At 38.0% G+C, this 56,848-nt stretch overlaps 1 protein-coding gene across 4 annotated transcripts; it reads right to left on the bottom strand.

Moving 5' to 3' along the window:
• Positions 1–12,810: 12,810 nt before the first annotated feature.
• LOC148430179 (NMDA receptor synaptonuclear signaling and neuronal migration factor-like) lies at positions 12,811–55,007 on the bottom strand. Of its 4 annotated transcripts, XM_088434263.1 has the most exons (16): positions 54,842–55,007; positions 44,291–44,352; positions 41,792–42,541; positions 38,970–39,042; positions 38,347–38,352; positions 35,084–35,152; positions 32,013–32,065; positions 30,307–30,396; positions 29,431–29,558; positions 29,238–29,321; positions 28,364–28,397; positions 28,071–28,141; positions 26,092–26,171; positions 25,599–25,701; positions 20,757–20,832; positions 12,811–16,768 (listed from the first exon to the last, which is right to left on the bottom strand). In XM_088434263.1, the coding sequence occupies exons 1-16, from the start codon at positions 54,949–54,951 to the stop codon at positions 16,671–16,673; spliced, it is 1,887 nt and encodes a 628-aa protein (XP_088290389.1). In that variant the 5' UTR covers positions 54,952–55,007; the 3' UTR covers positions 12,811–16,670. The 4 variants fall into 4 exon arrangements, with proteins under 4 accessions (XP_088290389.1, XP_088290372.1, XP_088290380.1 ...); XM_088434246.1 differs by lacking the exons at positions 35,084–35,152; positions 38,347–38,352; XM_088434254.1 differs by lacking the exons at positions 35,084–35,152; positions 38,347–38,352; positions 54,842–55,007 and adding an exon at positions 54,796–54,803.
• Positions 55,008–56,848: the final 1,841 nt, after the last annotated feature.

Genomic DNA, 56,848 nt, shown 5'->3' with positions numbered 1-56,848 from the left:
TGTGTTGCCAGCTGGCTGTAGTGTGCATGTGGATCCTACCAGAGGAAATGAGCTAGTAAAGTTAGTGTTTTACCTTGGTGGGGTGAGTCAAAAATGCTACTTAAATTCAGTTTAAACATTGCCATGAATGGAAATCCATCCATCAATCCATTTTCTATAGCCATTTATCCTCACTAGGGTTGTAGGCTTGCTGGTGCCTACCCCAGCTGTCTTTGGGCAGGAGGCGGGGGATACCCCAAACTGCTTGCCAGCCAATCGCAGGGCACACAGAGACAAACCACCATTCACATACAAACACCCACAGTCACAGTCTCACCTAAGGGCAGTTTGGAGTGTCCAATATCCCTACCATGCATGTTTCTAGAATGTGGGAGGATACCAGCGTTCCTGGAGAAGATCCACCCGAGCACAGGGAGAAAAAGCAAAACCCCGCTCGGAAAGACTGGGTCAAGCTGGAATTGAACCTGGGACCTCTGAACTGTGAGGCAAATGTGCTAACCAGGCTTCCAAAAACATGTTATTGAGGAGGGTCTCCAACCAGCTCCAATTAAAATAACATGAGGCGTACAGAAGCAGAAAAAAATCAAAGGGATGCCAATCCTTATTTTATCACAAGTGCACTTCACATGGCAAAAACAAATCCTTTTATCGAGGGTCACATGATTATCACTGATTTGTTTTTTTTGTTTTTTTAAATGAATGGATAGATGACACTCATGGTCATATTATACGTACCAATCAAGCACTCTTGTAATGTAGTTATATACATCCTCAAAATGTTATTTTGCCATCGAAAACACTTTTTCACAGTTTTTGTTCATGTTTTATCAACGGGAAGGTCTCTTAAGATGTTTTAGCTGCGAAAAAATCTACATTTGTGTCAAAGTTACTGTTGTGCAGAAAACATTTTTTCCTCTGTCCAAAATGTCACTCAAATGACCTATTGTCAAACAGTGATTACTAATGAACGGAACATGATGGAATCTGACTTTCCTTTTTAAGGTAAAGAATTCAATCCAATCCTTCATACGGTACCACAAATGTCTACGTAGTCACACAATTCAATATCCTGTGGGCCTTGAAAGATGTGCCAAATACTCATACTGTAATTGGCTGGCACTCAAGTGGTTGCATTTTCAGATAACGCTTGTCAAGGACAGAGTTACTTATAAATAAATAAATGAAAGAATTAATATGACACTGCATTCTAATGGTGGTGATTCTAATGCTTTTGCACCTATGCTGCACCATAGATGCAAAAATGTTACTAAATTAGATTACATTACATTAAAGTCACTGTTACTGTTAAAGTCACTTTAAAAGCGATTGCTAGCACAGCATAAAAGTGTGCCATGTATGAGATTACCCTTCACCGCCATTCAGTAATGAGATCTCTGCATTTAAATGGTATATACTGTAAATATAGGATCAATACTTTGTATCAAAGTCCTTGGAACTTGACCGCCATTAGTTTACAGTAGGTGGATCTGTACTCTTGAGGAAAATTCAACAAGATACTGAAACTTCACTGCAATGTGATTTAATGTTCCACTGTATGCAAGGACCTACAGAACTTTTCTTTATAGGCATAGAAAAACATACATGTTTGATCATCTTATGGGCTGCATGGCTCAGTAGAAGTCTGTGGGTTCAATGCTGGACCCTAACTACGATATCTAGGTGTCCTAGAGCAGTAGTTCTCAAATGGGGGTAAGAGTACCCCTGGAGGTATATGAAAAAAATTGTTTAAAATAATTATTGAATGAATGAATTGTTTCAAGAGTTCATGAAACAAATTTTATGTGTTCAGTAGGTTATTCAATTTACGCATTGTAAAAACCCAGATTCTCCCCCATACTAAAATGGTTTGACCCAACTTGTCACGTGTCACCCCCCTTTACCTGTCAAGTTAATTATTCATTTTTGTGAACACATCTCTACTATGATCCCAAAAGATGACGCTTAAAGATTTTTTTTTTTTCGTTTTGTGGACAAATATTTATAATGATTTCTTTTTGAGAACAGGTCTGACACTTAATGTTGATTTTTGTGTGAACAAATATTTATTAATAATTAAATTTAAGATTTATTTTTGTGAAGAGATGTCTACTGTATCGCCAAAACAGGATGCTTTATGTTATTATTTTTCAGTGGACAAATATATATATATATATATATATATATATATATATATATATATATATATATATATATATATATATATATATATATACAGTCAGCCCCCGGCTTACGAGCATCCTGATTTGCGAACAATTCGCCTTACGAGCGTGGATCAGGGAGATTTTTGTCCTCCGCTTACGAGCAAACCTCTGGGAGATTTTTGTCCTCCGCTTACGAGCAAACCTCTCGCCTTACGAGCATTCCGACAAACCAGCCATTGAGTATGTAGAAATGTTCTCGCCTAACTGCGTCAACATATTCAGCAGTTGCGTCATCTACAATCATTAACAGATACTTGTGGCGGTAACGTGAACGCTATTGGTCTTACAACCTCACACTGACTGTCTCACTCACGGTGTCTAAATATATTACCATTTAAGTGTAGTGTTTGTACAGCTAAAGGGAAAAACAGCTGACATGAAATTAAATGTGCCGATTGCAGGACAAAGAATTGTCATTGGTTTAAATGTGTGTTTTTTTTTAATTAATTGTCAATACATTCCAACCGTTTAAAAAAAAGTGCGAATAATTATCAGTCAGTCAAGGAGACGCCAATATGCTATTGGTCGATTAAGGTCACCCGGTCTCACTCACGGAGATGCTATTGGCCGGCGTCACACGTCAATCACAGAAATGCCGATATGCTATTGGCCGAACGCCTTTATCTAGCTTGATGGGACAGGATGGAAGGAAGTAGAGAAAATGAGTGAAAAACGGAATGTTTTGAAGACTTTGCAAACTTTATCTGTTAGACATAGCTTCTAAAATTACTAGCAGCGGTAAAGGAAGAAATAAGAGGATGATGTTTTAGTATCTCCGTGATTTGCACCATGACTGAAAGAGTTACTGTAACACTGTAAGACCAATAGCCTATATGCGTTGCTGTATTAATTCAAGACGTTGATCTCTGCACCCTGTTACGGTTGGTATTACAGTGCTATATAATGGTTGCTTGACTAAACTGCATGTCATGTTAGTCGGCGACCTCCCGACATGCTTTGGGACAGCGCCATTGTTGCAATTCTGTGAGTTGAAACCAACAGTGAACTGACGCTCGAACAAGCCATAAGTGTGGTGCCTAGTTAATACAACACACACAACCTCCCCTCCGCCTCCACCCAGCTCGATTCACGTCGGGAAAAACAGCTGACATGAAATTAAGTGTGCCGATTGCAGGACAAAAAATCGTCACAGGTTTAAATGTGTTTTAATCAATAAGATGTCAATACATTCCAACCGTTTAAAAAAAAAGTGTGAATAATTATCAGTCAGTCAAGGAGACGCCAATATGCTATTGGTCGATTAAGGTCACCCGGTCTCACTCACGGAGATGCTATTGGCCGGCGTCACACGTCAATCACAGAAGTGCCGATATGCTATTGGCCGAACGCCTTTATCTAGCTTGATGGCACAGCTGGTTGGGATGGAAGGAAGTAGAGAAAACCCTGACTGAAAAAGTTACTGTGACACTGTAAGACCAATAGCATATCTGATTTACCGTATTGACTTCGAGCATTCATCTCTGCTCATCTCTGCTTATCTCAGCACAAGTCACGTCTTTCCAAAGGTAAAAGTCATTTTTCCTTTGTATTTGTTATTTAATGCAACTGTACAGTAGATTATGTCACTTAATATTAATATATGTATACAGCGTGATGATTTGACCTAAGGCTTCTGCGCGCGTTGCACGCATTCACGAATTAACATGGGTTTGGATTGCCCGCTATACGAGCAATTCGAGATACGAGCGTAGCCGCTGAACGGATTAAGTTCGTAACCCGGGGGCCCACTGTATATATATATATATATATATATTTTTATTTTTTTTTTGTAGAACAGGTCCGACAATTCATGTTGATTATTTTTGTGAACAAATATTTTTTAATAACTTAATTATTAAAAAATATTTTGTTGGTGTTATTAATAATTAAGTTAATTCTTTTTGATATCTGATTTTTTTCTATAATTCAAAAAACGGCACTTTAGATTGATTATTTTATGTGGACCAATACAAATGACGTTGGAACGGTCTAAAGTTTAACAAATCAGACACTAATGGCATGTTTTAAGTCTTTTTTTTTTTTTTTAAATCAAAAATGCTTTGCACTGGTTAAGGGGTCCTTGGCTGAAAAGATATTTCACAGAGGTTACATCAGTGGAAAAAGGTTGAGAACCACTGTCCTAAACCAAAGTGTTGGGCAAGTTATTTCAAAACTGTGATGCATTATTTAGTACTTATTATATTGTCATTCCAAAGTAATGTGTTACATTATATTATATATTACGGCATTTGAAATGTAAGGCTATGTAATGCTATTGCGTTACTTTAACATTACACTCATCAACATACCTGGCAATCTATGGAATTTCTGTATATTTGTGCCACAATCGAGCAATGAAAGATTTTGAGCGAACGAAAATAGATTTTGAACACAGAAAAAATATTGAGCGAGCGATAATGGATTTTGAGCACAGAAAAAAAATATTGAGCGAGCGAAAATGGATTTCGAGCACAGAAAAAAATATAGCAATGATAAGTTTGAGCAAGCAAAGATGGATTTTGAGCACAGAAAAACCTTTTACTTGCTCAAAATCTCCCATTGCTCGCTCACGATAGCTCTCCCCCCCTCGCTCAACAGCTAGCTCTCGCTCGAGTTGGTCGAGTTGTGTCCCCTATGAGCATTCAGTTCGGCATACACGTTACGAATGTGCCACAAAGCTAGCCAATCAGAGCTAATAAAAGAACATTGATTGACTGCTTGGTCTCCAATTAGATTGCTTGTTGTGTTCACCCTGAAAGAGCAAATGAGATCGCGACACATCAACTTGGGCAGGAGAAGGTAGACTTCTTTGGAAATAATGTATAGGCATTATTTTTAATGTTATTATTATTACTGTTTTGTCTCATTTGACACAACTAACTTGTTAGTTTTTGTTCTTCATTGTTTGTACTCTTACTCGTTTGCTCTTTCCAGGTGAGCACAACAAAGCAATCTAATTGGAGACCATCAGCATATTATGACTAATCATAGCCTGCAATACAACTGACCTGAGAAAAAATGTCTTTTAAAGGACTTCCAGATAGACAAAGACTATAAACTATATTAGTCTACCCAGTCACATGTCAAAATGATGAAAAACGGTACTAGACATAAAAAAAAAAACAGATTAAAGTGCTTTTAATAATACAGTTGTACCTTTACTTACGAATGTCTCTTGTTATGAAAAATTCAGGTTACGAAACACATCTTCAGAAGAAATTTGAGATACGAAAGGAAAAATTATTAACAGGCTATATGAGATACGAGCTCTAGATTGAACAAGACTATAATGTAATATACCACAACCTGCAATGTCTTCCCTGGGCTGTTGAGGGATACAAAGTTCTTTGTATTGATGTTTACTATGATTTTGCTCTTTTCATCCACAGTTTCCACCAACAGTAGACACCGTAGAACTAACAAATATAACACTCATATTAGCTATGGCTAACATTGTACATATTCACATAAAAACACATGCCTACCACTTTGGACTACTGTAAACAAATCGCTTAAGACTTCCTCTTGAATCACTAGCTAACAAGTGCGTGACGTTAGCGTTGTTAGCACGTTGGCATCTTATAAACAGCAACTTAAAAATTAGATTTTTTTTTCTACACCATTCGCTGAAGATTGATGTGTCAGCCACATAAGACAAGTTTTGACGCATAGATGTGCATATTTATATCAGCTGTATTTTTACTCCGAAAAATTACTACTGCGTAACGAGCTAGAGGGTGTATGACAGTTGGCTGTTAGCAGCAAGCGCCTGTTGCAGCTAACAGCAGCTCTTGTTAGCTGAGGTTATAATGGCATTATTTTCAATTAAAGAAGCAAGCAGATCAAGTCCATCTTTGTTCACACATAGGCATATGAATGAAACCAGGATGATCATGTAAAAGTTATGATGAAGCATAACTGATTCAATGAAGAGCGGCAAGGTGAGTAGCTGAGTGCTCCGGTTAGTGAACATATAAGGGTATTCCTTTTGACTCGTTTATTAACTGCGGTCTTTTAATATACAGTGGGCCCCCGGTTTACAAACCCCTTGTCTTACGTATATTTTATCTTACGACGTGGACCGCGGCATTTTTTTGTCCCCCTCTTACGCAAAAACCTTTCGTCTTACGAACCATTCAACATGCCGGTCAGTGTGTCCGCATAATATTTATCTCGCTTTGCTGCGTCAACAAAAAGAACTTTTCTTGCATGTCACGGAAATGCCTATATGCTATTGGTCGATTAAGGCAGTCACGGAGATGCCGATATGCTATTGGCTGCTGTCACGTCAATCACAGAAATGCCGATATGCTATTGGCTGAACTCCCTCACCTTGCTTGATGGAACGAGCTGGTACATGTGTTATGAAGACTTTGCAAACTTTTATCTGTTAGACATGGCTTCTAAAACTGCGAATGGCGGTAAAGGAAGAAGTAAGAGGATGATGACAATAGAAACGAAGCAGGAGATAATACAAATATTATTGCATAGTTAACCTTGCTAGTGAGTATGGCCGTAACCGCTCGACAATCGGTATAATTCTCAAGAACAAGGAAGCCTTTAAAGCAAGCAAGTGTTCTAAGGAAATGACTTTCCTTCCCAGGGGACGGACCTCAGTCAACAACAAAATGGAGAGGCTTCTTCTATTATGGATTAAAGAAGGAAATCGCCAGTGATATGTTCCCGTTTAAACAAAGTTCTCGTTTAAACAAAAAAAGTCATTGTTTAACAAAAAGTTCTCGTTTAAGAAAAAAAAAAAATCTGCTGGTTTGTCTCTGCTCCCCACCACCAGCTCAAGTCACGTCGCCCCCAAAAGATAAATGTAATTTTTCCTTTGTATATTTATGTTATTTAATTTAACTGTACAGGAGATTATGTTAGTAATTTTTAATATGTGTATAAAGTCGTGATGTTTTTATAGTGTGCGAGGAACACATGTAAAATTTATTATAAGACACAGTCATTCCGGCCCTCTGGCAGAAAGTATCACTACAATGTGGTCCGCAATAAAAATGAGTTTGACACCCCTGTTCTAGCGCATTCAAATACACTGCCAAGGCATTCACTCATTGCACACAATGTGGTAAATCTGAAACACATTGAAACAGAAGAGAATATAAAGCGTGCTAACCACCAGATGCTAACCACAAGGCCGTACTGACAAGTCAACAGCCAAATCAAGACAATAAAAGGCAATCCATAATCCAGCTGTGTTATTTCACAAGTTCTATAGTCATTAATCATACTGTGGAAGCACGTTAACCAGTAAATGAAGAATGTGTAATTCATTGCCACCAAACAGTATCAAACAAATCGAAATGAAAACTCTCATGCTTTCATCAATTTTACAAACCCGTCCGCTACGTATTGCATTTGTTTTTTTGTCTGTACAGTATGCCAGCTACATAGCAGTGCTTGTCATCAGTGAAAAGCCTGCAAATGTCACACCCCCTTATTTAATGGAAAAAAAAACAAACAAACAGGGGTGGTGCGTCAATGTGTTTTTTCAGAAAGTGTGTCTTGCGTCATATGGACTGATGGAGGGTTTGGGAATTAGTGCATGAAGGTCAATTGTGGTATATGGCTTTTTGGATCAATAATTATAGGTGAAGCTGTCATAGGCATGACCTAATGGTCCCTGGATGAGTGAACTGTCATATGTTGGTTTGATTGCAAGGCTTCTGTTTTGTGGCTGACTATTTTTAGCTGGACCCTTCAATTGATTGCTGCTACTATATTGATTGCAAATCTGAAAACACTACTTCAAAGAAATGTGGATTTTTTTAAGCCATTGTTTAAACACTTTGATGATGTCACGTTCTGTCTGGGTTTTTCGGGTTTTTGGATTTAGTTTAAGTAGTTTTTGGTTTATTTCGTTTGACTCATTCGTGTTGGTTTCCCTGCGTCTGCCTTTTTCTCAGTCTCGTTAGTTTTATCTCGTCCACCTGTTGTCCGTGTGCCCCCGCTCCTCACGTGTTAGCCAATCCGGTTCCCTTGCCTCTTGTCCCCGTCCAACTGTAGTGTTTTCTGTAATTAGTTTTCATGTATTTAAACCACTGTCCCTCTGTTGCCTTGACGCAGGAGGACGGAGAGGGTTTGCTCAAACAAAAATGCTCTTCGTCCTCCTGCATTTTTGAGTCCCTTTCCCTCCACCGCCTCACGTCGCCATGCCTCGACGTGACAGAATAATCCGACCAAGGCAACAGAGGGACGGTGGGACTTTCTAGTAACTAACATATATGCAGGAGAGAGTCTTTGTAGTTGTGTTAGGCAGCAATTCAACCAATGTCTCAAGGGCCTCTTGAAGTCCCAGTCTATTTCCTTTGTACCCTAGCAAATGATTGACCAATAAAATGGTGAAGTCACAGTGCATGTTCAGACCACAGAGGTGTGTCTAATGGCTTTTTGGAAGCAGCACCTCCTGTACAAATTGTTTGGGAAGGCCAAGAAAGATCAGGCACATTCATGAGGGAGCTAGGGAAATACAGGAGGTCCAACGGTACAAAACACATTCCTTCCCTTATTCTACTTTATGCTAACTTTACAATAACACATTATTACTGTGTAATTTATTTTATTCATTACCCGAGAGATGTGTTTGGGGGTTGCACTTCCATCATTCGTAGCACGTGAACGTTACGTTGTCAAGTGAAGATAAAGCCAGTGCTGTCTGTTTTGATGAAGCTGCTCATTTTTCGTCAACCTATTTTTCTTTGAAAGTGACTTTTTTTTTACATTTGGACTTAATTACCCTTTCGATATGTATGCAGTCATCCAGGTGTGTTTTAAGTGTTGATATGTGCTTGCACTTTTTCATTTAATAGCATTATTCTTCATTTGAGTATCCATGTAAACATAGTATCACATAATTTTGTATTTCTATTTATGTTATTTTGTATGTTGCATAGTTTGACGGTGACAAATTAATAAACGTCAGCTGCACATATATGAAAATCTGTTGGGGTGTTGTCGATCAACTGGAGGGAGGGACAGACAGCGTGCTCGTCAACAAAACAGCTATCACCGCTTCCTTTGGTGACATGCCTAAAAAATAACAACAGCTGAACAAATTGACATAGATATCTCATCTTCTATTCAGTTCTACAGCTGTAGCTATATATGTAAAAAATCCTTTTTTACTTTTCCAGTTTTAATATTTAAGATTGTATGCAGGGGGTGGCTTGGTGGAAGAGTGGTTAACACGTCCACCTTGCAGTTCAGAGTCCGAGTTCAAATACAGCTAGCTTCGCTCTTCCTGTGTGGAGTTTGCATGTTCCTCCCTGAACCCACGTAGGTTCTGTCCGGGCACTCCAGCTTCCTCACACATTCCAAAAACATGCATGACAGGTGTATTGGACATTCTAAATTGTCCTTAAGTGTGATTGGGTGCGTTAATGGTTATTCATCACTGTGTGCCCTGCGATTGGCAGGCAATCGGTCCAGGTTGTCCCTCGCCTCTTGCCTGAAAGACTGCTGGGATAAGCATCAGCAAGCCAGCGACTCTAGTGAGGATAAGCAGCTATAGATAATGGCTGGATGGATGTTACAATTAATAAGTGATGTTCATTTATGTTAGACAAGTAACTTATAATAGTAAAAATAATAGACTATATCATATCTTACCAATGTAAACATTTATCACTTAATTTGTATAAATCTCTGCCAGCGTTTACATAGCCAAATGAAAACTTACACAATACAGGGTGTCTGGTCTTGAGCACAATTAAAGTCCTGATATCAACTGCAAAATGAATGGTAATATAATGAAACTGAAACCACACTTTGAAGCATGTTTAATGAGGTATTTGTAATGCTATTGATTTTTTTTGTACGATTTAAACCAGATAAATTGTGTTGGGTCTTTGGATTTGTTTAAATGTGGAATGTGTGAACAACGTTGCTCATATTAAACATCTATATTCGAAGAACAATGTCTGAAACCATTTCTTGCTCTTTACAAAACCAAGTACAGTATTTCTTAATAAAGAATATGTATATACATATTCATATATATGCATATACATATTCGTATATATATGTATATACATACATTTTACACATTTGGATCACACTGTATTGTTAGAGAACCGCAATGTCCCTTCACAGGTGAATAATTCTTGGAACAGGCCCCTTGGGTGGTAAGTGGTGCCTACTGGCACTACTTTTGTGACCCCTGCATTAGATAATCATTCTTTTGCTAGATTTGCTGGACCTCAAGTGGGTCAAGTCAGTTACCCAAATCAGTCAAATGATTTCATTGCTCATGGCTATAAACCACATAATATGTAGTAGTAGAACTAATCTGATTGATTTGTGCATTTTATTGTCATAACACATAAAAGCAGTCACAGGCACTTTTCAAAGTATTTAATACACATTATTATATTAATAATTCAACATTCTAAATGCAAAAATAATGGTTGAGAAAAACATTGAGGAATACTTGGGTAGCAATGACCTTTATGCGACTTGTGCACATCCCACAGAGCAGGTGGACTCATATGGATTGATTTATGCTGTGTTTTGAAAGGTCACATTAGCGCTATATGACATTATGCGAGGCCATTCACTTCTGTTATATTAGTCTTGTTGGTGAAGCTGAGGCTAAGATTGGTCACAAATAAGATTGTACAGAATTTTAATTACCCGTAGTTTACATTCAACCTTGTTAAATAGTTGGCAGAACAAAGCTGCATCCAAAGAAGCCTATTTCTGGTAGTTATATGCTAATTGGTTCGTTATGACAAAAAATAGGTTACATATGTTTTTTGACAAAAAAAACAAACAAACAAAACACTGAATAGCATAAAATAGACCCATTCACTTGGCATCAAAATATTTGTAAATAAAGGATTATATATTTCTCAGAGTTTGCATGGTTTGCTGCAAAAGAGCCAATGGCTATGCAAAAGTCAAACAGGTCAATGCTAATGAGGTTAGAGTAGGCCTGCTTTAGTAATGATGAAGATTATGATGAAGCCTCTGGAGAAACCAATTATGAAGACGTTGTACAATGTTGTAGTAGGAACATCTTGAGCTGAGTGTTTAGAAAATGAGAACGTCACGAAAATCATAAAATATCTAGAAAGAAAGCAGGTACAGCGACCGGACCAAAGGGCAAAACAGCATGTGGTCACTCTTGATGTTCCTGGGAAAGAGGATAGCAGCACGGATTGGTACGTATATCCCCCACTATCACAAACTGATTGTTTACGTTGTTGCCACCTGTCACCCCCGACCCTTAAGGGCAGCAATGGCTTTGTAACTAGGGGCGGCCCAAAGAAAGAAATGCGAATGAGATTCAGTTAGACCGAAAGGAGATCTGAGAAGGTGCAGGTTCGTATCCACTCTCCTCGCAAGAAAAAACTAGTTGCCTTCCTTCCTGTTTGTTGCTTATTAAATGTTCTAGTTTGCTGAAACCTGACATGTTGTTGTTGGTTCATTGCGGTCTTAAACGTGGAAGCTACAACAGTTTCTTATGGTTTTTGGACTCTTTCATCATTAATGAAGAGATTCGTCATTAATATTCAACCTATTCTGGCCTCCATGTTGCATCACAATCTGCTCTCATGCTCTTGAAATAACTGCAAAACAAACATCCTGACAGCCTGCCCAAAAGAGGTAGAGCGTCTTTGTACTATATCCTGAGGGGTTAATTCCATAGGTGTCAAATCCTGGTCCAGAAAGTAAAAACCCGGCCTATTTGGCTTTTGTCACAGCTACTTCTCTTCAACCAGCAGTTGAACTTGTCTCTTTTGCTTTCCAATTGAGAAGAAGAACCTGTGGTACCTCTGGTTCAATCTGCCATCTGTAGTCAATGTTACCAATGCATAATTCACCCAGCCTGTCCTTTCTGCTTTAAGTGTACTCTGAAATCATAGTGACAATGATGGGACTCATTAACCTTGAAAATATTTTCTGCAGTACAGCTTTATTTGCTGTACCACACAGAGTATGAATTTTGATTTATGAAACCAGGACTAAAAAAGGGGAGCAGCTACAAATACATCTCAAAAAGTAAGCGGAAGAGGGACAGGGACATCTTTTTTTGGGAGTCATGAGAGACATTCGAGCAAAGCAACCAGGTGCACTTGAGGTCCATGCAGGACGAAGAAATGCAGCGACAAAGTAGGGAGCACAGGAAAAACAATGGCATCCTGATGGTAAACAATGACATCCTGAGAGTGATCGTTGAACGGAACGTGGAATTTTAAATGGGCTTTCTCTCAAGCTTCAACACATATGTGGATTTTTTGATCCCAAAGGAGTGAATTTCTCTTTTAAAACACTCGTTTTCATTGGCTTTGTTAACTAAAAAAAAAAAAAAAAGTAAAAGAAGATTAACTCGCTGAAAGTGAGTCATTCTTTTTCATTTTGAAAAGCAGGTCAAAAACATCAAATCCTTTACACTGCCGCACTTAAAAACTCCATCATAGCTGTACGGGCATGCAGCTGCTCAGCTTCAACTGTTGCAGACTGAACATTATCAGGCTGCTGCAAGGCAACACCGGCAGTGTCACCCCATTCATCCAAAAAGCATTCTGCTTTTACTCGCTTTACTTGATCAAGGAAAAGACAATACAACAAACAGTGTGAAATGAATGTTTAATGAACAAAATCTCAAAACAATTTTTTCTCACATTGTGTAATCAACTAAGCGACATATTTACCAATGCGTTATTGCTTATCTATTAGCTCAAATGACATACAGTACATAGACACTTTATATAATTCAATCAAAATAGGAATTGAAATAATTACGAGAGCTACCCTGATACTGTCCGTAATCTCGGTTTTTAAGAATCAAACCATCACCTACTGACAATAGCGATTTTACTTAATGTCTCTACTCATTGGCTTTTGAAAGACAGGGTTGTTCAACCTCCATACATTTCAGCATTTGTTGCAGTGATTTCTTACTGCCTTACAAATACGGCACAGCAAGAAAACGATGTGTTTATTTTCATGTGACAATAACATGATGAAAGTACTGAAAGGGAAGTCTGTCCATAGCTCTATTATTGGAGTAAAGCCGACTAGAGTGATACATCCAAAAAGATTGCCGTGACTTTGGAATTATTACCCTTGTTTCTCCATCCTCCACCCCTTGGCCAGTCCTCACTGAGGTGTTGTGTCACCCTGACCACCCCATATAAACATTCCTGGGCCAGCATGCTGTCATTCCTACAATGGGCAAATTTCAAGTCAAAGTAATTGTATGCGTAGGTGAATGTGTATATTTATGATGAAAAAAAAAAAAGGATATAAAATACATTGCAAGAGGTATTAACACGTCTGCTATGTTCTATCAAAAAGCTATCTTTATTTTATGTTATTCTTTACACAGCTATTTCCATTGCTCTAACTATATAGAATTGTTTAGTTATAGTTTATCGGGATTGTATGCTCTGGTTTAAATTACACCTAAAATATCAAGATCTTAAATATAAAGATGGCTCTCTCAAAATTGTGTTAAGATTATGAATACGATAAATAAATAAAAATGTAAATCATTATGACAACGGCAAATAAGAGCCTTTGTGTAGATATATTATTATTTATTGCTCTTAATTATGAATCCATACATGCAGCAGAAGGATTCTATTGATAGTAAATTGTGTGGCCAAGAGATTGGGATCGGCATGGGGCTTGACTTCAGGCGGCAATCAGAAAACACAATTCTTCGTCTTTACAATTCATCAGTAACGATGAGTTGCCTTGGACAACGTGAAATCTCTCAAACGCTAATTCATCTAATCAATAATTAGGGAAAGGTATTTGTCATCAATCATTTTAAACCTTGTAAAGAGACATTTCATCAGGAAGAAATAACATGAATGTGAACAATTTCAAAGGTTGTACATCACAATGAATCATAGCTACAATAGTTTCTATTACAATGTAAGCGGACATGAGTGTTTGTTTACATAACATGGGAAAATAAGATTGCTTAAGTTTTGGCCAAAAGATACAAAGATACAAGATAATGGAGGTTTGTTCAGAGATTTGTATTGTAACATTCATAAATTATATAGATTGAGGAGTTGACACTGAAATTCTATTTCCCGTGTAGATGAAAAGAAAAAGAATAATAATTACTACATTTAACGAAGATCACCTTTAAAGCTACACTTTTTCTTTTTTTTTTTACATGGAGATCTGCCACTGAAATCAATAATATAATTTTGACATCAGAGGTAGAGGTGTTACTATTTGTTAATCTAAAATTGATGTTATTGGCCATTTGATCCAACACAAAGGTTCATTAGCATAAAATGACATAAAAAAAAAATGTACCAAAAACCAAGTTTCGGTTCAAACACTGAAAAACATGTTTTTCTAGCAATAAAGAGGCTTTTTTTTTTAACTTAATGTAGCTCATGTAGCAGTGACACTTGTGCAATCTGACAGAAAAAATTAATGGTGGAATCTCAGGGATTAAAAAAAAAAAAGGTGTAATACAAAAAATTGTTCAAATGTGAAGATTTTGACAGTGAATACCTGCGTCGAAATAGTCACGGTTGAATATTTTTTTTTTTTTTAAATACAGTACCAATAAGTGTAGTACAACAATACATTGACCTAAGCATGATTATTGAAATGATTATATGCAACACTTGCAATGTACAATTGACTTTTCAACGCGAAACTTCACATTTGGAAAATAGCAACATTTGGAGAAATATAAATTGATGTTTTTGCACAACTACAGTAATACATCCGCTTCAAAAGGACACGAACCAGACGTTCATATTTCTTCTTTGTCAACTAACATGACTCAGGAGCATCTGAGTGTCCATACTAACTCATTCATGCGTCAAACAAATAAAGGTGCCCCCCACACACGCACTTAACACACTCACACCAAATGCAATCACATCATAACGAAGGTGAATGGGGACAGGGTAATAATTTTCAGCCCATCTCAGCAAGGAGAGACGCAGCAGTGTACTGTAAAAGTCACTACAGTTGACACAGCACCATTTGCCTGATAACACCAGCAGTTATGCTACACATCAAAACAGTTTATTAAAATTGTAAGTTACAAATCAATGAATCTATTTTCTTTGATCTCACAACATTTTTCAGAAGGAGTGCTTGGTCCTTTAAAACAGATTATTTCAGCTGTACAGAAGGCATTTGTTGGATAAAACAGATTCCACACCGACTGTACAGGATACAGTTAGAAAATATGTTCGACCATGTTAAACTACAAGCACAAGTGTTAACCTAAACGGAGCTTAATGAAACTTGTCATGTTGGCTTACAACTTTGTAATATGAATGACACGTGTCTATATTTATATTTGTAATACTAATGATAAAAGTAGCCTATTGTCTCATAACAAAAGCTGATGTTTCCCTTAAATTATGGGAATATACCACACAGAGATAAATTGAACTTTAGTGCAGATTTGTTATAGTTGCTATTAAGCACACAATAATAGCAAATAGCAAGGACGATTCTCTTCACTTTGTGGCTTCTCGCAAATGTAAAAACTGACTAAATAAAATAGGATTCTGAAAAGCAACTCAGCTTTCCCATAGTTACAACTTTTAGTGTGATGTTCCACAACTATAGACTTGCTTATGACACATGCATGCAGTATAAACGTCCAGTATAATCACCTGCTGAACAGCTTCGGACAGAATACTTTGTGCCATTGCAACAGGTGAAAAATATAAAGCTTTAATGCTACACAGGGCTACAACTGTCTGTTTGGCAAGCACTGCCAAAGAAGTACAAAACACACATATTACCAACACTGACAGTTGTAACATCCTGCTTGTTGTGTGTTCTATATGAAGGCCTTCACTCGCTACCAAAAGAGTATAAGCAGTGGATCTATCTGCTAATGTCAAACACTGGCTTTATCCTGAGGTAATACAACAGTCTGTACTAAATACAACAATTGTTAAATAGAACTCTAATTTATGAATAAGACTAAATATTAGATACTATTAAATGCCAGCAGGTAGAAATGCTGGAATTCTATTCCCGAAAGCTCCAATAAGCATTTGCTTATTTAAATAAATAAAACAAGCCAACCACCATAAAAGGTAAAATAATCTGTCAAGGTGAAAAACTAAAATCACTTTAGCAAGAAGGAGCTGTGTTTTCTTGTGTCACGGAGTCACCATTTTCCAACACATCGAGGCTAAGTTTAAAAAGTCCTTTTCCTCAACTCCGTTCTCTTGTGTTTCTCCTTCTATTTTCACTGCAGAATTAGCAGGAAAGCAAAGTGGATTGAGGAATGGCACACCACTATAGCTGAATCTACCCAGACACTCAGTCCTTTCAGGAGAGAGCAATAAAACCCAGGTGAGCTGGTGGCGCCGCCCCAACTACCGTCGAGCGTCTCTGGGGACCATTCCACAGCCTCCGTCGGAGAACGTAGGCTCAGGTGTGAGACAACCGGCCGAAAAGCCAGATAATTGAGCTCCGTCATTACAGCAGGTCGTCGTAGTCCAGCATTTTTGAGTGCTGGCGGCTTTTCCACAGACGAAACAAGCGGAAGTTGAAGTACATCTCAATCATCTCTTTACCTGGAGGGAAAAAAATGCCAGAACAAATCCCAATTATAAAACTGTCCATATCTTTGGAGGATAAAAGGGGTTATGTTCATTTCATTAATCATGTTGGATTTGGTTGCACAAAATAAAAGCTTGATTGAAAAAAGATGAATGGATTTTGTTTTGAAATAAGTGTTTTGGGGGACAACTGTTTTGGTGAGTACAAACGTTTGATTTATTTTTTCATTTTTAACATGTTTTTGTAATTTTATTTTCTCCATATTGAAGTAGAGGATATCATACTTTTCCCCCCCTCATTTTGAACCCCCATATTAGGGGGGTCGACTTATAATTGCATAACTCAAAACAGACAAATAGCTGTGTTTAATTACTAGTCATACAAATGTGAAACAAGTCAAATCATTTCATTTGCAAGACTTAAAATGATTATATATATATATATATATATATATATATATATATATATATATATATATATATATATATATATATATATATATATATATATATACCTCTAATTCAATATAGTATGCATCTGCTTTACAGCGTTTACACAGAACATCACAAAAAATGCACTTTCGTCAGGGGTCGCCTAATTACCGCTTTGTTGTCAACAACGAGACTGCGTGGATAATATTTTTGGTGGGTATTGATGCATTATGAAAAGGAAACGACAGCTTGACATGTCTCCTTCAGCCCTTAAACATGGGCTTGACCAAGTCAACATGGATTTCGGCAGGTGAGGGGGAGAAACAGCAAAAGGCAACGTTCTCACAACAGTCGTCACTTGGGTAAAGAACGTCCCAAGTAAGATGATCAGCAAATCATTTCCAAAGACCTCCATTGCAAACGAATTCGATGGGTTCAAAGATGACTACCCGTGGAAGAGTAACGAGAAGTTTGAACAAAGAACGTCTGGGAGTTAAATGAAAGGAGCTATTTGGCGTGTCATATATTGATGATGACTTTTAGGGTTTTCCAACAAATTCTTATTCAGTTCTGTCAAAAATAAATAAATAAATAAAGCATTGAAACTTCAAATCATTGTATTGTTGCAACATTAGTTTCAACATTTGCCTCAACGCGCACATTGCCTCGGACTTGTCTGGTTTCCACCCCCCCATAACCGCAACAGTATGTGATTCGATATACAGTGATCCCCCCTACTTTGCGGTTAATGGGGGCTGTCAACCCCCCGCGAAGTCTGAAACCCGCGAAGTAGGGTATCAGTTCCTAGATTTCTATGTACGCCCCAATATAGCCGCAGTAACCATAAACAATCCTTTTTTTTTTTTGTATTTTTTGCCTATTTTATTTCCTTTCTCCTATTATTTAACATTACATTATCCTTACTAATATTATTGTATATTCATTAAATAAATAATATTACTTAGTTTGTTGATAATTTGTTCTCAGGACTGGTTATGTGCACCAAGACTCCGGTGAAAGAGTACGCAAGTCATCACGTTGAACTTCACATTTATTTTGACTCATGTATGGTGTATCATGTAGTATCTGTTGAATAATAAATCAACAACAATCCTAAAGTCAGTAAACTAATATATAAACACTTTATCTATGAATTTACTGTATTTTTAGCCGACATTAGCGGGTTAGCAACAACTAACAACAACTACTAACTATAAAGTGCAACCTCTACACAACGAACACATAAACAGAATAAACACTCATCGCTTACTAAACATAGGCAGTAGCGTGCGTGATCAACATAAATGATAATAAACTATAAATATGAGCTTACGTTGTAATTCGCTACGTCACCTTAACGAGCCGAATGAAGCGCATAGAATGTAAAACAGGAACCGGAAATGCAACCCGTCCCGACAAATTAAAAGAATGCATTTCAAAATAAGATAAAAACGTCATGAACTCTAACGCTTGAAGAATTCTTAACATAGTTATTAACTAATATTACTTCGTTATTTGATTAATACAGTACTGCAAAATGTACTTTTTTGCTTTTTTCAATTTGTGTACATTTTTGCACATTTTTTAAATGATTTTTTATTTTGAAATATTTTTTATTTTTCCTGGAAAAAAACGCGAAGTACTGAGACCGCGATATCTGAGACCGCGAAGTAGGAGGGATCACTGTACCATACAATGGAGAAATGTATCAAAAAATTCCGTCATTTTAATAACACACACTATGTGTTACAGTTGGACAGCCAATCTATCTACAGTATGTAACTACTAAAGTCAGGGGTAGACTTATAATCGCGTTTTTGTAAAATTCACTCAAAATGAAGTAAAAAAAAAAAGGGGGGTCAACTTATAAGCGGGGTCGACTTGTACTTGGAGAAATACGGCAATTGAAAAGGTAATCTGGAAAGAGGAGTGGCTTGAGAAAACAGATCAGATTCTATAGTGAAAAATTAGGATGTTAGCATTCGCTCTCAGTGAAGTGATAGATGAGAGATGTGCACATAGCGCAGCAGAGTTCACACCTGTGTTTGCTCATACTCCCTAATGCACTTTCTTCATCAGTTAAAAGGCTTGCTGACACTTGACTAATGTCAGTGATTAACATCCACCAGTTGGGATTGTGAGACAAATCAATACTGACTGTTTTTGTTCTGAAGAGGACAGGCCATGGTTTCTTGAGTACAGTGGGCCCCCGTGTTACGAACTTAATCCGTTCAGCGGCTATGCTCGTAACTCGAATTGCTCATATGACGGGCAATCCAAACCTATGTTAATTAGTGAATGCGTGCAACGCGTGTAAAAACCTTATGTAAAAACATCACGACTTTATATACATATTAAAAATTAGTAACATAATCTACTGTACAGTTAAATTAAATAACATAAATATACAAAGGAAAAATGACATTTACCTTTGGGGCGACGTGACTTGAGCTGGGTGGAGGCGGAGGGGAGCAGAGACCAACCCGCAGAATTTATTTATTTATTTTCTTAAACGAGAACTTTTCTCAAACTAGAACATATCACCAGTGATTTTCTTCTCTTTAATCCATAATAGAAGAAGCCACTCCATTTTGTTGTTGACCGAGGTCCGTCCCCTGGCAAGGAAATTCTTTCCCTTAGAAGATTGCCGAGCGGTTACGGCCATACTCAATGGCAAGGTTAACCTCCTTCGTATTTTTTTATTATCTCTTGCTTCGTTTCTATTGTCATCATCCTCTTACTTCTTCCTTTACCGCCACTAGCAATTTTAGAAGCCATGTCTAACAGATAAAGTTTGCAAAGACTTCACAACACACCGACCAGCTGTGCCATCAAGCTAGATGAAGGCGTTTGGCCAATAGCATATCGGCATCTCCGTGACTGACACCGTGACTGAGACAGTGACTGTGACATTATAAGACCAATAGCATATCGGCATTTCCGTGTCATGCGTGAATAGTTAATTTTGTTGACGCAGCAAAGCAAAAAAAATAGTACGGACCCACTGACCGGCATGTTGGATTGTTCGTAAGACGAAAGGTTTGCGCGTAAGAGGAGGACAAAAAAACGCCGCGGTCCACGTTCGTAAAATGAAAAGTTCGTAAAAGAGGGAGATTGTAAACCGGGGGCCCACTGTACTTCGTTGCTTTTACAATATGTGAGTAGTTTGCTCCCCGATGTGTCAGCCCACCCATAATTGTGGAATTAAGAGACAAATATTTTGTTTTCACAAAAGTAACACAATTTGAGTGAGCACTTCAAATTTCAGTAATATAAAATATGGTGGGTAAAGAGGATTATGCTACGGGATCTTTGGGGTAGTTTGATCAAACAATGGCAGAGGCATTGTTGGGAAAACACGGGAACTCTTTTAAGCCTCACGTCAAATTCATTTTGGACGAAGCTCTTGGGTCAATGCGCGCAGTTCGGTTATTAAATGTAATTGCTGTGGAACATTAATTTGTTTGTGTTGTACAGACAGAATGATGGGTAATCCCAAACAGGGAAGGGAAAAATGCAATTAAGTGTGCAATTTACAAACTGGTAGTGTGATGATGTTGCGTGATCTCACCCTGTGCAGATAATTCTAGTGGGGACTTGAATTCAACAGAGGACGGTCTCATCAGCCTCTTCAAAGTCTGAATCAGCTGCAAGAAAATAAGTCAAAGGGAAAATATATTTTTTTTAATTCAAAGTAATTACCCTGCGATAAAATAAAATGCCTGTAATAAAAGAGGCCCAACAACACTTTGGCAGTCAACGGCATTAACCGTGGCCAAACAGCTTGTAGTGATATTTTCAGTCAAAAAACAAATCCGATTCATCGAAATCCCTATTGTTTAGCATATAATACATATAAAATATTGGACTTTATTTATCAAACCTTACTTTTTTCAAAACATGATAGTGATGCAGTGATACTGGAGAAAATGCACGAGTAAAAGTAAATGAAAATATTTACAGTGATACTTCTACTTACGAAATTAATGCATTCCGGAAGTAATTTAGTCATGTGAATCTTTCATAAGAAGAGCCACTTTTTACATGTGAATAGCCTAATCCGTTCAAAGCGACCCAACATGCTCCTAACCCTTTCAATGAATATTTTTAAATTTAAAAAATGCATCAAAAACAGTAACAAATAGAATTTAGAATTATATTAGTACATAATCCAAAAATATAATGTAAAGAATAATAATAATAATAAAAACACTTCTAAACCCTTTAAATTAATCGGATTGTCGCAGTTCATAATATGAATGCAATTGACTTGTTTGCCTTGAGATTGTGCTTGTATGTTGGGAATGAGTGCAGAGAAAGAAAGAGAGAGAGAGAGGGAGAGATAGAGAGAGAGAGAGAGAGAGAGAGAGAGAGAGAGAGAGAGAGAGAGAGAGAGAGAGAGAGAGAAGGGGGGAAGATGTATGACGGGCATTTTTAATTTACATTTCCATTGATTCAGGAATCATTTACAAGTTCGGAGGAGGAATATTTATTTTTTTGTATTATTTTGTGCATGTAGCCTTACTTAAGTTTAGTTTGGGGTCATGCGAACTGCTTCCTGTGTGATGCCATTGCTAAAATGATAACGACGTGCTAACAAAAGGAACGTCATACGCAAAGTCCAAAGTGGTATGTTACATACAGTATGTGTTTTTATGTGAATATATTAATGTCAATTTTGTGTTTGTTAGTTCCAGGGTGTAAATTGTGAGTGGGAAGTGTGACTGAAACGAGTGAAGATGAAAAGTGGTAGACCACAGTAAACCTCACTGCAAAAAAACTATTGTCTGTATTGTTTGTGGGAAAGCCTGCATATTATTAAATTATAAAAATGCATCATAAACTGTTACAATATGGTAGACATCACAGGTTGTGACAGGTTGTGACATATTACATTACATTCATGTTGGCGAGACCGCCGATGTCTCTATTTTCATATTATACGCCTTTCGTATCTTGAATTTTCTCTCGTGACTAGAGACAATATTTTTCCATGAGGAGTCTTGTAAGCTGAATTTTTCTTAACAAGAGGCATTCGTAAGTAGAAGTACCACTATACTGTATCCAGATGTGAACTTTGGGCACACCTGCACTATTTCACAAGATCCAAAACAACTGTATCGTACATCATGTGTTCTCGCCACATCATGTTGCGTGGTAATCTGGGCTAAAATGTGTTTTACTTATTTTTCTGTCTTCCTTTGTATTTTTGACATTGTTAAGTTAGTATTTTTAAAAACCTTTTTGTTTTGCTTATTGTTTTGACATTGATACTCTCCCCCCCAAAAATTCAATATTCCTTGTCTTCTTCCCCTGCATGTGCTTGGATCGCCCTTTTAACTGCCCACCACCACAATGAACCGTGATCTTAAAACGTGACAAGCTGATATTGTAGTTATATGCAGCATCACCTGAAGACAGCTCACTCTATTAATAGCCTCTGATTGGCTGAGCTTGCAGGAGCACGCAAAGGCAGCAGCAGCTTGATGTATCAATTATGACAGTGCTCATATTACATCACCCATTCTGTAACATGAATATATCATTTAGTAATTAACATCTTACAGCTAGTTACAGGAAAAAAAAAAAGCAGGCTGATGAATTTCTACACAGGTGAGTAATTGTTGTATTTTAACAAAACAGACTGTCTTGGGCTGCCACAACAATGATACAAATTACGTTAGGCAGACAAGTGAGATATACATTAATATTCCTTGTTTGTATCCTGGAAGAATCAGCTATAAACATGAGAAACAAATGTGTCACTTTGTGAAGGTCTACACCTCAAAGCAAGAAAAGTTATGCCCGAAAGGCATAGCCATTAGCTAGAGCTTGAGCCACTTTGGAATTCAAACTACTTAATTACTGCACATAAAGTGTTGAGCAAGTGGATGTTTTTAACAAATACATTGTCACAAGTGCATTCTTCCTTTTTAATAATGGAATGGGGATAGACAGATTAAATAAAAAGTGAACATAGTGTACCAACATCAATACGTACACAACATCAAAACTTATTAACATGCTGGCACATTAAAATGACTAATAAGTTTGTTATACCACAAAGAAGCTCTGCCATCTACTTTTTTGTGGTCTGTAAAAATTATCATTTGAAGCTTTTTTGGTAAAACTTTTGGTAAAATTAGTTCACATTACATTGCACAATAGAGCTAATACTTGGGTAAAAAAAAAAAAAAAAAAAACATTTAAACAGACTGCATAAGATTTTATACAATAAAAACACTATTATTATCATTAATAACAACAATAAAAATTAAATTATTATTGTATTATCATACTAATTAATTCATTTTATAGCACTTTTCTTGTTACTTAGAGACATTAAACAAGTGCTTCTCAATTATATTTTGCCAAACCAGCTCTCGGAAATAGAAACTTGTCGCCCCCAAGACGCTGACCATGAATACAATTATTATCTATAAAATTGCATTAGTATACCCAAACCTGTATCTTTTGCAACATTAAAAAAAGCAAAAAGCAAAAAAAAAAAAAAAAAAAACATCAACTTTCAACAACTGTTAATTATTTTTACAGTGTTTCTATGGGTTACAGCTTAGTCTAAAACAGAAAAAAAGAATAACAAAAAAATATCAAAATGTCTGAAACTAAGAAAAAAAAAAACATATTAACCTTTGCAAACATATAATCCAACTACCGCCGTTGTTTGACACCCCAGGTTTTCAGAGTTTGTCTTTGATGTTGCCATTTTTGATCAGTATCTGAAAGTTGACTTTTACTGTTATGCTAGCAAATGACCTCCAATGAATGAAGCCGGCTTGCGCTCAGTCGAGACACCGTTGCATTGTGATAAATGTAGTGGTGTGTGGGAAAAACACTTGCGACCCGCAAACCGCAGTAGGCCCGCGGGCCTGTTCAATATCATCCCGGGGCCGTAGAATACCTTCTCAGGGCCGGACTTTAACACAAGTGCTCTAATATGCTAATTCATTGATGTTAAAAAAACAAACAAAAAAAAAACATTTTGCAGGCTGGCAATAGCTGCAAAAGCATGCTTGAACTCCCCCATTCTATTGGTTCCGGATTGTTAGCTCACACCCGTAGGGAAAAGGAAAAGTGAAACTAGCATCAGATCTACCGCTTCCACCAGTAAGAGGATATAGCGATGACATGACATCATCACCATTCCTCAGATAAAACTTCTAGAGAAAGGATTGTCAGGAAAGCTGATGTGTGCCCCATCGAGGCAGAGACTTATTTTGGTCTTGCTCACAAGGAACGGGGTTGCGGAAAGATATCCAAGACACGGAGGAGGAAAAGCATTGGGGAGGTGGGCCAAAGAAAACCTATTGGGCATCAACAGTCTTTCTGTGCGTCACACTACCACCAGGGGATGTGCTAGAAATAAATGAGTGAAACATCAATGACTGTGGTCCACAAATGATGACCGGCTAATGCCCAGAGAGGTGCTCAGAGGAGGAAATTTCCTCTCTCAAAGCATTGATTAAATTGTGGAAACGTGTCAGGGCTTTGCTTTACTGAGTGCCATTCTAACGCAAGGCTTAACCTTGCTTGTTTGTACTCCTGTGTGAGTGTTTTTTTAATTTTACATTTAATACAAAACATGCAATGATGCAAAATTATTGTGATCTCTCTTATATTCATTTTGAAATTAGTTTGCAAACTAAGTAGTGTTACACTTGCATTCTACTATCCAAAGCCTTGTTCAGTGCATGCAAGAGAGTATAATAAGGTATAACTATAATCGTGCAGCACTTTGGTCAGGTTGTTTTTAAATGTGCATTATAAATAAACTTGACTTGACATATGTGAGATGTGTAAGTCGCCTGCATTTGGCGAGTGTGCATTTGTTTGTGGAGGTGGATGGGCATCCGCACGGATACTGGAAGATGTGGATCTATGTATGTAATGGGAGCGCAGGTAATTGCACCAAGGGTCAGTAAGCCCATGCGTGAATTGAGTGGGTGTCAAGCAGTCTGTTTTTCTGTAATTTCAAAGTGTCGTGTATGTTTGTCTGTGAGAGCTTGCTCAACCTAAATGTCCACCCCTGCATGTCCACGGTGGTAGCCTCACAGCAGGATAAGAAAGGTAACTAGCCAGCTGAAATGCTAAAAAGGTCATTCATCACAAATGACAAATGTACACTTCCTTACTTTAAAATAAAAGTAACTGCCCAGAGTTGACTAATTTCTTCACCAAACCTCTAGGATAAAAACAGCTAAAACCAACAGCTTGCCGGATAATCTTCACACTGCTGTTCGCAGCATATGGTATTAGGACGTGTATATTTGAACTCACAGTTACTCCGAGTACATACTTGCACACATTTGCAGCACTTTTTCTTTTATGTTCAAAGATTGCATGTGTACGTTCTCTGTTTGCAAGTCTTAGTCACGATACAAAAGCTGATTACCTTTTCTCCATTTGCGCTCCCTAGCACATAGCATCCCATGATATGAATGAGGTTGGGCTCAGGGTTCACCTTACTCATCAGCTTGCCCAGCTGCCGCCAGAACCTGCACACACAAAAGAGGTTATAAAATCACCAACGATGGGGTCAAAAAAATCAGAACATAGAGATACAAAAAAGCCTGAGGAAAATGGAAAAATGCTACAGTGACGGGGTAAATGCATAACAGAGTGTACGGCAAATGTGTACTGTATATGTTGGATGCAATTAAAAATATTGCTGAGTTTATTAATGTTGGCTTGACCTGCTAAAAAAGAAAAAAAATGCCTTGAGCAATTTTATGAAATGTGTATAAAGATTTGAAGACATTTAAATAAACATATTTGCAACTCAAATAAAGTGTAATAATATGTTTAAACTTTGGATGCAATATGATGGAATTTGGCCATACATCAATTTTTTTTTTCTCTCTTTTCCAAATGCTAGAAATGCTTACTGAATCATATCCTCCTCCTTTTCCACTTTGGCAAAGGTGGCCACTTTATTCTTCAGTAGATACAGATGACCTGGTCCTCCCTGGGGAAAGATTAATTTTTAAACGCATGACACAGGTGGTTTATCCATCATCGTTTTAGCAACTAAAAAGTGGGCTTTATCAATTGTGAATATGAATGGTAATTCACTTCTTACAGTGAGAAAATACACAAAATAGAGAACTTTATGGCTGTTACGTCATGGCATGAAGGGATAGAATTATGGAAGGCGTGGACCCAAATGCATTTAGGCAGACAGGCGGGGTATGCTCAAAATAATATTTTAATATAAGGATGACAAAAAACAAGGAACACCTTTGCTCACATGGCAAATGTCAGTGAGACCTGGAGGGGTGTGATTGGGCCGAATGGACTCCCCGACTTCTGTGTTTATCACGGATTGTCCATAACAAACAAATATAAGGGTGTGTTCGATGATCAATGTTGTGGTTGTGCCATCGGATTTGCAGCAGCAAGTATTGGACACTCAGGTGAAGAGAAGGGTGGAGCCATCAACTGATCACCACCTGGTGGTGTGTTTGCTCCGATGGTGGGGCAGGATGCCGGTCGGACCTGGCAGACCCAAAGTATCATGAGGGTCTGTTGGGAACATCTGGCAGAGTCCCCTGTCAGAAGGAGTTTTAACTCCAACCTCAAACAAACGTTCCCACGTTCTGGGGAAAGCGGGGGGCATTGAGTCAGAGGGGAACATGTTCTGCTCCTCCATTGTCCAGGTTGCCGACAGGGGTTGTGGCCGTAAGGTGGTCGGGTGCCTGTCGTGGCGGAATTAGCGAACGCGCTGGTGGACACGAGTGGTTTGGGATGCTGTCAAGCTGAAGGGCCTTTTTGGCCTGTAGGACTCCGGAGCCAGCTGAAAAAAAACGACTGGCCAGGAGGAGTTCAGCTTTTGTGGTCGCCAGGGCAAAAACCGGGGTCTGGGGTGAGTTCGATGAGGCCATGGAAAATGACTTCCGAACAACATAGAGAAAATTCTGGTTCACCATCCAGCATCTCAGGAGGGGAAAGCAGTTCCCCATTAACACTGTATGCAGTGGAGATGAGGAAATGTTGACCTGAACACAGGGTGAGCTGAATATTTCAAAGACCTCCATGATTTTTCTTTGAGATAGCAGAGTCTGGAAACTCTGATTCCTGCTCTCCAATCAATGAGGCTGAAGTCACTGAGGTGATAAAACAACTCTTTTGTGTCAAGGTGTGGATGAGATCCTCCAGGAGTTCCTTAAGGCTTTGGATGGTTTGGTGGTCTCAACTTTGCTTCTTTACTTTTTGCGGATGTTGTGGTTCCTCTGGCTTCTCCAACTCTCACTGGAAAAATTCAAAGCTGAGTGTGAAGTGGGTGGGATGAAAATCACCAAATCCAAATCTGAGACCATGGGCATCCTATTAGGATGCCTCCTGGTGAGGTGTTTGGGAAAAATCATGGCATCATGACTGTACTGTATGTCTTTCGGCTGGCCTGGGAATGTCTGGGGATCGCCCCCAGGGGAGCTGGACTATGTTGTCAGGGAGAGGGAGGTCTGGTCTTCCCTACTTGAAGTTGCTGTCCCCGTGAGCCGAACCCGAATAAAATGGTAGAAAATGGATGGATTTATTGTTTTAAGGAGGGCTTTTTCTCTTGGGATATTAGACGGTAACATTACATTTTTCAGGAACAAAAGAGAAAGTTAACTGTGTGAGTAGGCAGCAAGTACTTTTGAAATTAGATAGACTAATACAGTACTTTTAAAACTTTTAACAAATAATAGTGGAACAAATTTGAGTTAGCAGGATAATCATTTTGTAAATGTACTACCTTTGTCCTGGCTGCTCAGTACAATGTGTCCAAGCTAACGTTAGGTTGGAAAACGGTATGTCATATATGACATGTTATGACCCGAAAATGTCACAATGTTCCTAAAATACTGTACATCTTGTCACTCACTTGGCAGAAAATGAGCATGTTCCAAATTTTGCAGCCTTTTCTGTAGGCGGTCAGCTTCTTCTTGATCTCCTCTGAGTGTCACATAGCGAAAGGAAGAGAGGTAGGTATCACTTTTCACCAAATGATGAAACACACATGTTGTTGGTCCCTTGACAGTATCATGCTCACAAATGACTCATCTTAGTGCCTCAACAACTGGAAACATGCCACCTTGTCCATCCTACCTTCATACAGCACTATGCCAAATGCTACAACTGCATTTTCTTAAACTTTTGAGTAGATGCCATACTCACCAAGGATGTCATCAAATGTAGCATGTTCGTGGTCCTGAAAATAGAGCATAAAACATGGTTTCACTACATTGAATGGAGCACAAAAACATAGCTATGTAACATTTGGAATATTACTTTAGGCCTAGATCTCGATCCAATAAAATCCTATTTAACTATCCATTCATCCACAATTTCATCTCACTATCAATTATTGCCTTAGTGCTCAGAATTTTTAAAATCTAAATTAATGAATAATGACAAGCTCATGCTGCCTAAGCTCCTTCAGAGCATCATAAATAATACATTATGTGTTAATGAATAAAATGATCATTCAACTCAAGCCAGTCAAATCCCCACAGCTATAGTTGAACGCATAAAACAACAAGGTAGCGTTGATTAATAGAAAACACCTAAAATTCTTTTGCATATATATGTTTTGCAAAGCAGTTTTATGAATCATTCGCTTAATTTTAGGAGCAACTTTCTAATTTAGGGGGGCGTTTAATCCCAGGGATGATAGTAACAGTTTGTTATTCACCTCTAAGAAAATGACATCATTTAAAATTAAAATTATTATAGTTTTTGATGTTTATTGTATCCATGGCCTTTTTGTCTGAGTTTGAAATGTTTGACATCATTTGAATGCACCTTGCCTCTCTTTCCTCATATTAATTAATACGTATTAATGAATTAGGTAAGTGACTGGCTAGTGTAAAGCACTTTGAGTACCCAAAGTAGAAAAGCGCTATGTAAGTGAAAGTCCATTTACCACATTAGTGACTTGTGGTGACTCGTGCCAATTAATACAATGACAGCATTATTGACAAGTGATTTCTTAGTGTCCCTCATCGGCTACTGAATGATTCTTTGACGGTGATGTGTTGGTTCTACTCACGTAAAGAATCGGAATGATGGATGGGTCATCCCTACGAATGATGTTCGGAACATATTCAGCTTTTGGAACCTTGGATGATAAAAGCTGTGGGAGGAAAATAAACATGGTGAGACCAATATACAATGAAACATATAAATGGACTATTATACTCCTACAATGTCAACATTGCTGAAGAGTGAATTAAGATCCTTACAATGATTTTAGGTGGGATGAACTCATCTCCTTCACAGGCTACTCGCTCCATTTCTCTTTCATCCGCCCAGTCAGCATCCTCTTCCAAGCCTTCATTGAGGGTCCCCGACGAGGTCTGGAGATCGCCACCTGGTTTACACACATACACAGGAACAAAGGCTGAGATGAAAGGATAAAATAAACAGGATAAAGGAGTACATGCATCATTTAAAAGTGCCACTCCTGTCATTTTATTTAGAAATAATGGGGGTGGGAGCTCACAAAAACCTCCCTAATGAGCTCACAAAAACCTCCCTAATTAACCCAGACAGTTGCGAGCAACTATAATACAAATTAACCAGATGGAATAAACATTAAAATATGAGTGCGCAGCCATGTGGGATCAAATGAGGAGAGAATGCAAAACTACCAATTGTAACAAGCAAAAAGAATGCATATATTTCTTTATTTGGGTCAGCGTTAGCATATTTCCATGTACATTTCTGCCTTGGTCTCACTCAATTTTAGAATTGTGAACTGAAAATTTTGCCGGAACATTTGAGGTCTATATCTGTGACCCTGAAAACTCTGGAAACTCAATTGTTCCTCCTTCCAATGAATGGAGCCAATGGAATGCCAGACGAAATCCTAAAAAAAGAATTGTAATCATGGAGGTTTTACCGTTGAAAAAATATGACTCACTGTTCGTAGCCTTAGTTTATTTTTGCTGTCCACGCTGCTGCTTTTTAAGCCATGCCTGAATCTTTTGTGTGTATGCATATTTTTATTGTCCCTGTGAAGTATTTGAATATATTCTTCCCGTGTTTGCATGCAGTATAGAATAATTGCTCTTTTTGCCAGTCCATGGGCGATTATGATGGAGAGGGTGCTGACTCACTGTCTCTGGAGTCATGCAGTGAGTCAGGCTTGACAGGGGTGGGGTCACTCCATGAGCGGCTGAAACTCTTGGCTCTGCGATCGGCAAAGGCTGATGATTAAGAGGAAAAAACAGTTATACCTTAACAGTTCACATGTATCTTCACAGGCTAAGATAAGATGCTCAAAAATGATTGAATTCAGTGCTTTGTAAGATAATTATGTGCTGGAGTGCTGCAAAGAGATGTGAGACCACAGCGAGGTCAGCACAGCATGGGGTCATAGATGCGATTGATTGTGCCTAGCCTCTCATGAACAAATATACTTTGATCCATCTTATTCACATTTTTATTTCATTTTACCATTATACCCCATCAGAGGAAATCCCACAAATTATTGTCAGACTATTTTCAAATTTGGTAGAGGCAAAATGGAAGGAGGTTGTCACTTATTGGCGGGAATGGGCTTTTCACAGCTGTGCTCAGTCCATACACCACACAAAAAGTAAAGTTGCGCTTTATGTACTCTCTTCCAGTGGTTCTCAAAGCGGGGTCTGCGGACTGATTTAGTTTATCTATTAACAGTTAGTGCCTTGTTTGGCTTAGTCTTTGTTTTTTTGGCACCGCCTCTGGCTTCTGTTTATAGTGCATTTTCTGGTGGAGAGCAGTTGCTGAGTTGTGTTTTCTTCGTTGGAATTATGTCATTTAAGCTAATATGGTCAAAATTAGTCATTTGTTGGTCCAACTCGTGACTGGAGATAACGTGCAAGCTAGTGTTAGTTTTTATCTTCGGCATTTTATATACTGTTGCCTTGTATGTGTTTAACTCGTTAGCATTTTTGTTTGTGCAAGGTTTTTCCTTTTGGTAAATGTTAGCATATGCAAAGGTTTTGCTTAGATAACCATACTCATTTGCATCTATTTAACGGTTTGTATTGAAAGGAGTTTCATTTATAATTCAGTCATATGCCTGATTTAAATCTACACGAGTTATGTACGTTTAGCAAGGCATTTGCATATGAGACTTACCTGAGTTATGTTTGGGGTATTTCCTTTTCTTTACAGTTTTACAATATAAATGAGCCAGAGTTATACTATTGACACTACTCAATTCAAGAAGATTTACACTCATTTGCTGTTCGCTGCCTAACTAGATAGAAGCCATTGGAACATCCAGGAAGGAAAGAACACTGGGTGATTCATCAAAAAAATATATATTTGTGTTCATTTGATTTTATATTAAATTGTGAAACTAGTCATGACTTTAATACAGCAATCAATTCAACCAGTTTAATATATTTTTAAAAATGCAGTTACTTACTATCGAGGCGATGAAGCCACCAAAGCTAAAGTGGCATTTTATTTCATAATGCTGTTTTTGACTAAATAATTGGCAGCAACCTTTTTGGGGGATATTGACCCAGTTTGTTATAAGGAGTCATGCAATTTTTATTTTGTAGACTGAAAAAAATGTAAAATTGAATATGTTGTTGGATAAAATGGACACTTATGTTTGGCTTAAATGATTTGTTTGCTTGTTGTTGTTGTTTTTATTGACTTTTTATTTTTTTGCAAGGGGGGGTCTGTGGAAAATTGTGTTTCTAAAAGGGATCCGTGACTCCAAAAAGTATGAGACCCCCTACTCTATATTAAACATAATACATGTCAGTATGGATGGTTGAATAATGAATGAACATGAAATAACAGCATCACTTTCACCCCAACTTACTCTGGACCTTCAACCTTCGGCTTCCCACCATCCTAAGATGTTTGCGGAAATTTCTATTATGATTGGGAACAGAAAAAACGACAGCTGTCAGTAGGATGCAACATAATTAGAGAAAAAAAAGTAGTACTGTAAAAACTTTTGAAAACACAGATGAATAGAGGTAATGATCAAGTTATGCGGCAGTTGATGTTGGTCCTGCAAAGATGAAGATTTGACATAAACTGAGACAAAGTCACATTGTCAGGCAGTTTTATATTTACAAGAAGCACACTTTTTTACATTATGAAAGTCACCCAATAAGCTCCCATCCAACAATCCCTACATCAGGGGTAGGGAACGCTACTTCCTTAAGAATTGTGTCCTTCCTGTTTTGATGCATTGCTTTTTCTGAACACCCGACTCAGGCCTCCACAGAGATAAGTGATGAGCTGATATTCGACACAGGTGTATTGGAAGCCTGAGACATAAAAAGCAGGCAGGGTATGGCCCCCGAGGAGCTGAAGTTCCCTGCTCCTGCCCTATCCTAATAAAATTGAATTGACTGATTGCAATCTTTCGTTTTCTCTTTTTTTGTGTGTTTGTTTTAATGTGCTTTGCTGGGTATTGGTCTGCACGTACTGTAAATACCTGATTGCTAATCATGTCGGTGATTTAATTCCCCCCCCAATCAAAGTCAACACTTGAACTGAATAAGAAACTACCTGAGAAGCAAGATATGGAGCAGAGGGTCTGCCTTAAGAGATTTACAAAAGGAACAATGAAGGGGCTGAAAGTGCTTCATTATTCATCAGGACGCCTGAAAAGGATTGTTCAGTGCTGTGCAAATTAGGCTCCACTTGAATGTATTTGTTGGTCATTGGTCATTTAAGAATGCTAAAAAAAATGCTATGGCACACAAGCATTTTTTTGACATCCTTGCTTCTCAAGTGAATTATTGACACACGTTCCAACTGCATGTGTAATCAAAATCTTTTGTATTATTGCAAACACAGTATGGTCATATATGTTCATCATAAGTGTTTATTACTTCAGTAAATGTAAATATTCCTGTATGACCATAGAGTTAGAACATAAACGATGAATCCGAATTTAGTATTTTTGAAACCAAATACATTCTGATGGTTCCTTACCATCATGGTGTTTTAAATGTTATAAGTATTTTGATTCTTATACATTGTGCTGCTAGTCTCCTTAGGTTAAAAGTATTCCATGTCAGTGCTGATTGCGGGAGTCGCAAATGCAGAGCCTAAAATAGAGGCATGACTCAGAGGAGAGGAACAGAGATCAGTCAGCAAACACTTTTTACTGAGTGACAACAGCTTTTAAAATCATTTCACACTCACACACTGAGGCTGGAGTCAAATTCATGCTAATGTGTGAGCGAAGTATCAACTGTGATCTTAGAATAAAAAAAGTCTTGCATATTGGCGCACGTATCATTTGCAAAAAAGCACATCTCAGTATGGTATTTGGAAGTCTGAACAGGCACTGGCACACATGTACGCACAAGAAACCTTTTGAATACAATGAAAGACCACTTCCCTACACACACATGATATGTTTACTTTTTTTTTCATGCATTAAGTCATAGGCAGTGTTGGGCAAGTTACTTCAAAACTGTAATGCATTATTTATTACTTAGTAATCTCATTTTAAAGTAATGAGTTACATTACAATATTACTGTATTTGAAATGTGAGGAATTACACTACTATTGCATTATTTTTACAGTATATTACTCTCACCAACATAACTCGAAGTATGAATTTGGCATTCTAAATGTAGCTCATTCCACTCAGTACACATCCAATAGAAGATTGGTTTAAGCCTGAAAACAGTACAAATCATTTTATCTGTATTGTATTGTAAACGTTTAAAGACAAGATACAAATTATTTTTTGTATTGTAATCCCATTATTAAGTTGCTTCACAGCAAAGTTATACATTGTTTGTGCTGTAGGAAAAAACTGTTAGGGCATTCCATAATTTCAATTTTAATATTCAAATTCAAGTTCAGTCGGCTAGGTTAGGCACGGACGTTTCAAAAATAGACAGTTTCGGGGGGCTAATTTTAGCAGATAACCAATATCATCGTTATTGTGTTGGAAGTATTGCTCAACATGAGTTTTTGTATGCTTCATCTTGATACACATTGACCACAACTAGACTAGACTAGTGTTAATAGCAATTGTCTCATTTTTACAGATTAAAATATTATTTTTTTGCGTGTAATGCATTACACTACCTCGTTACAGCAAAAAGTAATGCATTACACTAAATACATTCCTTTTGTAATGCATTGCTCCCAACACTGGTCATCAACATCAAAGTCCAGTCCTCGAAGGCTGGTTTTCTGCATGTTTTGATTGTCTACATTTCAAACACACCTAATTCAAATGATTAGGATATCTTTTAAGAGCCTTCAGAGCTTGCTGATGAGCTAATTATTTGAATCAGGTGTTCTCGGGAGAGGAACCTGTGAGAGACACCTGTGCTTAATTAGTGAAGTTGCTTTAACTCTTTCAGTTTAGTTTGTCAAGGTAAATCCTTCACTGACCTGCAGAAAATGTGGCAATTGGTTCTGACGGAAGTTTGTTCCTGGCATCAAGTTTTTATTTTTTTTGACCAAATTGCCCAGCCTTACAACAAGTCTTGCGCAATTGTTTTTCACCTCTCTGGCACGTTTTTTGGACAAGTATCGTGGTCCATGGGATGTACATGCCAAGTGGTAGTTCATGGTGGAAATAATATTTCAACAAGTAATATATTCCAGAAGTTGTTTTTTTTTTTTTTTTATTAAAAGAAAAAAAAATGCTATATTTATGTTTTCATATACTAATTAAATTGCGTGGGGGGGAAAAACAATAACACAAGAAGTAAATATTGGAAAACCATCCTCTTTAAAAATGATGTGGCCAGTGTTAATACATTAGGTAGCATGGAAAAATCCCCAAGTATTCCTTTTGACCAAGGGAAAAATCAATATTTTATTAGCGAGAAGAGGATTTTCTTGCTGTTAAGCGGACGGTTTAGCTTTACACATGACAGGACAGGAAAGCCAGGACATGGTACCTCTCGATCACGGTGGCTGCATCCTGCTCTCTTTTCCGTCTCTTTTTCTCGGCAATGCCCCGGAAAGCCCTGCCAGAATGTCAAAGTGTTAAGGGGGTACGTAGGGCGGTGCAAATTTCTCTTTTAACGGGACCTGACCCGTATGAGTGACTTATTCTCTCTGAACTCAATCTAAAACCACGGGTTAAAGTGTGAGCTTGAATAATGTAATCCGTTTGCCTTTAAGAGAGAATTATAACTGCCTAAAATGTCAAAATAAGGACAGACTTAATAATATTATTCATGTTGTGGGAAGAAGGGTTAAAGTGATTTATTTGAAGTTTAGCAGAGGTGACTGAAGTGTTTAGAGCAGGGGTCTCTTCGTCTCTCGCTTGGTGCGTCCCTGTCCAGCCTGCTTTTATTTAACTCTCTTCCAACACACCTGATTCATCAGCGAGCTTTGCAGAAGCCTGATAAAGATATTGATTACTTGAATCCGGTGTATTGGAAGAGGTTTACTTCAAAAACATGCTAGATAGGGACTCTTGAGGACTTGGAAACCCTTGGTTTAGTTATTGAAGGATTTGCACAAGTTATTTCAGAATACACATTACATAGAATATAATACGGAAACACACACACACACACACTAGGAAAACAACACAGAGCAAGGTGAAACGTGTTTACGTAAAAGTCTAAATTTCAAGCATTCCTTATCAAGGTTATTATCGCAGCAGAACTGCTTAGTTTACCAGTCACTGGTTCATTAGATTATAGACCTGTAGCTTTTGACAAGAGATAATCTATCCTAGCAATTTCAATAAAAGTATAACATGATCAGCGAGCATGGTCATGCTCCCCAATGGCTCTGACATGATGTCAGCCATAATGAGAATCAAGCGCTAGTGTGTTTCAAATATGAAGTCACAGCCTGCAGTCAGGTTTTGACTGACAATAGCCACCAATGCATTAGTGAAGGACGAGAAATGAATGTCTGTGAATAGTATCACTGGCGACCCTGTGAATACACGTTCTTTTATCCAAGGAATAGCATAGATTTCTCTTTTCGTTAAGCAAGTCTCATATTTCATACAAGAATACCGCACCAATTAGACAATTGTCACCAGAGTGCCACTTTATGAGTACTATTTCAATGTTAATAGTGTTTGGTTAACCCTGTTCTGTGTATTTGTGAGCTAGATATCCAAATATTTTCATATTTTCTTAAGATAAGTAAAAATACGACATGCTCTGGATCTGCATCAATGCTGCATATTATTTTTATACCAGAACTGAGTAAATATAATGATAAAAAAAGAGTAGCACAAAATAGCAAAGTAGCCTTGCTGTGTAATACTGCACATAATGGAATTTATATTTCTTTTGCTTCATTGTTCAGTGGTTTGTCATCAAGCAGGGCCTTTAAGAACCTATTTGCAGGCCCAGACACTATCAGAAACACAGACCGACATATACATCTTACTGAAATTGTAATAATTTATCTCTAACTGTCTTGTCTTTCATTTCATAGCATGCATCTGCTCCCAGTTGTTTGTGGGTTCTTTTTTTTGTCCAAAGAGTCCTCAGCTATGATTCGTTGCCATGCACATATTTTCCTTGCGTCATCAAAATCTCCAATGCAGTCATTGACCGCACACACAAACACACACACCAGTGAAATCGCTGGGTCTTCTTTTAGCCAATCAGATTTTAGATGCACCTCTCTCCACCACCGTGAATTCCAACATCCTCTAATTGGTTCAGCTGCATATAGCTTCTGATTGGTTGAGCTGTGTGTCCATTAAAGCTTGATTTAGAATACAGGACGGTATCAGACCATTATTCAAAATTCACTTTCAAGTTTTCAAGAAAGCTTGACTTCATGGGGTTAGGTCAAACAACACTTGCTGGCTGGAAAATCTTGTTATGCGAACTTTTAGAGAACCGTATTTCTCTGTGTACAAGTCAGTTTTCTTTCTCATTTTCAAACCCCATACTGGGCGAGGGGTCGACTTACAGTATACCAGCATAACTCAAAAACAGAACAATTTTCTCTATATATCTGTGTTTCAATAACATTCATTTAAATGTGAAATAAGTAATATGTCATTTACAATGCTTAAAATGATTATATATACCTCTAATTCGATATAGGATGCATCCGTTTTAGCCCATGTATGCAGTTTCAAATGCACTTTTCGTCAAGCACCTTGTCAACAACGAGGCTGCGTGGATAATTTTTCCGGTGGACTTTGACCCATTATGAAAGAGAAAATATTGCTTGACTTGTCCGTTCAAGACAAAAATGCAAGGGCAGTGGCATGGCACGCATGAATGTCAGCAGGTGGAAGGAGAAACATAGCAAAGAGCAACCAATCAAAGCTCTGATCTCCCCACATTCGTCACTTGGGTAAAGAAGGCTTCAGCAAAGCATTTCTGGGGAGCTCCATTTCAAACAAATTGGATGGGTCCCAAGATCACGACCCGTGTAAGAGTAGCGAGGATGTTTGCGCAAATGACGTGCAGGAGGGAGAGGATGTACGGGATTTAAATGGGAGAAGCTATTTGGTGTGTCAGATAGTGATGATGACTTTTAAGGTTTGTCGACAAATTCATATTCATATGTTGTGTCAAAAAATAAAGCATTTCAAATCGTTTTATTGTTGCAACATTAGTTTCTACCCCCTCACTCCCATTACCGCAACGGTATGTCATTCGATATAAGATGAAGAAATGTGTCTAAAAGTACCGTAATTTCATCATTTTAATAACACACACTATGTGTTTTAATCGGACAGTCATGATCTGTGTAACCACCCAAGTCAAGGGTAGACTTAAACTCGTGTTTTTCACACATTTTGAAATAAAAACAGGGGGTCGAATTATACAAGAGGTAGACTTGTGCCACACATTGCCCTCTTTGAAATGTGGATAGATAATGAGAACCAAGCCAGTTTCATCACATTTTTAAAACTATTTTGTGACATGATAGCGTTATTAAGTGATGAATATGGTTAATAAACACCCTCTGAAGGCCCAGGTCCAAAACTCACCGGCCCCCAGAGTTATTGCGCACCTTTTTTAAGTACTAATGATGACGTAAGTAATACCCGTTCCGGTAAACAATGTGGGTAAATTGTGAACACAGTGAACCAAATAGGACAGGTGTACATGGGGAACACATGGAGAGGGGAAAATTAAAGACTCAAGATGTGTTACTTGACTTGGAGAAACAAACAGGATGCCATATATGTGGAGCGTGGGTGGGTGAAGGAATTACTCACGATATTCTACAGTCGTGATTTGGAAACCGGCCACAGGGAAAGCAGTGGAAGAAGACAAGATAAAAGGTACGTTAGCCGGATGCCAAGCCGAATACTCAACAGACATCCATGAAATTGCTCAAATATTTTTGCCCCATGACCCTTGTGAATAACAGAAGGGTCTTTGCAGCAAATACCTGATCTTTCATATAGATGCTGAAGTCCCAAATTAAGCAAATGGCATGTGATCATAATTTCAAATATTACGAGTAAATGTATCGAAAACAAAAGCTGAACATTTTTAACCCCTGTGCAATAATCTTTCTGTTTAATCACTGGTTCCCGACAAAAGAAAAGTGCTCAATAATACTGATTTACATAGATTTGTGAACTAGAAATAGTCGTTTTTGTGCATAGAAAAACAGTTAGATCTTTGAGTTCAACCATGAAAAATGAAAGCAACAAGTAATGTGTCTGTTTAGTTCAGTAATTGCTCCAAATATTTACACAGTAACTGAAATATAGCATGTAGAGTGAATTCTGATACGGAATTTCTTTTGTCTTCTTTACTGACAGACCTGACATGAACTTAGATAATTACATACAATAACGGAGAAGAACGGCCGATGATGTGTTGTACTTACGCCTGCATGGTGGTCGTTGCTGTCTGAAAGCTGAACATATTCTCTTTGGGAAACCAGCTATTAGAACTGTCTTCTGTAATCACAAAAATTAGAAGGTAAAACAGTCACAAATTAGTTGTCCTGAAGTGTATCAGGCTATCACATGAATTAAGCAGTTATTCTACAGTGATTTTAGGTAGTATATAATCCGCCGTTCCAATAATGACTTTATCAAAGACGCAATCCTGGGACCATATATCGTAATATATGATTGTGGAAATGTAAACACATCTATCCAGACATTTTTTTATTTTGCTTGACAACTATTTCAGCTGACTCTTGGGAGAGGTGGGACGCAACCTTGATTTACGTATACCAAACTGAGAACAGCGGTGAGCATTTATCATTCATAGGTGATAAACAAAATGTAATCATCAGACCGTTGTTTTATTTAACTCATGCTTCTAATTCCATCATCACTTTTCACCACGAGTTGCTGGTCCATCATTTGTCATCTGTCAGTAAAACAGTGCTGGTGAATGAGGAATCTGAGGATTATAAGGACGCATGAACAAAAACTTTCCGTTAGTGCGTAGTTACCATTTTAGATTTATAGTCATTTATCATATGCGGACAAAACTGGCATTCGTTAATGACGGATTAACGGGCAACCCGTCTATCTTGAGGGACAGCCCAACTCTGAAGACAAACATTAGAAGTAACATACGGATTAAGCTGTCATGATTTATTAGGCATCAATTAAGTCAAAATTTGGAGGCAGACTGGTAACTACTAGGGCACTTTGTTACTGTCTACATGGTTTCTAAATACAGCTGAATAATAGATTCAAGCTAGTTTATTTTTTAAAGGCTTACAACCTTATAAGCCTTCAAAGTCTGACTTTAAAAGAATGTGGAAAAAGCTCACTCCAAGCTCAGACCGTGAATACTCACAGAAAAGAAATGGCAATAAACGATAGAGTTACTGGACATCTCAGACTGTGAAAGTTAATTACACTTTATGTTAAAATTGAAAGTTCAGACAATTATACTAACAGGGGGCCTTCTAAAGAATGCAAAAAAAACCCCCAATAAAAATAGTGGGCTATTTTTAGCAGAGTAATACAAATACTTTTGGTGTGTTATATACTCAGGCAATGTACTCCAGTGGTGGACCGTCAAGGTCAGCAAGGCCTGACATAACCTGACATCATATCATAATAAACTATAACAATATAAAAGTCAATTTCATTTCAAATTCATTTTTACTAAATATATATTACATATAATATCTATAAAATAATTCTCCATATTCTGTGCTTTTCGTGTCATATTATATCTATTTAGTTACGCTCTTCTGAGTGCTGTAGTTTTAAGTTGGACTTTTTAGTCAATTGGAATTCAGCTAACTTGTGTCGCTATGTTGGGTGAAATCTGCCTTAGCCAGAAGCCAGGGTATTCGCATCAATACGGTGCGGGCTTCTGCGCAAGCGCAGATGGCTATGTGAGCGCCACGTATAATTTAATAAGCAGCTGCAATAGCCAACCGGGTCATAAGATCGCCATCTAGAGGCCTCAGATTGATCGTGACGTGAGTGGATGCTCACTGCAGGAAGGCGGTGGAATGCTCAACAAGCAAGCTAGGCGGCGTTGGCTAGAGGCGTAGCGTAGCTAATAGCTAACCTTTCCGGACTTCGCCATATTTCTGACTGGTCTACTGCGGGCTAACCCTAGGCAAATAATTTTGCTGGGAATGCCTTTTGTTTGCAAAGGGTCGATTTGATGTTTGGAGCTACACTGGATTTGCAAATTTCAATTGTTTAACCAAGGCAGCAACGAGACACCGTCTGGACGGCTGGACACACACTCTACAGTGCTTTTAACAACTTCTTAGGAGACCTGAGTGGATATACAGTATTGTACATCTCAGTTCGAAGGTAAAGAGAGCTCCTCAATGAGCTACGGTGCTTTTAAAAATTTCTTGGGACACCAGAGTGGATATGCAGTATTGTACATCTCAGTTCGAAGGGAAAAAGAGCTCCTCAATGCGCTATGGTGCTTTTAAAAAACTTTTGGCAACACCCGAGTGGATAGACTGTATACCTCAGTGCGCAGAGAAAGCTTGAACATGAATAGGTCAAGAAAAATCGGGAGGTATTGAAAAGACTGATCGATTGTGACCACTGTTTGTTTTGGTGAGTGCAAGCCTTTCCTTTATTTATTGTTTCATTCGTAATAGGTTGGTGTTATTTTATTTTGTTCAAATGCAATCACACGTAAATACGTCAAAAAGATGTTCTTCTTATATTAAACTGTGATTTGTAATTTTGACTTCATAAAATGTCATGGATATTTATTTTAAATTATTATGAATTATTTAAAGTTTTGACAGTATCACGTATAAAGAAAAGTTGTAATGACTGATGCAGGTTTATTGATGTTTAAAAACTTCGGAAAATAGCCTGTCTAGCCCGGTAATGCGTACATGTCCACATGGGGGCTATTTATTCGAGAGTCTAACACCACAGAAAGCGTACATGTGAAAGTCACGGCGCACCACTGATGTCCTCTATATGCAAACATGTTAAGTATAATATGGACATTTTCCCATTACCTGAAATCGAGCCAAAATCTGGTCATGCAATAGAACATAATCCTACAAACACCAAATCAACAACAAAACGGCAAAAGAGGAAAATAACCAAGTTAGCGTATTGCATTTTTGGCACTAAGTTAACTTGGATAGGTGCCAATTTTCTTGCAATGTCAAAATTAATAAGCAAAACCGGAAATGGAACCTACATTGTAATTATTTTACCCACGGTGGCATCTAACATTCATTACCTCTGTCATCAGTAGATGTCCTGTCCTCACTGTACATTCGCTCAAGTTTCTTAAGGTGCTTCCTCCTATCCCGTGGTGAGGTATCCAGGTCCAGGGAGCGCTGGCTTTGGCACGGAGCACGAATGCGGACCACACAGTCTGGAGTGCTGTCATCTCTTGAACCCCCTTTCCTCATGGACCAGTCTCGGATGTTACTGGCACTGTCAGAGCTCTGCAGGGACTGAGATGATGATAAAGGGCCCCCACGATTCTGATGGCCATGGTAATGGTTACTGCGGTGATGGCTACTACGATTATGGCTACCACGGGTTGGTCCAGATAACTGCTGATCGGCGCAAGACGAGCTGTAGTAATGTGCTTGTGAAAGTGGGTCGTCCTTGCTGCCTTTCAGCACATCCAATTCCAGGCTTTCCTCACTGCCTTGGCCCATAGTCATTCCTACCTCTTTTGTGATCGTGTATACTCTAGCCGGCCTTGCTGTCACACTCAGCTCTGAGTCTTTGGCACTTGGTGGGTTCTCGGTAGAGAGGCTTCGCTCAGCAGAGAGTCTACGTTTAGAAGGTGCCTGAGCTTTGAGTGTGATAGCTTGAGGTTGAGCGTGTGTCTGGCCGCAATGATTGGAGTGCTCAGCCTTGTAGATTTTCTCTATGGGCAAAGAGTGGCTCTGTGGTGGCAAATTGTTATTGTGCAAGTGACTGATGTCAGGAGAGTCACAGCTATGGGCAGGGAAGCTGTCAGACAACAGCTCATCTACAGACAAAATAAAATGGAGAATAAGAAAGTCAATGTCACTACAGAACTACAGGTGAAAACCTAAACTTAATAACTTTGGACTACAATTTAAAGTCCAGATTATTTATGGATAATTCAAATTAAAGTGTGGGATTTCAAAAGTAAAAATGGAAATCAAAGGCAATATGCAGTCGACCTTTCATTTGTAGAACATTGTAAGATTCTAACCATCCATATACAAGACCTAGGTATGTGACAAAAAATTTAAAAAATCAGTTTTATCAGAAAACTGTCACTAAATACCGTAAAACAAAAAGAAACCCCGGTGTTTAGATGTTGTCAATATGTTAAACTGAAGGAAGTTATGGCATTTTAAATACTTTAAAAAACTAGCAAAAATGACCCCATTTCAAACTCAAAACAATCTGAGCTGGTGATCAGATTTTTTGTTTGTTTGTTTTTTTATGCAAAAATAATCAGATGACTGCTATCTCCCTTGCAACACTCAACAACCGCCAAGGTCCAGACGACATAAATTTTGACATCATATAATTTTGTTCAGTACTGTACAAATTGGATCAAACTTGGATCAAATCTGTGTGTGTGTATGTGTGCGTCATCAAATACAATATTTTGAAATTAGGCAATATATGTTGAGATAAGACAGCTAGCTTTCAAAATTTAGGGGGGGCAGGCAAAAATGGGTTTTAACACTGCCAGCTCAATTCATATGGGCATTCCTACTGTGGTCCACTTCAACCTGTGACCAATATAGAAACGATCTGCACAATATTTTGGATGTTTTTTGGGTTTTTTTTTTAAACAGCAAATGCAAGCAGAAATGAGAAAACATGGTTTAACTCATTCATTGCCAGGGACATATTTTCATGGTTTTATTTAAGAGTCTGTACATTAAATACATTAAGTTCCAGAGACATCCGTATTAAATCAATACTTAAGTACAAACAAGGACATTCATTTCCAGATTCTTAATTATTAAATCGATACTTGAGTATCTGGGATTGAATGTCTGGGATTGAATGTTGACTCTTAAAAGTGAAAATAAATCCCTGGCATTGAATGAGTTAATGCAGTGCTTCTCAGTTGTATTTTGCCAAGCCACCCGGAAAGAGAAAAGCTTTTTGCCAGCCAATTGCAGGGCACACATAAACCATCATTCACACCCAAAAACACACTCAAGGGCAATTTGGAGTGTCCAATATATGTTCTGCCCATGCATCTTTTGGGAATGTGGGAGGAACATAGAATACCTAAATAAAACCACACAGGCACAGGAAGAACATGCAAATTCCATACAGGAAAGCTGGAGCTAGAAGCGAATCCGCAACCTCTGCCTTGAGGTGGACTTGGCACCAAGCATTTCACTCATCCTAGACATTTTCATCTAATATCTATTAGTTGTGTAAAATGCACATTCAAAATAGGATCCGTGTTAAGTCCTTTAAGATCAATGAATTAAAAGGTGAGCATTTCAAAGATTTCAGTCTATATAATGGGGTGACCAACCCTGTTCCCCGAGGGCACCTATCACGTGTTTTTGGTGTAATGATCAGAATAGTTATCAAGGTTTCACAGAGCTTTCTGATGAACTTAATATCTGAATCTGGTGCATCGAAAGGTTGAACCCAAAACATGCTGGAAAGGTGCCCTTAAGGACTGAAGTAGGTGAGCCATGTAGAGAAACATAGGTCACTGAAATAAAGGCACCATTAAAAGTTGAAAACACGAGTTGATGTTCTCACCTACCTGCTCTGTTGCAGTTCTCTGAATTTGGATTGGACAAGTATTCTTCAAATGCTCTGGATGTCCTGTTGACACAGTAAGTAGTGACAGATATAAAATTAACTGCACCCTGGGTATGTCCTCAGGCAACAACAATGCTAGTCCTCAGCCCCTGACAAGAAACTGCATGTTGACCTCACAAAGCAACTGAGGTTTCTTCAGCAAACTACAACAGCATCTCTTCTTCTTCCAGACTTTATTAAAATTTCTGAAGCTTCAAAACATCTGATGATTTAGTAACTTAAAGTTGGGAAGAGTGGATAGAGGTAGCCAATGAAAGGAAAGGGTTAGGGATTTGGTGGAGGAGTTTAGGGGGTAAGGTTATTTCTAAAAGTTGACTGCTCAGAAGATGTGTGCCCTGGCATCCATTTTATTTTTTCTTCTGAGAATTTGTGAGCCATGCAGGATTTGTATGAGGCTACTGTATTTCCTAAGGTCAGACCGACCGCAAGTTGAATGTTTCTCACGGTATGATTCCATATAAAGTCAATGCATTTCACCCAGGTAGGTGGGGATGTGTGCCAGGCTATGCGGGTGATGAATTTGATGAAAAGCAAAAAGAACAACAACCTCCATATTTCCTTTTTGCCCATTCGCTGGCGTTTGAAAATATAGACACAAAGTGGCAATAAGGCACATACTGCATCTCACATACACAGCAGAACATTGCATGCACACACAAACACACACGCAGGAATGCACACACACACACAAGCACACACACCCCCACACACAGCCATCAGAGTGAAATAAATTATGTACGACAATGTAATTGTGGGTTGTGGGGACTGAGAAGTATACAACACAGCTTCAAGAACAGGTTCAAATATGGGCCAAAACCGAGTGAAAATTTAGTTGTTGAAGTAGCTGTTGAGTTTATATGTTCGTTTACAGGTGCTGAACTGAGACCAATTATGACATTTAGTTTTAAACACCAGCCACCTGATTGACTCATAATGTTGAAACATTTTTGTCTGTTGTGAGAGAAAGAAGAGGCCCTTTAAAAATGTTGTAATTCTGACATATAGTGTATTTTCACCTGTGACACCAAATAGAAAGCTTGAGTTAGCCTACTGAGGCCTCTGACATGAATAAAATAATAATACAAATACAGATGCTTTTTCACGGATTGGTTGCAAAGATGCAAATGCGGCGAGGTGTGGATGCATTAGAAAAAAATGCAAGTAGAATGAATTGAGTTGCATGATATTAACAAGGTCTTCATCCTTAAATAGAAGAAGAAAGAAGACATGCAGGAATGCATCCTTGGTTTTCTTAAAATTGATGCAAAGATTATTTTTGCAAGAGTCCACCACATAGTCTACCTCCTCTCTTTTACACTCCTCGTGGGAGATGCATCCCACTAGTGCTGCCATATGCAAACTTAACCATCAAGCAAAGTGGGAAATACAGTATGCAGTGCAGTCATAGGTCAGAAATGTGAATGGGAGGGTGATGGATGAGAAAACAGTGCTGTAGCTCCTTACATTCTGTAGTTCCTTACATTCTGTGGTCTGTTAGTCTGGAAGTCAAGGAAACAGTTCCAATGACGGACTCAGCTCGTGAATAAGGTTCTGTAAGTATTATGTAAGCATAAAATTCTGTGGTAATCTCAACAGCAGATGAAATCCCATGCGTCTTTTTGTCCTGCTTTTTTTTTTTTTTTTTAAGATCACTCTTTGGCTCCTGAAAATGTTCTTGGTGCCAGTTGCTTTCAGCTCACTATGCAACAGATGCCAGATCAACTACAGTACAAGTCAATATCAATCTTCACATTCCATTAAATTCAGCACATCACCACCAGGTGCAACCAGTTATTTCCCCTGGATATTGGCCAAACTGTCCCCACCAGATCGTCTTGCCTTCATGCCAAGATTTCTAGCGTTCAATCCAGTTCTGCATGCCCATATTTCTGCCCGTGCCTGCCCCTGACTACCCGAACGGCTGCTGTCCTCTTCTCCCTGCATGGATTCTGGCCCTTCCTCATTAAGAAAAGACCTGCTTTTCTTACCTGACCATGATTTTACCTTTCCTCGATCGGACTCTCTTCCCCAATTTTGTTCTGTCTACCTGTCTCCCAAGCCTCCACATCAAGTCAGCCACTGTCACCTATCTGCCACCTGCTTCCTGCAGTTCTCCAGTCTTACATTTCCATGCATGCTCCTGGGATCCCTTTCTGATTGTGATAGCATGTATAATGAAACGTGTCTCCAAGATAAAGATAGTTTAACACATTTTTAAAGTATATTTAAAAAAAAATGCCTTTAAAATTCATAAGGGGAGGGCAGGAATCAAGGAATAACAAAATATTATACAATCGATTTAAAAATAGGTACGTACACCAGCAAATATGACGATTAATGGGTAGTTGGTGGCTGGCTGTCTTTCTTGGCTGGCAACCTCGATGCTGTTGTCAGAAATGTGGTGCACAACAAATATCAGGAAACTCTGAAGTGATCAGCAAGGCTAACAGCGCGCTAGTCTACTACCAATTACTGACAAGAACAAATCCACTAACTAGCATCTGCCAAAATGCGTGAATTGCTGAATCAATAGCGTGCAGGGTTTCAACTGAAAACAATGCTGCAAAATGCCAGCAAACGACAATAATAATACCAAATTAACAACGCTTGCAAAAAATAAGAACTGCAATCTCAGACATGTGAGATGGTTTTACTGTATCTTGAAATGACTTAAAATCTCTAGATTCTACATTGACCTGCCTATACTTCCGATGGTACATATGCTGCAAATCGAGAAGGCCAAACATATCTGTATAAAGTTGGTATTCCAAAAGGTAATTTTTTCACACAAAATAAATAGGTTACACTGTACAGCAGGTTGTCTGGAAACAAACATAAATCTCCTGGGGCTTCAGTAAAGTGAAATAGCTGTGTTGATGTACCCGTACCCTATATGCCTTCTCGCTATGACACTCTAAGTAATTAAATATGAGGCTGCACGTGCAACGGCAGCGTTTCCTGTGAAGATTCCTCTCCCTGCTTGGATGAATCGAGGGGAGAAGTGGGTAGGACATGAGGAAGAAAATGCAATCATCCTTAATCTATCTGCATGACAGAGCACTTCTTATAAAAAATCCATATGCTACACTTGGAAGGGAGTGATGTCAACATGCTCACAACCCAGTTCAGGGAGGACAAAGCAATGCGATGTTCAAAGTCAGCATGTAGTCTACTGGACTTTATGGGTTTTTCTTGTCAAGAATACAGTGTCACTAGACAACCGATTTTGTTTGCACTTTGTCCAGATGCGTAGTGGTTTGTTGTAAATGACAGATTTGATCATAATTTATCTCTATTTACTTCAGTTTTAACACTTAAATTGGACCACATAAATTAGGTGATGAAATATAGCGGTGAACTTTGTTTGAACCAAAATCACTTGGTCTGTGCAACTGTATCACATTGCGATGAGTTTTCCTTCCTTTTTTAGCTCTGAGTCCTTGGTGAGTGGCACATATAAAAATGAGAAAATACAGTAATGTATATATGCTACTATGCTAGTGTGATGAAATTGTCCGAATATGCCTCATCTCACTATGGCTGAGTGCAGCTGCACCATCAGCAGCTCTGCCATGTGCTTTTGGATTTTTTTTCTACTGCATGTTTTCAGCCATGTGACATGAGCGAGGGGGAGGAGGGAGCACAAGAAATATGGTGACAAGCATCTATAAGACCAAAATAGAATGTAAGCACAGAGTGGGAAGTGGGGTGATGATAGGAAAAAAAGCAAGGAATTTGTATTAAACAAGTAAGAGATTCTACAGGAGAATACAATGATCCAGGAAGTGCTTGTATTATTGCTTGGTTGATGCTCAAACACGATTGCGGAGGAGACAGATAAGTATATATATATATATATATATATATATATATATATATATATATATATATATATATATATATATATATATGCTGACTAGTGTAGAGTATGGATGCCTCTCAGTGGGAGACATTAACGAGCAATGGCACTGCGCTGGAGGGGCAAATATAGGAGCCTTGGTGGTATGAAAGAAGGGACAGGAATTTTTGAATTGAACAGTTTTGTGTTTGTGCACATTATATGAGGAGCTTTTGTGCTTGGGGGAGGGGTTATGCTTTCATACAATCATACTATATATGAATGCATGAGACACAAGAAGCTGTAAAGGGACCTGAAACGTAAAAGTACAGTGGAATCCTATTTAATGTAAAAATACCCCACCACATACAAAATATATATATATATATATATATATATATATATATATATATATATATATATATATATATATATATATATATATATATATTTATATATATATATATATATATATATATATATATATATATATACAGTCGGCCCCCGGTTAACGAACACCCTGTTTTACGAACAATTCGATTTACGAGCATGGACCACGGAGATTTTTGTCCCTCACTTACAAGCAAACCTTTCGGCTTACGAACAATCCGACATGCCGGCCATTGTGTATGCGAATATATTTTCGCTTAGCTGCGTCAACAAAATCAGCAGGTGACGCTTGAGACAGTAACGTGAACGCTATTGCTCTTACAACACACAGTCACTGTCTCAGTCACGGTGTCAGTCACGGAGTCAGTCACGGAGATGCCATATGCTATTGGTTGATTAAGGTCACCCGGTCTCACTCACGGAGATGCTATTGGCCGGCGTCACGTCAATCACAGAAATGCTGATATGCTATTGGCCGAACGCCTTTATCTAGCTTGATGGCACAGCTGGTCGGGATGGAAGGAAGAAGAGAAAATGAGTGAAAAACAGAAGGAAGGAATGTTGTGAAGACTTTGCAAACTTTATCTGTTAGACATAGCTTCTAAAATTGCTAGTAGAGGTAAAGGAAGAAGTAAGAGGATGATGACAATAGAAACCAAGCAGGAGATAATTAAAAAAAAAAGGAGGGAGGCACACGCATAGTTAACCTTGCTCGTGACTATGGACGGAACCGCTCGGCAATCTTCTAAGGGCAAGGCTTTCCTTGCCGGGGTACGGACCTCGCTCGACAACAAAATGGAGAGGCTTCTTCTATTATGGATTAAAGAGAAGGAAATCGCCGGTGATATGTTTTAGCATCTCCGTGACTGACACCGTGACTGAAACAGTGACTGTGACATTGTAAGAGCAATAGCATATCAGCGTAACTGTGTTAACTTAGCGTGTTGGTCTCTGCTCCCCTCCGCCTCCACCCAGCTCAAGTCACGTCGCTCCAAAGGTAAATGTCATTTTTCCTTTGTATATGTTATTTAATTTAACTGTACAGTAGATTATGTTACTCATTTTTAATATGTGTATAAAGTCGTGATGTTTTTACCTAAGGTTTTTGCACGCGTTGCACGCATTCACGAATTAACATAGGTTTGGATTGCCCGTCATACGAGCAGTTCGAGTTACGAGCGTAGCCGCTGAACGGATTAAGTTCATACCCGGGGGCCCACTGTATATCTTATATATATATATATATATATATATATATATATATATATATATATATATATATATATATATATATATATATATATATCAGATAAGCAAGTCCTATATATTATTACATTATTATATAGGTATTCAGCCCTCCATTATCTTTGTCGCTTAACCTCACAAGGAGTGCAGCGGAGACGGCGCCTATCGCAGCTACCTCCGGGCAGTCGTATACCCTAAACTGTTCACTAATCAATCGCAAAGCACATACAGACAAACAATCACTCACAAAATCACCTATGGGCAATTTGGAATGTCCAGTATACCTACACTGCACGTTTTTTTTAATGTGGGACAAAGTGCGGAGTCCCCGGAGAAAAATCACACAAGCAAGGGGATAGCATGCAAACTCCCAGAGGTGGGCAGCTTAAATTTTTTGCTGGTCCGACATTCCCCCTCTTCGTCATTTTTGCAAGACAGACAAAATTGTAATTGTCAGTCAGCCTGTGTATTTTTGCCCAACCTTCCGCAAACATTTAAGGTTCGACGTCTACTTCTTTCTGCACTCATACTATTTCTTTTTTCTGTTTGTGTACCTAAAGTTCACACCACGTCTGTTGTTCTACAGTTACGCTGCAATTGAAATACAACACAGTAATATAAGTGTAACACAAAAACAAAGTCAACATGTCAACGTGCTCACAGCCCAGTTCAGGGAGGACAAAGCAACGCCATGTTCAAAGTCAGCGTGTAGTCTACTGGACTTTATGGGTTTTTATTGTCAAGAATACAATGTCACTAGACAATTAATTTTGTTTGCCCTTCATCCAAATGCTTAGCGGTTTGTTGTGTTTTAATACTTAAATGTTCAAAGTCAGCCTGGAGGGTACTGGACTTTATTGGTTTTTCTTGTCAAAGCAATGTAACACAAAAACAAAGCCATGTTTATTATCCCACGCCATGTTTATTATCCCACATCTGAGGGAATTCAGAGGATGAAAGTGCAATTACCAATCATGATCATTGGATGGCATTATCATACTTTAGATGATTTTCAACGGCCCTACAATGCTTAATGCCCTGATGCCCTACAACTATAGAAGACAGTTTCATTAACATTTGTCTAAATTCCATCTGTCACATACACTACAAGTATTGCTGAGGTAGAATTTATTAAAAAAAAAAAATCTTTAATTAGGGAATTAAAAAACTTCTATCTTGCATTTCCTGACCAATGGCCAATGAAAAAAATAAATGTTGTTTTGGAGTTTTGATTTTTGAAACAAGGAGTAAAAAACGGAGCAACTACAAATACATTTCTGGTAAAGTCGGTCGGCTGTGTTATAGCTGTGAATAGTAGTGAATTGAACCAACCCCATTGACAACATCTTCACATTCACAGTGTGTGTCAGTCAACTGACATCAGATCTTAACAGAGATGTAATTCTCTATTTGCTCACATGACCTGCATCAGCCTCAATTGAACGTGGTAGCTTTCTCGCGTCTTCTGCTCATTTTGCTTGTGTTTTGTTTTCATTCAAGGTAGCGTTCTCTCTCCACACACAAGGGGGAGCTGGAGAACGACGCTAGGTTTTTCCTCGTTATCTGCAGCATTGCTTTCCAAGTTTCCTGGCCAGTGTTTTTTCAGCGATTGTCAGTGCTCTCGCCTTTTGGTTTGTACTTTAATGTCCCGAGTTTTTCTACCTCGTGGTTTGATTTCCTTAGTTGCTACATTGTCGTTCTCCTGCTGACTACATCTCCTCTCTGCCTTGTTAGTGTGTATCTTTTTGTTCTAGACGATTCACGTCTCATTTTCAGATGTACTTTGCCTATTAGCATTTTTGTGCGTTTTTCCCTCCACGTTTGACGTGCGCTTTTTGTTATTAAACGTTTTTGAACCCTATTCGGATGACATTTCTGTTTGGAGTCCACTCTCCTTACTTGTCCCCAGGTTTATTCATAACAAGTTTCAACCTAAGAAGTTCTTATTCTGCTAGAGATTGGTAACAGCGATGGCATTATATCAGATGGGATATTTGCAAAGGAAGAAGTGAAACAGATGGGGCTTTTTTAAAGTTTTAGCTACCCCAAACACTGCTGAATCCTGAATCCAATGCCAAACTAAAATTTTCCAAGGAGCTGTGTGTTATATACAGTAAGACTCCTCAACTACAAACCTGCATGCGCAAAAAAATCCCCCAGTGTGAAAAAAAATCCAGGCATTGAAAGCTTTCCCTCTTTCTTAGTTCCTCACAAAACGGAAACCAAACTGTTGCATGATACAAAATGTTGTTTTTCTGCATTTGCATTGCACTGAGAGTCACTACAGTGAAAACAAGCCTGCAGCAAAACTCTAGCTCGGTTTATACTTGATACGCCGCCACACATTTTGCAGCACGTTATACTCAGAGCGGCTTTCACTTGCAGTCAGATAATATTCTCCCATACTATAGATGGCAGTAAATGGACTCTACAACATACAAACAACAGTACTCTATAACAGAGGTAGAGAATCCTAGTAGATTCAAACAATCTAAATTCTTCGAAACGTTTTTAAATGGACTCCTCATCTCTCCCCAACGTGGTGCTCGCCATGAGTTGAGGCGAACTTCCATAAGCAATAGTTTGTCCACCATGTTGTCCATTCGTAAAGAAATTCTGGAAGATACGCTTTGTGGAAAATCTGCTCCGCGTAGAGGGACGTGGTTGCCAAAATAACGTCAATAAATAAACGTTTTTTTGCTATTCAAAAATTATTTTTTGTAATATTAGACAAAAATATCTTGTTAAAAGCGCTCATTAAAAAAAAACTATTTTTAATCAGTCGGTTTTCCATTACATTGTCATCAGCTTAATCCTTCCATTGCTATAATATTGAGTAACATAATGAGTATTTGACCCCAAGTGGGAAAATAGAAGATCCCCAAATTACAATGATCTATTCCACCAGAACTCAAACATTTACTGTCCCAAATGTGTGTGTGTGTGTGTATATATATATATATATATATATATATATATATATATATATATATATATATATATATATATATATTTTTTTTTTTATTTTTTTTTTTTTTTTTTAAACACCTTTAGGTGCCCTAACATTTTGACAGAATATTGAGTTTGTGGAATGCCTTGCTTCGTAGCTATAACATGAGCTGTAAATACTGAGAGAACACCAACGAGTAATGTGAGTCTTTACTCACATAGTCCTACCATGCACTCTTTAGGAATATGAAAGAAACCAGGTGATCCAAGAGTAGAAATACAAACATGGATTTATAAGCTAAACACAGCAAAGTTGAAACACGGATTTGAACCCACAACCTTACAATGAGACAACTGTGCTGACTAGTCTTCAAAAAAATATATTTAATAAGGAGAAAGTACATTTTTATAAATTAGTTATTTTAAACTTGACTTCACCAGAAACATTGTGTTTTTCTACTTAGCCATGAGGTACAATACATAATGCAAGGTACAAAAACATCTATTTGATTTATTTTTGCTGCTATCCCCTTGTTAAGTAAAATTCTCCACATAATTTGAGTGAACAAGCAAGGTTTGAAAACCTTTAACTGTTTTGGTATTTCTTGAAAGTACTTTCCACTTTTAGTTTAGTCTGTCTGCTGATAGGTCAACACAAATCTGCCATCACTGCCCTGAAGAAAAAAAAAATATATAAAATCATCATATTATATTTAGTATAGATTCCATTTAATGTGTTATGTATTTTACAGTTTTATTCAGTTCAAATTGAGAAGAATGTGTGAGTGGGAGGCTGTGGTTTGGATTGCAGAGTGGATCAATTGATTAAAGGGTCGGCTGTTTAAAACCCTGCTGTGACTGTCCTCTGTTGAAATGTCCTCATCTCTAAATTGCCTCCAGGTTGGTACACTAGCACTAACCTTACATGGGGAAGCAAAAATAATAAATAAATGAAAAATACATTTCTCTGAAAACATTTCTACTGCCATTCACAGCAACAATAAATTTACATCCTCCAGAAGCCTTGACTCAGACTGACGAGGATTCAAAGAAGCCATTATTATTTAGTTGCCATAACACTTCCATTTTTAAATGGAAAGGAAAATACACTTATGGAATGTAACATTATTAGTTGAAGATCACATGTCTAACACAAGGGCTGTGTCTGTGTGACGCATTTAATTAAGTTTTGGAAAAAAAACTTACAATAGACAGAGGCAGAGGTGAATGTTATTTGTTCAACCAACTGGTCATGCTGTTGAGAGATTAACTGAATTAAAATGGAGCGAAGCGACATGCATGACAGATTGAAGGCTTCTCTAGACTGGTTGTGAGTTGACAAATCAAACAGCATTAGATGCAGCTTTTCAACAGAGAACACACTGATCTGACACTGTGACCTTTTGTGGGAGTCCGCATCAATTCAAAGTGAAATGCTATTGCAATTAGTTCAAGCCTACTCACACCAACGAGTATATTGCGTATGTCAGTAAAAAAATATAAAAAATAAAACTCTTGCATGTTACGATTTACAATACATACAAAGAAACAAATATAAATTGTCTTTGAATCGGTAACTGGCTTCTCTCTTATTTAATCTTCAATTACAAGGTACAATAATCAAGCCCAAATGCTTTGTTTAAAAAAACACACACACACACACACACACTTTTGGTAGAAGTGTAACACAATTGCTCATAAACTTTTACCAACAAATGTAACTGAATCTGTTTCTCAGAATGTAGTATGTAATTTTGGTAAATGTTGTGTCAGCTAACGTTATTGTTTTGTTTTGTTTTTTTAACTCAACTTGCGTTAAAAGTCTAACCCTCTTCCACTGATGAAATCCAATCCTACTCTGCTAGACATTATTCTACGTATTTGAAATTGAAGACGGCTCCTCGAGTCTCTGCTAAATTATACTGTACAAGGGACATGCCTATTCCATTCTATAGCCGCTATCACAATGTGTTCATATTTACTTTCACGCTCACACGCGTTCTGCTTCAGTTTGTGTGTCGTACCTCATTTTCTTTCCCCGTGGACGGAGCTACGACTGCAGCTACTCACCGAACTTTTGCGGCCACGGATGTTATCGCATCACTCCTCTGATTCTTCCTTTTGGACGCCGCGGTTCCCATGCTGAAGCGGATGCGAACCGGAGAGAAAGCGCGGACCATTCCACAATGACCGACGAAAGAAATTAACCAGATTTTGAAACAGGAAGAAGAAAGACTAAAAAAAAAAAAAAAAAGGACGGAAAAAAACACAATTTTAAGTTTTCATATTTGACACAATGACGTATACTAGCAGAGGTTGTGCTGCACACCCGGAGTGGAGCCGTGTGTGAGAGACGTGATGCTCAGCGCTGCACTCAGCCAGCCACGAGTCCAGAAAGGAAGTAACGACCATATATGGAAGAGCGACACGCCCATCTCTTGCGCACGTGCATAAATTTAGACTGGGCAGAAGCTCAAGAGGATTCACTCAAGTGGTGTCGTTAGGCCTATTAAAACAGGGCCTCGCCCCCTCAAAAGATAGGGACTTTAGCCCCACCAAAATGTTATCATGCCATGATGTGGTTGTATTTATTTATTCATTTATTTTGTTCAGTCATTTATTTACAAAATATTACATCGCAAATGGACAAAACATTATTTTAAGTCAATGCAAATCTAATTCATACTTTATTTTTCTTAAATATGATCACTCAACGTATAAAAGTAGATGGTGAGAATGTAAATCTAACATATTTGATTGAATAAAGTTATTTGTAATATAGACTGTCTTGGAACCGTATGCAACTCAGTATGGATGTAAATATGAAACATCTCTGCAAGGTGTATCTATATCTAAGTCTTCTATTACTTCACTCGTTCAGTGTCAAGTGTTTTCGGAAAAAAACAAGCTCTAGAGTGCCAGCCGATTTTGAGCATTTTCACTCATCTTTCAAGGCCAACATTATATTGGGTCTATGCAAACCTGCCTGGTACAATACGAAATATTAGATTATTTCCTTCAATTACATAAAAATGTATGGTTCTTTCTTATTCTTTCCTTTACTAAGCATTGTCTGAAAATAGGTACTGTATTTTTTTTTTTTTTTTGCCGCAGGGCTCAAATCGTGAGGAAGAAATAGTGTGGCTTATAGTCCGGTGTAGTTTCTCTGCAGATTTTTTTTTTTTTTTGCATAACACCAGGAGACAAACCACCAAAAAACCTTCAAGAAAACATATTCATCCATTTTCTATAAATATGTTGGTGCTAGAAAGCAGGCCTGTTTAGTCTGTTGAAGACAGGATGTTGTCGGCCTATAGTCCAAAAAATATGGTAATTATTAATCATTCATAAAAAAAAAAACAAAAAGCACATTTGACGAGAATACTCATCATTGACACACAACTTAAATATTTTCAAAGATGAGATTTCTTGTCTGTGACACTGCAAAAGTTAACTTTTTTTTTTTTTTAAAAGTGACACTGTGTAAGATTTAGACTGTTTTTCATTCATGAATACATTAAATGATCAAAAATTTCAAAAACTTGCAAACTTGGAGTGTGGTCTAATGTGTTCCATAAATAAAATATAAATATATTTTTTTGGACGAATGGAAAAAGTTTTAAACAAATGTTCATTCGTGTCATGCAATTCAAAGGAAAATGCTATATTGGCTTGTAGTGGGGAGCCTAAAAGAAGTGATCTTTTGAAAAAATATATATTTACAGTTGACCGCTTCTCTTGAGGAATTGGGATAAAAATCTTTATAGGATTAACATCAATTATTTTTAAGTTATACACCATATACCAATTTACCAATCCGGCCAACTTGAGAATAGATTTTTCTCCATGTGGCCTCAGAGCTAAAATGAGTTTGACACCACTGATTTAGGCACTTGTCCCCCTGTAATACCTGTAGTTTAAAACGTTTAGAAGCAAACATTTATGATACTTTGGCTCACAGCACACTGTCATTAGACTAACTCGTCACAAAGACATGATAGTGCAATCAACTGATTTGTCACAGTTAAAAACAAATAGAATTTTTGGATGCCTCTATCATCATCAAACATCAGCTTT

This window comes from Hippichthys cyanospilos, chromosome 1, assembly GCF_059441005.1.
Source record: "Hippichthys cyanospilos isolate Australia breed blue-spotted pipefish chromosome 1, RoL_Hcya_1.0, whole genome shotgun sequence".
NCBI classification, from domain to species: Eukaryota; Metazoa; Chordata; class Actinopteri; order Syngnathiformes; family Syngnathidae; genus Hippichthys; species Hippichthys cyanospilos.
The sequence above is the reverse complement of the archived record's forward strand: the minus strand, read 5'-3'. Positions and strand labels throughout refer to the sequence as shown.

What these genes read in the sequence shown, in the direction of transcription:
- LOC148430179 (XM_088434263.1), bottom strand. Translation starts at nt 54,951, where the DNA reads ATGGTCCGCGCTTTCTCTCCGGTTCGCATCCGCTTCAGCATGGGAACC. An exon ending in CCATCATTCCGATTCTTTAC is followed by an intron (nt 28,398 to 29,237) that starts GTGAGTAGAACC and finishes CTCTATTTTCAG; the next exon opens with GACCACGAACATGCTACATT. An exon ending in ACTAGAATTATCTGCACAGG is followed by an intron (nt 16,769 to 20,756) that starts GTGAGATCACGC and finishes TTTTCCCTCCAG; the next exon opens with GTAAAGAGATGATTGAGATG.